At 37.3% G+C, this 69,715-nt stretch overlaps 8 protein-coding genes across 8 annotated transcripts; 3 read left to right on the top strand and 5 right to left on the bottom strand.

Moving 5' to 3' along the window:
* Positions 1-13,653: 13,653 nt before the first annotated feature.
* Positions 13,654-16,741, top strand: LOC110750959 (scarecrow-like protein 22). The gene has a single exon (XM_021951354.2). The coding sequence runs from the start codon at positions 14,194-14,196 to the stop codon at positions 16,501-16,503; it is 2,310 nt and encodes a 769-aa protein (XP_021807046.1). The 5' UTR covers positions 13,654-14,193; the 3' UTR covers positions 16,504-16,741.
* Positions 16,742-25,687: 8,946 nt separating this feature from the next.
* Positions 25,688-31,361, bottom strand: LOC110751093 (phosphatidate cytidylyltransferase 4, chloroplastic-like). The gene is made up of 7 exons (XM_021951524.2): positions 30,934-31,361; positions 30,172-30,473; positions 29,121-29,311; positions 28,874-28,998; positions 27,864-27,997; positions 27,149-27,264; positions 25,688-26,326 (listed from the first exon to the last, which is right to left on the bottom strand). Exons 1-7 carry the CDS (start codon positions 31,201-31,203, stop codon positions 26,235-26,237), a joined length of 1,230 nt encoding a protein of 409 aa, XP_021807216.2. The 5' UTR covers positions 31,204-31,361; the 3' UTR covers positions 25,688-26,234.
* A 1,649-nt stretch (positions 31,362-33,010) lies between these two features.
* LOC110750853 (uncharacterized) lies at positions 33,011-36,180 on the top strand. The gene is made up of 6 exons (XM_088248762.1): positions 33,011-33,569; positions 34,285-34,371; positions 34,515-34,667; positions 34,762-34,822; positions 35,529-35,653; positions 35,822-36,180. The coding sequence occupies exons 1-6, from the start codon at positions 33,165-33,167 to the stop codon at positions 35,888-35,890; spliced, it is 900 nt and encodes a 299-aa protein (XP_088104888.1). The 5' UTR covers positions 33,011-33,164; the 3' UTR covers positions 35,891-36,180.
* A 371-nt stretch (positions 36,181-36,551) lies between these two features.
* Positions 36,552-40,605, bottom strand: LOC110750869 (vesicle-associated protein 1-2). Its single transcript, XM_021951248.2, has 8 exons — positions 40,335-40,605; positions 40,112-40,182; positions 39,914-39,995; positions 39,691-39,806; positions 39,433-39,594; positions 39,285-39,335; positions 38,140-38,217; positions 36,552-36,922 (listed from the first exon to the last, which is right to left on the bottom strand). The coding sequence occupies exons 1-8, from the start codon at positions 40,384-40,386 to the stop codon at positions 36,812-36,814; spliced, it is 723 nt and encodes a 240-aa protein (XP_021806940.1). The 5' UTR covers positions 40,387-40,605; the 3' UTR covers positions 36,552-36,811.
* Positions 40,606-41,267: 662 nt separating this feature from the next.
* Positions 41,268-43,720, bottom strand: LOC110751132 (cytochrome P450 family protein). The gene is made up of 2 exons (XM_021951566.2): positions 43,499-43,720; positions 41,268-42,540 (listed from the first exon to the last, which is right to left on the bottom strand). Exon 2 carries the CDS (start codon positions 42,495-42,497, stop codon positions 41,520-41,522), a length of 978 nt encoding a protein of 325 aa, XP_021807258.1. The 5' UTR covers positions 42,498-42,540; positions 43,499-43,720; the 3' UTR covers positions 41,268-41,519.
* A 3,404-nt stretch (positions 43,721-47,124) lies between these two features.
* On the top strand, positions 47,125-51,209 carry LOC148296868 (uncharacterized). The gene is made up of 7 exons (XM_088248655.1): positions 47,125-47,216; positions 48,171-48,966; positions 49,074-49,235; positions 49,320-50,173; positions 50,318-50,348; positions 50,638-50,733; positions 50,820-51,209. Exons 2-7 carry the CDS (start codon positions 48,178-48,180, stop codon positions 51,207-51,209), a joined length of 2,322 nt encoding a protein of 773 aa, XP_088104781.1. The 5' UTR covers positions 47,125-47,216; positions 48,171-48,177.
* A 7,287-nt stretch (positions 51,210-58,496) lies between these two features.
* Positions 58,497-60,837, bottom strand: LOC148296867 (protein FAR1-RELATED SEQUENCE 5-like). Its single transcript, XM_088248654.1, has 3 exons — positions 59,659-60,837; positions 58,724-59,178; positions 58,497-58,644 (listed from the first exon to the last, which is right to left on the bottom strand). Exons 1-3 carry the CDS (start codon positions 60,835-60,837, stop codon positions 58,497-58,499), a joined length of 1,782 nt encoding a protein of 593 aa, XP_088104780.1.
* Positions 60,838-65,054: 4,217 nt separating this feature from the next.
* Positions 65,055-66,824, bottom strand: LOC148296866 (uncharacterized). The gene is made up of 6 exons (XM_088248653.1): positions 66,608-66,824; positions 66,281-66,519; positions 65,981-66,181; positions 65,771-65,869; positions 65,595-65,675; positions 65,055-65,498 (listed from the first exon to the last, which is right to left on the bottom strand). The coding sequence occupies exons 1-6, from the start codon at positions 66,822-66,824 to the stop codon at positions 65,055-65,057; spliced, it is 1,281 nt and encodes a 426-aa protein (XP_088104779.1).
* Positions 66,825-69,715: the final 2,891 nt, after the last annotated feature.

The raw sequence follows: 69,715 nt of genomic DNA, 5'->3' as shown, positions 1-69,715 counted from the left end.
CAACCTTCCCGGATCCCCTGGCTGTGTTTTCTGAGGCCCTTAACTGGTCATCCATGAGTTGCTTGTATATTTGTGTGTTTTTAAAATAAAATATTTATAAAAAAAAAAAAATTTTAAAAAATTGAAATTTGAGTTTTTATTTTTTTTATCCTTGTAAATTGCAATTTGGAACTTCTTTTTATTTATTTATTTATTTTTCTTTGTGTGGTCAGTTAGTTGTAAATAATAATAAATTTTTTTTAAAAATCAATTTGGAACTTCTTTGTTTTTTTTTTTTTTTGTTTTGTTAAGATAGTTTATGTATTTATTTACGTGGTGTGGTTAGTTAGTTTATTTCTGAGTGTTAAAAACATATTATTTTTATTTCACTCAAACACTGCATTACAAACAAAGAAAAAAAAAGTAAAAAATTTAAAATAAAATAAAATTAAAAAAAAAAACAACTTCTTCTTCTTCTTCTTCGTCTTCATCTTCATCTTCATGGCATGCCTCTATTATCTCTTACTTGCAGAATCTGCAGCAGCTCCACATGGTCCTCATTTTTTCTTTGCAGTGCTTCCACGTGCTGATTGGCACAGTAGAGCCGCTTCTGCAAGTCCGCCACCATAGCCTTCAAGGAAACTATTTCCTCGCTCATCGCGGCACACTCCCGTGTTCTCGCCAGTAAACGCATGCCCAAATTGGTAGCCGAGACCGCGTGGAGCACAGTTAAATTGTGGGACTCCTCCACTGCTGCCTTGTCAGACCTCTTTGCCACATACAGATGATCTGTCGATGTGAGCTTGCTGCCAATCATGCCTTCCAGCAGCGCTGCTCTGTTCGGCACTGCCTCAGAAAAGTTCGGTATTACCTCAGCAAAGTTTGAGGCCGTACCATGATGATATGTGGAGTTTGGAAAGACAGTGTTTGGAGGAGCCCTTGTCTGGGCATTCGGTGGTGCAAGTGAGAGCTCAAGGTTGAGATCATCAAGGTGAGTGCATGAGGATGCCATTTGTTTTGCTTCTGAATTTTTTGATGTTTTTCCTTGAGTTTGCAGGAAGAAATGCTGGGTATCATCCGCTTGCAGAGGTGTGGTTTAAATAGACATATGCTGATGAGAGAGAGCCAACACCATTTCGGATTTCCCGGGCATGCTCGACCTAATCGCTTCAAGGGGGAGCACCTTTACTTTACTTTTCTTTTTTTTTTCCTCCGTGTTTTCTGGTGTTTAATGTTTTTGCCCGTTACTTTCATTTTCTAGAGCTTTGTGTTTTTGCTTTTCCCTTTCGGCTATCATCTTTAGTTTATTTTAGTTAGGGAAATGTGTTTTCTTTTCCGTTTGTCGTCTTTGTTTTATTTTAGTTGGGAAGTGTGTTTTCTTTTTCTTTTTCTTTCTGCAACCTTACTCTTTTATTTCCGAAACAAAATAACGAAAATACAAAAACAACAAAATAAAATAAAAACAACAATAATGCAGTAGGAAATCATTTCTTCTCGGTGCTTGGTGTCTCGACCATTGGAGCTTTGAGTTTGGCCCTCTGGCTGTCCTCTTCCGGGGCTTCACGCACAGCTTCTTGGGGCTCATCACTTGAGCTCCCAAAGATCGCAATCTTAGCTTGAGCGTAACTACTCTCGCGATCTGCTTGTTTGCGTTTACCCGGTCGGTCTAGGTCCTCCAGCTGTTTTCGCATGTCGCGAGAGTACAACTCTACCATTTTTGATAGGTTTTTATTCTCGTCCCGCAATACTTCTAGCTGGTGTCGATTCACCTCCACTATCCTTGACCTCTCCCTTTTCAAGCTTTTTATAGCAGTCTGACACTCCTCAACCATACTTCGCTCCGCCGCCAACTGACCTTTCAGCACCTCTACCTCATGGGACTTCGCAAGTAGGCGATGACCCAAACTTGCGACTGTTGCCGTACTCTGCACGCTCAGTGCCAGTGCATCGCTCACGACCCTGTTGTCATCCCTTGTCCCCAGAACACGTATATCTTTAGGAGTCACTAAATTTCTGCCCACTCCAATGGCAACATCGTTGTCCAGGAGTATTGAGTCAGCTACAGTCACAGGCCCCCGTGCTGAGGCAAAGTAGGGCATCCATACTGGTGCTACTGCTTGGCCTCGTGTCTGAGTCGGTGGAGCTAGGTTGAGATCTAACGAAAAGGGGTAGGAAGAAGCCATTTGATTTCTCACTTTTTTTTTCTTTTTCTTGCTTCTTTTCTCTTTTGTGTTTCTGAGTTTGTGTGTTTTTTTTGTTTTTTTTTTTTCCCTTCTTTTTCCTTCTTATAGATGTAGTCTTTGACAAACCCTAGCCGTTGCAGCGTCTAAGCGTTTTCTGAATATCCAGCGTTCCTCGAGTCCCACAATCTTCTCACTTTCCAACCGTTTCCAACTCATTTGTCACGACTTGCTTTGTCTGAACGGACGCGTTCAGCAAAGTCGTCGCGCCTTTCCATGGCCCCGTAATTTCTGCTTGTGGAGTCTGCGGCGCCTCTATGCGTCAACACGTGGCTCTTGCTTTCTGCCCGTGACTATCCATGAAACAACATCAGGGACCACATTCCCTCTTTTTAGAAATCCCGCTTTGCGCTCATAATTCACGTTTTATCTTTTTAAGAAAAAATTAAATTTAAACGTGTGGGCTTCAGATTTCATGTTGGGTCGGGTTTTACCGTTGTTGGGTTAATTTCATTTTGGGTTGGGCTTTCAATTGTTTGGGTTTCAGTTTGTGTAAGATTATCTGTTAGGGCTTACTGTTTTGAGTGTTTTACTGTTTCGTGTTTTTTATTTATTTATTTTATTTTATTTTATTTGAATGTTTGTTTTGTAATTTTTATTTTGTAATTGTTTTATTTTATTTTTGTATGTTTTGTGATTTTTATTTGCTTTAATACCCTTCATTTGTTGTTATGACATTGGTTGTGGCTAATTTTTAAACATTGAGGACAATGTTCATTTCTAGGTTTGGGGGTATTGGAGTTTAGCAAGTAAATTTGGTTTTTCTTAAAATTTAAAAAAATAATAATTGAAAAAAAAAAATTTATTTATTTTTTTGCTTGTTTTTATTTTAAGTATTGTTTTGTTTTGTTTTTGTTTTGAGTCACTTTCCGAACACTTATGATGAGATAGTGATAAATGTTTGCATGACTTAAATAAAAATTGGATTTCATTTTATTTTAGTGTTTTTTTTCTTTATTAAAAAATAAAAAAAAAATTTGGCATTGTTCTAGCATGATATGTTTGAAACCTTCTTTACACTTGCCATTTGTTTCATAATTTTCCAATTAAAGGATTTGCATGACCCAAAGAATTGTATCAAGCACAAATTAGACTTATATAACCATATAAAGTGAGCTTTTGAGCCTTGTACTTCAATTCATGAGTGTTATATACATACTCTTATTTTCTTGTCATCAAAGTTGTTGTTTGATCTCATTATTTATTGATTTGGTTGAACACTTAAAAGTCATTCATTCTTATGCAATTTGACTTCACGACATTTAAGAAGTGATATTAAGGCCCTTTTTGGATCGTTTGTGCCTTTCAAGCTAACCTTATGCATGCTTAAGCATGATTTTCCATTGTTAACCATTTTGAGCCTACATGTAAACCTTTTCTTTCATTTAACCAATTATATTTCCTCGCCTTAGCCTGAAAAACAAATATTTACCTTTCTAAAGAACTCATGAGCTTTAATTGGGATGTGTTTTTCATACTAAGTTTGGGAATTTCGAAGAAAAAAAAAAAAAAAATCACACAATTGGTGAAAGAAAAGAGAAAAGTTGTGATTAAGTGGTGGTTGAATGAAATTTCATTTTTGGGCCTTCAAAATAAATTGGTGTTTGTTGAATTAAAGGAAAGGAGTGAATCAATGTAAATGAAGGGTATAAGGAGTTTTGATCAGGTAAAAGAAAAAAATCTAATCGTGATGATTCGAAGTCTTGTAAACAATTATTTTATGCTCTTGCATTGCGAGTTCCTTGGACTTTGTATTATCCATATCCTTCATTTCTTACTCACCTTACACCCTTGGCCCCATTACAACCCATGTTAAAGACCTAAATTGATCTTAAATGTCATGTGGTTGAATTGCATTCATTTTTCTACTTTTAAGTGTTTGACATCCTTCTTGAGATCATATTAATGCAAGTTCTTCATATTTCTATTGCGAGTTAAGTCCCTTATGGTTTAACTCTATTCTCATGTTTATAACTGAGTGTGCATTATAGCCCTCTTCTGAGTGATTCATTTGTGAGAGGACAACTTTGGTGAGATTTGAAGTTGAACTTATGCTTTGTATGATTTTTTTGTGTGAAAACTAAGATTGGGGAATTTGTTGCATTTGGCTATCACACTACTACACTTTGAGCATATTGTGTTTAGAACTTTGCCGCTTTGTAAATAATGTCTAAAAATTGAGCTTTTATTGTTAAAACGTTTAAGTCATGTGCATGAGTCATTTCTCTTCAGAAAATGTTCGGAAAAATTGTTTTAAGTTCTTTGTGTTTTTGTGTTTGTTTTTGTTTTTGGTTTTGCTTAAGGACTAACAATCTTTAAGTTTTCTAATTACTTTGTTTTACAGAGTCAGTAAAACGTTTGTGGGTATCGTATCTGTTAAACCCTCAGGAGACACAACTCCTCCTACTAGGGATGCCTAGAGGTTTAAAGGCTTGTTGCATATGCTAAATGCAATCGAGTTACCTACGAAAGTGGTTTAGTTAACTTCTAGTTTTGTTTTTAACTTTGTTTTGTGTTGTTTTGCTCGAGGACTAGCAAAATCTAGGTTTGGGGGTATTTGATCGGTTCATAATTGTATATTATTTCTTACCCTTCTAACTTATGATTTGGTTATGTTTTTGAGTTAAACTTGTGCTTTTAATCCTTTTTATGTTTATCTTTCAGTTAATTGAGCTTTAGGTAACAATGATGGCTTTGGAGAACATAATTCATGCAATTCAAGCATGTTAAGGCCTAATTTGGATGAATTGATGAAGAGCTTAAAGACAAATTCATTATGGCTACAGCCCCCTGCCAGTCCAGTTCCGTAGGTCATATTGAAAGCTTTGTTTCAGCAACCTACATAGCTCGGATGAGGCCACATTCTTCATGAAAGTTGCTCCAATTGGTGTGTACTATAACATATCCAAAATTCAGCCCCATTGGATAAATCTGGAGTCCGTTACCTAGCAAACACAGAACCATGCTCAGGATGGATCTTATCAGCGCGGAAAATGAGTTAGCAATTTGTTTCGGCCTTAACTTCTTCCTCCGACCTTGGATTGGCCCAAATAACATATGGCTGGAAAGAAGACATTCTGAACTTCAATTTAGAATGCTTAAAGTCCTAATTTGATTAAGAGAAGCCCAAGTTGTAAGCCCTTGAAGTTGCTGGTCATGCTGACCTCAGCATGTGCTGGTTGGATGCTTGGTCATGGTGAGCTAGGTATGAGCTATCATTTCTGGTTGGAAGCTTGGTCATGGTGACATGAAGATGAGCTAGGGCTGCTGGTGGGATTTAGTGGTGAAGTGCATCAACCAATTCAAGATTTTCTAATACAAGTGCATCACCCATTTCAGATTTTCTAATACAAGTGCATCAACCATTTCAGATTTTATAATTCAAGTGTTGTATGCATTAGTCTTATTGAATTCTGATTTTCACTTCCCCTAGGCCTATAAATAGGGAAGTTCTCTAAGCTTGTAATAACACCCCAAGGGGGGGGAGCTCTCAAACACTTCTCTAGAGCTCCCTTCCCTTCTCTCCCTCAAATTCTCTTAGTTTCCCTTTGTAGTTCTCAATTGTTGTAATAAGATCATTCTATTAAATTTTCTTTGTACTAAATATCAAACACTTTTCCTTTCTCTTCTTCTAATTCTCTAAAGCTTTCAAACACATGTTCTTCCAAAATCCTCAAAGTTCTCAAACATCTCTCTACTTCCCTTCTCTTCCAAAAGTCTCCATGTCTCAAACACTTCACAAACACATTTCTCTTCCTTCCCTAAGTTCTCAAATTCTCCAAGTTCACAAACCTCCTCAAAGTTCTCAAACACTTCCTTTCTTCCTCAAAGTTCTCTTAGTTTCCTTAATGTTTTCTTAGTTGTAATTTATTTTTCTTTGTTATGTAAATTCTTTTCTTAAGTTTTCAAGTTGAATTAGTTTCCAAGTTTCAATTATGGTTTTTGTTCTTATTCATTATGCTTATAAGTTAATATGCTAGTTTGAATGATTGATCACCATTTAGGCTTGCATGTTAGCTATCTTGGTTTGAATTAAGAGTATACACCATGCTTTAATTCGAATTGAACTATGAATAGGAAGAGTATGTATGGACATTCGACAACAGGGATTAGATACATACTTGGTTGTTTAAAATGTTCTTCTATGCTTAATGGGTTCCTAATGCTTAATTTTAGGTTAGACAACAAATGATCAAATTAGGGAATTAGGAACACAAGGTTATGACCACACACCATGGCTTAATCATACTTTAGCTAGAATCAATCCATTAATCTAAATTGAACTTGGGAACTTATTTGCTTGAGTTACTTATTTCTTTCTTCCTTGTTTTATGTTCTTTGTTTTTGTTTCTATTTTGTGTAGGGAAACTAAATTGGATCATTCAATCACCAATCCCTGTGGAATCGACCTCGCACTTACATATGCTATACTACCAACGGTTCGTGCACTTGCGAGTATCACAAGTTGAGGATGCAGCTTAATCCATTTTGGTGGAGCTAAATCTACGCAACAATGAGCCTTGCTTTCTTTTTCTGAACCGAGCCATCAAGATTCAACTTGGTTTTATAAACCCATTTGACACCAATTACTGGCTTATCAGATGGTCTATTAACCAACTCCCAAGTATTGTTCTTCAATATCATTGCAATTTCATTCTCCATTGCTTTCTGCCATGACTCATCTTTGACAGCTTCTTCAAATGTCTCAGGCTCAATGATGCACAGATTACATCTTTCATACACTTCTGCAATACTTTGATATTTCAGAGGAGTGTGATCAATATCTTGTGGACCTGAACCAAGTTCAACATGTTCTTCTTCTGAGATCTCTGCTTGAGTCAAACTAGTTTCACCAGTCTCCTTTTCTTTCTCAGTAATCATATAGTAAGTGGAATTGAGATACTACATTCTTTTTGTGCATTCCAATTCCAGCTTGCTTTCTCATTGAATACTACATCTCTGGAAATAACCACTCTTCCAGATGCAATGTTATAAAGCATGTAGCCTTTTTCACAGCTTCCATACCCTAGAAACACACATCTTATGCTAGCCCAATCGAGCTTCTGTCTCTGTTGGTTTGGAACATGTGCATAGCACAAAGAACCAAACACCCTTAAATGCTTAATTCCTGGCTTTCTTCCACTATAGGCTTCAAATGGAGTTTTCTTGTCCAAAGCCTTAGTTCGACACCTATTTAGAATATATATTGCAGTGTTCACAGCTTCAGCCCAAAATTCTAGTGGCATCTTTTTCTCAAAGATCATACACTTAGCCATCTCCACAATGGTCCTGTTCTTTCTTTCAGCCACACAGTTCTGCTGTGGTGAATATGCCACAGTGAGTTGCCTTTCCATTCCCATTTCTTCACAGAACCTATTGAATTCAATGGATGTATACTCTCCTCCTCTGTCACTTCTCAATTTCCTCAACTTATATCCACTTTGCAGTTCAATAGTAGCCTTAAACCGCTTAAAGACATTGAATACTTTAGACTTGTATGTCAAAAAGTAAATCCAGCACATCCGAGTACAATCATCTATAAAAGTGAGAAAGTACCTATTTTCTACTTTTGTAACAGTCTGCATTGGACCACATATGTCACTATGTATAAGTTCTAGAGGAGTTGATGCTCTAGTAGTAGCTTCCCTTGGAAATTCCTCCCTGCATTGTTTACCTAGAACACAACATTCACATACTTCTTTAGCTACTTTGATTTCTGGTAAACCTACCACCATTTCTTGTTCCTGCATCAACTTCAAACTGCTCATGTTCAAATGTCCCAATCTCCTGTGCCACATAGTAGTAGAGTGACATACACTCGCCTTGTGGGCAATGTGTATTCCAGACTGCAACTTCATTGGAAAACTTCAATTTCCTTTCATTTGTACTTTTGCAACCATGTTGGAATATGAACTGTCATCATAGATTTCCACCTTGTGATCTCCAAACCCCAAGTAGTAGCCATGCTCCATCATTTGACCCACACTGAGTAGATTTCTTTCAGTCCAGGCACCAGCATAACCTCCTTAATGTATTGCTTGCCTATTTTGGTTTCAACCACAAGATTCCTTTTACTAGTCACTTCAACAAGTTGTCCAATACCCATTTCAACCTTTGCAGTCACATTCTTGTCAATATCAACAAGTAGATCCTCCCTACCTGTCATATGATTACTACATCCACTATCTACATACCATACATCCTCATATCCTTTTACACTAGTATTAGATTTATTACTAGCATAAAACATAGTTGGTGTAGATTCTACCTGAGTGGCATATTTGAGTTGTTGCACTGGTTTCTTTGGTTTCTCTAATTTCTTACTATAGCAGTCCCTTGCAAGATGGCCAAACTTGTCACAGTTGTAGCACTTTGGCTTACCCTTAAATCGACACTCACCAAAATGCAATTGTCACAGTGCTTGCAAGGATTTCTAGCACCCTCAGTGGATTTGTTATCCCACTTTTTACCTTTTGCCTTCCAATTCTTCTGGTCCTTAGCACTTTGATTTCCAGTGGACTTATCTAATTTGGTATTCACACTAAGACTAGCAAATGCTCTCTCAGTTTTGTTTTCAGAATGCCTATCTAGCCTTAACTCAAAACTCTTCAAAGAGGCTACCACTTCTTGTACCTCAATCACATCCAAATCCTTCAAATGCTCAATAACAGAACAAATGGAATCATAAGCAGATGGCAGACTGATTAACAACTTTTGAACAACTCGTTGTCTAGATAATTCCTCTCTATAGCTCCGCATTTGGTTTATTATATCAACAGTTTTGTAAGATAAACAGAGAGTGATTCATCATCTCTCATTCTTGTATATTCAAACTCCCTATAAAGACCTTGTAGTTTAACACTTCTAACCTGTTTATCACCATGGAATTCTTGCATAAAGATATCCCAAGCTCCCTTGGAGCTATCTTCGTGAGAGATCCGAGGAAAGATCTCATCGAAAACTGCTCCTTGAATCACTCCCAGAGGTTTAGCATCCTTCATGAATACCTTTGCGAGAGTCAGCTTCCCAGCATCACTTGATTCTTCTTTCTTCTTTGCATCGGATTCATCAGCTTCCTTCGAATCTGAGCACTCTACTCCCTTCTCAACAAACTCCCATAACCCATGAGATTTGAATATAGTTTTCATTCTTATGCTCCAGAATTCATAATTCTTGCCGTCGAAAATCGGCGCTCTCAGCTCACCACCTCTAGACCTTGCCATGTTAGACACATATCTTGCAAACAATTTCTTCAATCTCAACTCATTTCCTTCACAGATTCAAACGCCCAGAGTTAAGCCATCAAACCTGGCTCTGTGGCCATGTTAACATAGAAAGACTGAGAGAGAGATTTTCCAGAGAGAGAGAGAACTTGAGAAAGAAGCAAATGAATTCTTCTATCATTCACGCACACACTGTGCACAAATAACCGTTGGGAACAGAATATTCCCTCATTACATCATCCAAATCTAGCCATCCATTCATCAACTCTAAGATTACATCTTAGCTGTCCAATTCGAATGTAATCCAATGGCTCACATTTAAATCTGTAAATTTAAACTAAATACAAGTTCATTTAAGCTAAAGCACTTATATTTCAACACATACATCAAACTGATCCATATCGTGAGATTCTGTAAAAAAATTTGTTAAATTGCTTATGTGGCACATATGTAGAGCACACATGTCCAATAATAGCACCCCACATGGATTTGGATAAAAAAAATATTTAAATTGTTTTTTATGAAACCAATATGATTCTAAAGATAATTTTAACCCATTCACAAAACTCATTACAACATGACGTAACATGAAACTGGTGTTTACTTTTTCCTGTCAAATTGTCAATGTTCTCTACCTTCTCCACAATTACCTTCAAAGCACAAAAGAAATAATTTATCAAGGACTGAATGCATTTGAACCAGTATGATGTCAGATAAAGGCTGCATTTCTTTTTTGTGCATTTGAAGCAACGATTGATGTACCACAAGTTTACCAGTATGATGCATTTTGAATTTTTGAACCAATATTACCATTGTTTTCATGCATGGATTGAATGTACGATTTAGAGAGAGAACAAGTAGCACCAACTTAATAATCTTTGCAAAAATTATCTGGCACTCTTGAACGAAATGAACCAAATAGATTCGGGGTTTCTGAAGCCTGCTCATAGAAAACCAGGGCAGGGTTACCTAGTTAGGTTCTTTTACAGAAGAGAAAAATATTTGTTCTCTCACTCTCCATCCTTTTCATTTGGGCCATAGCGTAGGCAGCTCATTGCGCAGTGAAGTGTATTACGTTGAAACTAACCATTCATATGATTATTTGATAAAAAGAAATCACAAAAAATGCTATTTTGCTGCCATTTTGAAACGATTTAAAGATCACCGAAATAATGTCTAAATTATTCAAGGTAAAGATGAAGGTTGCTTTGGTGTTTGGGCAAGCTTTCTTTTTACTGCTCGTTGATGGCCCTTTCAGCCTCCCCTTCTTTTCTTTCTGTTATGACAAAGCAAAGCAATTTCTTGCTGCCTTCTTTCCCATTCAGGCCCAGCTAAATACATGAGAGCTAGGCCCTTTTGAACAGAGTTTAAGGAGGAAAAATTACCAAATTGACAGAGAGATTTTGCTTTTGACGATAATGGGCTTTTCTGAAACGGCTAGAAAAGAAGCCGGTGTGCTAGTCTGGTTCTCATGCCACATCCGCAATAGAGAAAAGCCCAGAACGTCTGTTTGGTAAACCCCTTTAGTTTTCACTTCTTTTGCTGGGCATTGACCCAATAGGTCAAACCCACTTGTCATTCATTTGGGCCACTTGCATAGTCCAATTCAAACTAATCTACTTCCGAAAATACGTCTTATAAAAAGCTCTAGTTTTTATGTGTAGCTATGCTGACTTGTGTGGAGGATGTGAATCCCCTCCTTTGTGACCATATTGGTGGGGTCTCCGATCCCTTTGTGGCAACGGTGGCTCAGTTTTTTATTTTGTTTTGATTTTGTATGGGGAAGATTTGCTATACTAGACTGTATTGGTTTTTAGTTTAATCTTCCCTATGCTTGTGGTACTTTGTTTCTGCATTTGGCATTTTCGGCCTTGTATTCTCTGTTTGTTTCTTCCCATTTTTGGGGTTTTAATGAACTTTGATTGATGAAAAAAAATTTAAAAAGGAGCTTTAGTTTTTCAATATGGAATTAATTTCAACTCAAACATAGCTTGCATAGCGAACATGTTTCACATGCTTGGAAGCTGTTTTTATGAACTTTAAGCGATGTGGAATTTTAAGAATTTATTTCAAACTTTATGATTTGAGTTAGAAATAGTGAGAAATTTTTTAGAAAAAAAAAAAAACTATTCTGGTCAAACATTAATTTTTGAAGTCACATAATAAAAGTAGAGGTGACTACCAGCCCGTAAAAAATTTCAAGGAATTTTTCTGTGTTTGGAAGTATTTTGGTGAATTTTTAAAGTTGAAAATTGTCAAATTAATAAGTCGTGATATGAAAAAATGTGGAGCATAGGATGAGGAGAATGGTATTCTAATCATGCGGTCGCATGGACGCCAGCTCAGTAAAGCGTGTCACGCTACTTTAGCATCCACTTGGATGAAGTGACGTAATATCTGATTGGACGATAAAGAAGAAAATAAAAAAGGAAAAAAAAAACTTGCTTTGTTATCCAAACTCAAGTTCTCTCGTATTTTTCTGACCAAATATATATTTTTTTCTATAACCTTTTATTTGCAAGTCCAAAATCATGAATACGAATCGCATTCGTCTTACGATGATGAGAATGAACTCTACAAGTTGAGGTAAATTATTATGAGCTTTGAGTTGGTTTCAGATTTTGTCCACATTTAGATTAGTTGTCTAATTAGGCTATGATTTTGTGATTTGAGGTGTTGTTTCAGTTATTTGAGGCTATTGGAAATTGAGTTGAAGAATTTGAGGTGAATTCCTTATCTGTATTCATGTCTAACAAACTTCTGTGCTCGATATATACTTCATCTTAGCCAAAATGGCTTTGTGAAGAAACAAAAGAATTATGATATCAGCTAAGTCTACCCATTTGTTGTAGATGGATTGACCATTCTCCTTCTTTAATTGTTGTTTTGAGCAAATGTTTTCAGCCACTGAGGACATGTTTAGTGATTGAGATTGAATTAGTAATTTAGTAGCGCACTGAATTATATTAGAATGAAGAGGGTAGCGGTAATCGAATAGTGCATTTGGTGCTAATACACATGATTAAGGAGCATAATTTATTGAAATATGCTATTACATGGTGTAGCAGGATTAGACATAAACTCATCCAGCTTAATCCCATCTTTTTGGTGGGATGAGATTTATAATCCTACCACTTTGAGGCGTAATAAAATTAGACATAATTCAATTCATGTTGATACATTTGATTAGGATTATGAAAAAATGTAATCGGATTCTAGTGTTGTTTCGGCTTTTAATTCTTATAAATATTTCCTTTTGTAATTTATTATTTCTTTAAGTTTTTAGGATTAATCCGAAAGTTTTGAAAAGCAAAATTTGGAGGGAGAGTGCAATGAGTATTTTGGGGTTTGAATAGAAAAGTATTTAAATTTGTTACTCACTGATACAAACTTCGACAAAAAAATTGAAGCTCTGAATCGCAACCACATATTTTTAACTCAAACCAAATATCTGGTCCGTCCAATCCACCTCGATATCTTCAAACCCAAAAAAGGCCACGCATTAACGTGCCGTCAGATTCAGTTTCGAAAACCAGGACTGCAGAAGCTGTTCTCCCTAAATTACTTAAATAGCCCTATACTCGCCTAGCCTTGCAGGAGCAGTGGAGCTAGATTGTAGCCAAATGGAGAAAGGTAATTTAGGAAATGCCACCAAGTTGCAAAAGCCACTTCAGCCAGTTCATCTTTTCTCTGTCTCTCGTCGCTCTCTGTAAACTAATAAAAGAAATAAACCATTAGAAGGACAACGCTCTCACGCGCCCTTTTAGAATAGTGCATGGGAAATGGGATTTTTCTCTTCTAAATATTTATTAAATAAATTTTATTTCTTTGGGATTTTTCATTTTTGGCATTGTGGAAATTAAATTGCTTAATTCAGTTGGAAAATTACATTTTTAAAAAAAAATATAAATATATTTATGTAAACATAAATCTTTTTTTCATTTTTTGTGTGGTTGAACATATATTTTAATTGCGGCAAAACAAATACATATAATTTAATTGTCTAGGAAGTTTGATTGGCATTTACGTGTGATGCATGAGAGTGGGTTTGAAGTGCGTGACAGTAACCCTAGCAGGGAGATAACCACATCTACAGACAAAAGCCACATAAAAAAATTGTAATAAAAAATGAAAATGAAAAATGAAAAATATAAAATGAAAAAAAAAAAAGTATGAAAACGAGAGAGAGAGAGAGAGAGAGAAGCACTTTACCACTTTTATATGTTGCACGCATCCACATAGCAGAAAACAGAAGGAAGACGAAGTACTACTCCTCTCAAGGCACCGGCAGAGGAGAAAGAAGAAAACCCTCCAAAAGGCCCAAACCACATACAAGAAATGAAGAAGAAGATGGTTCCAAAAATGGGTCTTGAGCCTTGAGGTCTTACATCAAACGCAAGAGCTTGTTTTGTTTGCAACAAAGACAGGCATCAAGCTACCAGAGGAACAGTAGCAGCAGCTAAGAGCCTAAGAGCTAGGTGTCTCTGTGTTCTGAGATTTCATTTCAACTGTGCATTCACTTGGGCAGCCTTTGTTTGAGTCAGAATTTGAATTAGGCCTAAAAAATCAGAGCTTTTGCTTCTGTAAATTTAAGCATTGAGCTCTTGGGTTTTTGTAAATTTGAGAAGAACCCATTTGTATTTTGTTCTCTGGGAGTCTTTTGGGAGGTGGGTTTTTGTTGTTCTTGAAAAAACTGGAGGTTGCTGGGTTCTTGGGTTTGTGTGTATTTTTATCAGTGTTTATTTTGTTAGATGAAGGCCATGCCCCTACCCTTTGAGCAGTTTCAAGGGAAGGGGGTGTTAGATTTCTCTTCTTCAACTTCAGATTCACAGCCACCGCAAAATCAACATCTCCACCACCACCACAATCAGCAGCAGCAGCAAAAGTGGAACCAAAACAGCAACAAAGAGAATTGCTATGTGGGCAGCATTGAGCCCACCTCTGTTCTCGACACCAGAAGAAGCCCAAGCCCTCCCACATCCTCTTCAACACTGTCTTCTTCTCTCGGCGGCGGCGGCGGCGGAGCCAGCGGCGGTGGTGGTGGCGGCAGCGGCTCTACAGACACAACCACCTGCTTGGCCACTACTGCAGCGGCGGTGTACGAAAACATATCTCAAACACCATTAGAAGAATCAAAATGTGGGCAGGCGCTTGGAATGGAGGACTGGGAGAGTGTCTTGTCTGAGTCTCCGGGTCAAGAGCAGTCCATTCTGAGGTTGATTATGAGTGATATTGAAGACCCTTCTCTTGGGTTGAACAAGCTGTTGCAGAGTGGAAGCGGTTCTGATCAGCAAGATTTGGAATTCAGTGCAGGGTTTCATGATGTGGTGGATCAAGGAGGCTATGATGGCTTTGAACCCAATACTGGGAATTTGGTGAGCAACATTAATGTTGATCCTTCTCTACATGCAACATCTGGTTCTGATTTTGCTTTCAGTAATAGTAGCCCAAATGTTCAGAGCACCAATGTGAGGTTTGGGTCATCATCTTCACCAAGCACCATGTTCTCTGCTTCAATGAACAACCCTTTCCCTGCTTCACTTTCTCCTGGCATGTTTCAGCAGCAGCAACAACACATGGGTATGGATGAGAAGCCTCAAATTTTCAATCCCCAGATGGTGATGAACCAAAACCAAGCTCAATTCACTCAAAACCCAGCTATGTTTATGCCTTTGACATATGCCCAATTGCAAGAGCACCACCTTCTTTCACCACCACCACCCAAAAGGCTTAATTCTGGTGGCTTTGGACCCAATTACCCGGTCCAAAGAGCACCGTTTACGAATCCCGGACAAGAGCTATTGGTTCGGGCACAGCAGCAGCATCAGCATCAGCAGCAGCAGCTTCAATTTCTTCCACAGCATCTCCAACAACAGAGGCCAACAATGTTGGCGAAGGAGAATATGTTGAGCCCAGCAGAGGGAACTAAAGAAATGATGAACCAGAACCAGAACCAGCAGCAGCTTCAGCAAGCAGCAATTGACCAGCTTTTCAATGCAGCAGAGCTGATCGAAACAGGAAATCCGGCACTCGCGCAAGGGATATTGGCGCGGCTCAATCACCAGCTCTCTCCCATTGGTAAGCCTTTTCAAAGGGCTGCTTTTTATTTCAAGGAGGCCTTACAATTGCTCCTTCACATCAACACCTCTAGTAACTCTTCTAATGCTTTGTCACCTTTTAGCCTCATTGTCAAGATTGATGCTTATAAATCATTCTCTGAAATCTCACCTGTTCTCCAATTTGCCAACTTTACTTGTAACCAAGCCATCCTTGAAGCTGTGGAAGGCTTCAACCGTGTCCATGTTATTGATTTTGATATTGGCTATGGTGGGCAATGGGCTTCTTTTATGCAAGAAGTTGCCTTGAGAAATTGTGGGGCACCTTCTTTTAAGATCACTGCATTTATATCCTCCACCACGCATGATGAATTTGAGATTGGTTTCACTCGAGAAAACCTCAAACACTTTGCTAGTGAACTTAACTTGTCATTCGACCTCGAACTTGTAAGCCTCGAGGCGTTGAACTCTGGTTCTTGGGGATTGCCCCTTCATGTCTCTGAGGGTGTGGCAGTTGCTGTTAATCTCCCAATTGGTTCATTTTCAAATAACCCTTTATCACTTACTATGGCCCTGCGCTTCGTTAAGCAGCTTTCTCCAAAAATTGTGGTCTCTTTGGACAGAGGCAGTGACCGGACCGATGTTCCATTTGCCCACCAAATCATCCAAGCCCTTCACTCTTACTCTGGCCTGCTTGAATCACTAGATGCTGTAAATGTAAACCCAGATGCCCTGCAGAAGATTGAAAGGTACTTGCTCCAACCTGGCATTGAAAAGATTGTAACCGGCCGCCACCTTTCGCCCAAAAGAACACCTCCATGGAGGACTCTGTTTTCGTCATCTGGGTTCTCCCCATTGACATTCAGTAATTTCACCGAGTCTCAAGCCGAGTGCTTAGTGCAGCGGACTCCAGTTGGGGGTTTCCACATCGAGAAGAGACAGTCTTCGCTTGTTCTCTGCTGGCAGCGCAAGGATCTCATCTCAGTCTCAGTTTGGAGGTGCTGAAGAACCAGCATTTTGAACTTGGTTATACCAATTAATTCTCGTCTCCGAGGTGCTTCATAACTTACTGCTTTAGTTTCGGAACCTTTTCAGTTTTCTTCCATGATGCTGCAACTATGCTAATTGTCTATGGTGCTGTAGTAGGCCTTTTGTTTCCAATGAAGAAACCGAACATTCGAAAGTAACTCAATGGCTTTGTACAGTTTTTTCATATTTCAGTTTCTTACTATGGATTTGGGTATATCTATTGTGGTGTTTTTTCATAATTAAGTTGGTGAGTTTTTGTTGTACACTACACAACAAAGAAAAGTAGAACTCAAGATATATGAGAAAATTATGTAAACTTCAAATTTGATACCCCAAGTTTTCAATCTCATTAAAAGTTTTTACCAATTGCTTGGAAGTTTTATGACATGGTTTTCAACAATTCAAAGGATTATTCACCAAACCCCAATGATTGTGAAATTGTATACCAATACTTCATTTGTATGTGAAAATCCCCAGAATATTGGAATTTATCTGGAAAACCGAATAACATGGATGTGCCTCTCTCTCTCTCTCTCTCTCTCTCTCTCTCTCTCTCTCTCTCTCTCTATATATATATATATATATATATATATATATATATATATATATATCATTTTCATGAGGTTCTAGCTGAAATCTTTGTCCCCTAAACCGGTACTTGTCAGAAAGTAGTGTTCTCTTGCCATGTTTATTATCTGTATTTCTCTTCAGATAACTTTCGGTTGTTTTAAAAAACAAAGTTTCTTGGTACAACAGTTTGGTGCAATCAAATGTTATCAGAAGTACTTGTTTCAATGCCAACTTTGTTTTGGTCTCCATCAGATGTGATTATTGGCATTTTCTAGTGGCTGCGACAATCGAAACTATTTTTGACTATATTTCGGTCTTTAGTTTGTCAATTATTGTCTTTCGAATACTCAATGGACCCATTCATACTTCCTCCCAGTCGCTGTTTGACATATATGTAGAAAGAACTCATTAAAAATACAATCATATAAGTTTTTTCATATGCATTAAACTTCTTTTTAGTATAAGCGACAATGTAAACTAAAGGGTAGGAGGCTTTCTCTCACACACGCATTAAACTTTGATCCGCTGTTAAGAATAATTGGCAAATGTTTATGCCAGTTGAGTTAGTTATGCAGTCCAAGATTGGAAACCAGACCGGTTGTATATATCAGATTAGATGATAGAATCTACCGAAAAAAAAAAAAGGTTTTAAATAAATAAATCATATATTTCTTAATCAATCAAACTTTGAAACGACACTTACTTTTATAGCAATTAATTTATTGTTATGAGGTTTTTTTATTGACCATAAATTATTAGTGCTAAATTCTGGTAGGTACTCCATAAATTACATATTCATTTGGCTAAACCTTTTTTTTAATATATTTAGGGCCAGTTTGGTATTGTTGTGCTGTGAAAATAATCACTGTGAGAGAAATCAAACGTAAGAGAAAGTAGTTTAGCATTTGGTAAACTTTTTAAAAGTGTTATTGGTATTGATTCCCGCATAATCATTAACCCCAGTGTCTCTTCGAAACTAATTCCTGCATAATCATATAATAAAAATACTTCATTAGCTGTTTTCCCTTATACCTTTCTCTCACAGCAATTTTTAACAATAAGTGATTTTCTCATAGTTTACCAAACAGGCTAAACTTTCTAAATTTTTTTTAAAATCACTTAAATAAGTAATGTCAAACGGACACTTAAAATACTCTTCCATTTCTTTAAGGCTCTCAAAGAATGGGATGTTCAATCATGCCCTAAATTAGCTCTATTACATACATGCATTTGAGAGACTTCATCAAATACTTATGACATTTTGTGATTGAATGTCAATCAATCATGGTAGGTGTATTAGATAATTAAATTTATCACACCACCTCTCATATACATCTACATATGTTATTGCTAGACATTGTGTATCTTAATGCATGTATTTATGTCAGCCCCTTGTATTATTATACACTAAAATGTTTTGTTGTTTACTAATTTTTTTTGCCTCCCCAAATGAAATCACATGGGTCGTGTTTTATTGGACCCCCAGATGATTAGTTTAGACACTTTCTTTTTAGCACCTTGGAAACACTTCATTAAACTACTTTTGTTTAATATATATTATATACTAAGGTTAGAAGATGAGGCCATGTTGTTGCAGGAGGAAGAAAAGACGTTTCTGTACCATTATTACTTTGTTTAAATATGAAGAAAGCCAACACTGGTTGGCTCCAAGGACAATAAAGAGTTTAATAGTTGGGCAAGTAATCTTATATTCTCCTTTTTTCTATCATAACATAACCAAGAGGATTAAGTACATTGGTTTTATGGAGATATGGGCTTACTCAAATTGGTTAGAGTGGATGTGCTCCTCACTCTGCACTTGAGTTCGAATACCCCTCGCTGTAATTTATATTAGATTAAAGTAGAATATCGTTGGTATATAATAAAAAAAATACATTGATTTTACTTTGTTTCAAGTGGATAAATAATGACATTAGCTATTGGTCTAACGATATTTTTCACCACTTTTTCAGATGAAATTTAACAATTAATTGATTGGATAATGGTGAAAAAAAAGTGATAAATTTAAGAGTTAAAATAGTTGCTTGTAAAAAAGAATGATATAATAAAATTAGAGTAGTGGTATTATCGAGGCTTAGAGCTCGTTTGAGACTGTTTCTTTAGGAAGCACATATGCTATTAAGCGCTTCTAGTAAAATCGTTTTCATTATAAAAATGTTGAAATTTTTAAAAGAAATCCAAGTGCTTCCTAAAAAATCAATTGCGATTGCTTTCTAAAAAAACACATACCAAATGCTTCTCCATAAAGTGTTTCTATTGTTTTATATCAAACATTGTCAAAAACGTTTATGGTTGTCAAAAAACGCTTTTAACGCTTACAGAAGCACTCCCAAAAAACCCTTAATAATTTGCATAGATCACCCACCAACTTTTGTTTTGTTTAAGAAAAAAAAAAAATAGCGGTAACCACCCACTCCTTTAAATTCAATATTCACACACAACAAAACACCCATATATAGCCCTAATTATTTTTCACTAATAGAAGACGGTGGTTGTCATGGGTGGCACTCCACCCCTTACCCCTATGAGGGGCAGCACCAGCGTATATAGTTAACCAACGTCCCTTACAGCTTCCTAGGGCTAGGGGGCGCAGCCATGAGAGCAAGAACCTCCTTGACAAGTGGGAGAGTCATGGCAACTTTGAGGTTTATTAAGAAAATAAAAAATAAAAATTTCAAATTTCATTTCTAAGCAATTTTAGAAAGGGTCAAACTGTAATTAGATTGATGGTATGGTACTAGCCCCACTCTTAACTTTCCGTTGAACTTACAAAATGTTGTAATGTACCCTTTGTAGTCCAAGTAGTGAGGGAGGGTAGGAAATTGAGTTGAGATTAGAATAGCCTGTCGGTGGATGCATCATGCATTGGCATGCTAGCTTCAAACTTCAAAGTATGTTTCAGTGGATTTCATTGCTCATGGATTCGATCTAGATATGTTGTCCATCTTTTAGTTAGAATTTGAGTGCTTGCAATGTCCTTGAGGCCAAGAACCCAAGGCCATGGCTCTGACGGTTGGATTCTCTCGACCTCTCTTCTTCATGATGACGGCATTCACTTTGTTTCTTACTTTTGTTTGAAGAAAAATTCGATTTCCAAATTCAAAGCAGGTGGGGTAGAAACTTTCTATTTCCTCACTCAAAAAATTTACTTTCAACTTTGTTAGTGTTTCCTTGACATCATATTAGAGATTCCAATTTCGTAATATGGGAAAGTTCTAAAGGAGCTGTTGGAGCTTTAAAGTCCTTGTGATCCAAGAAAAAGATTTTTGTCCAATTGATGTCAGCTTCACCCCTCAACTGGAGCCAGCATAAGAACTGACAAAAAATGCTAGATATTGATCAACTTTTGGATTGTCCAGAAAATTTGAGAGGCAAAGGCTAGTTGGGGAACAAAGCCATTGACATGTCCCTTTAGTGCAATGAAGGACAGGTTTCACAAGAACTATGATTAACCCGTTTGATAATCATTTCAATTTTAGTTTTTAGTTTTCATTTTTTGTGCTAGAGTACAGAGAAAGAGAGGATGAGAGGGGAGGATGCAAGGGAGGAGTAACAAAAGTGAAAACAATTTCAAAAAGATTCAGTTTTTAGTTTTTGTTTTCACTTTTTTTACTCCTTCCTCCCATCCTCACTTCCATGCTTCATCTCAATCATATCTTCACTCTCATTCTCACTTTCATTCTCCCTCTTTTTCCTCTGTACTCTAGCACAAAAAATGAAAACTAAAAACTAAAATTGAAATGGTTATCAAACGGGCCCTAAAGAGACCATAAAATTTGGTTGAGGAACAAAGGGAATTTCTTATCATGAAATAGGCTATTTCAAAAGGCAATGCATAGTCCATTTCAGGCTAAAGGAATGTGTCAATTATTTAGAAGGGGTGGAAGCATTGCCCTCCACAAATTAGGTGCAACCCCACACATCAAAGGTTAGCCCTAAGAGTAGTTTTCAAGGAGCATATACAGAGAACTCCAAATAAAACCCATGAACAACACCAATGAAAAATTTGTTCATCTTTTTGCTAAGCTTTAGTTAAAGGTCATTTTGCATTTCTGCCCCTGAGGAAGATATCAAAATCTTTACAACTAGCAAGTATGGTCCTTTCTTGTGGTCTCTAGGTGGCCCAATTGGGGGTGAAGAAAGGGAAAGAACATTTTGGATGGACCTGCCCTCCATTGTTTGCCCTTGTCAATTCAGGAGCTGAAAGCAGATTCCATGAAGAGGCCAGGGAGGCAAAGATAGAAAGATAGAGAGACCTATCTAAGCATCTTCTAGATATGGAGGGCCATAAAAGCAGCTCACTTTTTTCAAGTTTTCAATAAGAGAGAAAATCAACCTTCCTTGGAAAGTATAATGATAAACGACTTTTTATTAAGGAATTTGAGGTAAGCACTTTTGTCTTGGAGAAGCCTCCTCCTAGGAGTGAGGGGAGATTTCAGTTATTTTGAAAGAACAAAGATATGCTAAAGCCCCCCTCCACCCCCTTCAAAGACATTTGGCAGCTTTTGTCCTCTTCAAAGTTCTATAAATTGGGTAGGACAATACATAAAGCCTAATTGATCATGCATTTTCAATCAATGAAAAATCCACCATCAAATCTTGTAGAGGTTATTACAAAAATCACATAGAAAAACAATGAGACCCCACTAGCATAGCAGGAATTATATATCTCAATCAGCTACAATTCCTCTTCAAATGGAATTGAAATTTCTATTTATACTATTTGTTCAATAATTTACCAGGGATCATTTTCAAGAATCATATTCCAAAACTTCCCACATTTTTCTAAATCATGTCACAGTTTGACAGTTTCAAAATCATCTTTTCTTTATTTATTTCTGCATGCATATCCCCCTATGCTTTCTGTATCAATTATTTCATGCACGGCTCTCAATCGAATCTCCTCCTCAAGTTGATACTTCCTTTCCTTAGTCGCAAAGAAATGAACTGAGAGCCATTAATTAATTTGGAAATATTGGCTAGGATGATCTTTGCCATGCAAGTCATCTAGTGTTCGGGTTTCTTAGCTTTTACAGTAATTATGTTGTAAACCACATTTTTCTAGAAGATATTTTAATTACTGAGCAAGGTTCGGCTCCTTAAAACTAAGATTTTTTACATAATATACAAAGATTTTTTTTAATTTTTATATATAAGTAAGAACAATAAAACAGAAGCAACAAGAAGCCAATGGCAAAAACATGTGGGCATCCAATGCAAATGGCTAAGAAAAGTAATAAAAAGAAAAGCAAAAGTTGGTATGAGGTGGATGATGGAGTGGGGTTGGAGATACATGGAGGAGGGGTGTGTGTGTGTGTGTGTGTGTCTTAGAAAAGTTAAGGGTTTTGTAATCAGACAATCTTATTAGCTTCTATCTCTTTTTCTTAACTTTTATAGATGCTTGCCCACCATGCATATCTCCTCCAACTCTCTCCATCTCTTTTCCTCATTGTTTTTAATTTCCTCTATCTTTCTACTTTAATTTATCTCTTTCTTGTTTTCTTATTTAGTCAGCTTAGATACAACGCATTCTTTGCATCCCACACATTTTCTTTTATGCCAAAGCCCCAAACAAAAAGTAAGCACTCATATGATTGTCAAAAGCCATTCATGGTAGGCCCTCAAAAACAAAACACAAACACTCTCTCATCTTATTGCTCAAGTCTCTCTCTCTCTCTCTCTCTCTCTCTCTCTCTCTCTCTCATATTTGGTGGTGTTCTGGCTCCACAAAAAGTTTGCATGGATGAGTTGACTGCAACCTCCAATTCAGGGCCTGTTTTCTTTTTTATCCCTTCTTCTATCTCCATCTTTCTATCTGTATGGAAATCTCATCGAGCTGGGTCAACCCAACATTGATCACTTCTCATGTCTGTTTCATGCTTTATATTATATTATATATCACATCAACTTTGGTTTCGTTTGGTTTAATGTTCTAAATGACCTCCTAATAGACACATTATATATGTAAGTTTTCTTCTGCCATAGATGAAAGAATGTACTATTTTTCATGTAACTAATAATCTATTTCAGTGTAAGTTTTCAGGCACCATTCAAATCCATGAACTGAAGAATAACACTTTCATGTTATTTGAACAAAAAAATTTATTTTTTTATATTTTCAAAATGTATAAACAGCTGCAAATTAATGTTTTAAGAAATTCTAAGTTCGAATCCTCTTTTCCCTTAGGCCCCGTTTGGTTCATGGGAAAGGAGGTTTGGGAATGGGAATTCAATTGTTTTCCCATGTTTGGTAAGTTCGGGCATGGGAAATGGATGCCTTGCACATGGGAAAGTAGGGGGGAAAGTGATGCCCTCCTCTTAACTTGGGTTTTGTTTTCCCTCCTCACGGGAAAGTTTGGGAAAATGAGCCAACATTCAATGCACAATTTTCATGATTATTTTGTCCCTATGAACAATTTATAATTACAATGTATCATTAAATGCATTCTTTTTTTATTTGATTTAATATGTATATAATTGGAAAATTATACAAACTTTGTTTTCCATTCCTACTCAAAATAAATCTCCCGGTTACTTTCCCAACATTACCAAACGTGTGAAATGAATCTTTCATTCCCATTCCTTGGGAAATGACATGGGAATTGATTTCCCATCAAATTCATTCCGTGAACCAAACGGGCCCATCAAGATAAATTTCTATATTTATTGGGAATTACATTATTTTGTCTCAAATAGGTTCTTTTTAAACCAACACCCAACCAACATATAAGCCCAACAAACATCTGTTGGGTCACTCATATATCTTGAGTGGTGGTTGGCAACTTGGCCTGCCCGATAAATAATTGGTGACAACTTTCTTCAATTATTAGGGTTCTTTCGGTTTATATGCATGATAAGATATTGACTTTCATTCGGTTCATGCTACACCAAAAAAAAAATTTAAAAGAGCTGACCAGTTAAACAATTATAAGTCAATTGACATCAAACTAATTATATTGAGTGTGATGGTGGGATTTGAGGGAAAGGGGGGCCTTGTCCAAGTAAGCCTTTAGTTTTCTATGAGGACAAATTTTGACATATTTGATGAGCAAAGATATACCACTTTCATTTTTCAATTGATTAAAGATTTTATGGGTTAACAACTAGGTCAGCCAATTTATTGCACGGATATTAATGGGGTGGCAATTTCCAATGGGACCTGTTACACGATTCAAAACCTACACGGAAAAAACACAATACGAACCCGTATGATTAAAAAAGAGGTCATTTTTGGGTCAACTCGCCAGTTATAAATGAGTGGATTTCGGGTCAACTTGCTAACCAGCTAAAACACCTGTTTAACCCGTTTATTAAATGGGTCAACTTGCCAACCCACTAAAATACCTATATAATCAGCCAACTCGATAAAATACATATATAACCTGCCAACCCGACACCTGTTTAACCCATTTATTAAATGGGTCAATCCGCTAACCCGCTAAAATATCTATATAACCTGCCAATCCTCTAAAATACCTATGTAACCTGCAAACCCATTTCTTTGTTTTTTCTTCATTTTCTTTTATTTTTTTATTATTATTATTTTATTTCTCATTCTCAATCTTTATATATAGAGAGAGGCAAAATGAAATAATTATTTTATATTTAAAAAAAAAGCAATTACTTGATTAATTTATCAAAATTTAGATTTTTTTAAATTTATTTTTAATTTGCTACCACTTAGCGGATCAACCTGACATGATCCAAACCTGCACGGGAAATAAACAGGTCAACTCGAAAATGACACGTTTATTAAACGGGTTGGGTTTGGGTTTAGCATTCTTGAAACGTATATAATCATGACACGACACGAACCCGACACGACATAAAAATGACCGTATCATGAGGATTTGAACTCAAGATCACTTAAGAGCACACTATAACCTGAGCGAATCCAACTAACAACCATCATAACCACCAAAGTTTTCAATGATTAAGGATTGCATTTGTCTTTTTTTTAAAGTATCAATGGAGATGGTTTGAATTGACAACCGATGTCAACAAATAACATTTACCGTTACCACCCAAAAAACTTATAAGTGGTAGGCAAAATAGTCTTTGAGTTAAGATCGAGAGACAATCAAATGATTATAATTTGAACTATGAGCACTCAATAGCAAGAACTTTTTTTTGTCAACACCAAAAGTATGATGTTTTTCCTCAAAACCAAAATGATTTTGCCAAAATTCAAGGATTTCAAACCAACAAACACTTGCTACTTTCTTCGTAGCAAAACTTAACAGTTTCAAACCCTTAAACACTGCCACAGTTGAGGAGTTTTTATAAGTTAAGCAGGTGTATCCCTTGAAGCAGGTGAATATTACCTTCAACTGGCAGTGAGTTTTTATTATTATTTATAAATATATATTTTTTAAGCTACATACACTGGCAGTAAGTTGGTATTCAGAGCTAAAGACAGAAATTGACAGGTAAAAGAAGAAAAAAAATTGAAGAGGTATAATTCAAAACTTAACTTCCACAGCCAACCGGCAAGCTCAAGTATTTCAACATTTCTTTGTGGTAAATAAAGAAACAAAGAAACCTGAAGAGTGAACACAAACAACAGAACAAATGGGTTTCCCCAAAGAATGATGCAACCTTTATTGACAATTAAATAGTTGTTATTATTCACTACAACAGTAGAACAATAAGAAGAAAATGGGACTGATCCAACATAAATATACAAAAATAAAAAATAAGACTCCAAGATGAAGAAGGGTGAGGTGAGGAGAAAAATAGCGTCAATGGCTCAAAGCAGCTCTACTGTAAACATCAGAGATGACCATGCTACCGCTGGATTTTGGAAGCAATATTGAACTACAACTGATGTTCATGCATTTCAAGAAACATTGTAAAACAAGTATTCCTTTGAACGTGGATTTGGTATCAGAAGCTGGTGAAGTCAGAAAATATAATCTCAAGCCCCTTACAAGTACTGAGGAACATCTCTCTCTCTCTCTCTCTCTCTCTCTCTCTCTCAGATTGAGTAAAAGAGAGAATTTGTCCCTCCAGCATGCTTGCAGCTCATGCTAACCAAAACAGCTTTGCCTCAATTTGGCTTGGTAATGACTGTGATTTCCTTTCTAATATCACTTCGCAATGATCAAATACGTCTATCAAACTCCATAAAGTGGCAAGAAGGTTTTGACAAAGGAGTATGCAAGTGCACCCGTGAACATGTAACTGTCCACTCTATCTAGTATTCCTCCTGCATCAAATGTCAGTTGATCACCAAAAGAAAGTTAAGAGAACTCTTGAAGAATTTCATGTTAGGTATATGATATAATGCAATATGCGTTAATATAAAATAAAAGAACAAAGATTATAAGAGTGGAATCATGGTCTGAAAGGGAGCATTTTTACTCAAGCAACGAAGGACAGTTGTTGAGCATTCTTATTATCATTTATTTGGCAATAACAGTTTATTGTCACACACACACATAAGTGGAGAGAGAAATTTATTCTCTAATAAGGACCTTCTTTAAGCTCTTAGGGACATGTTTCTCAACCATCACATCAATATGGAGGGCTGAGATACACAAAGAGTGAAATTCATCTCAATAAATCTCGGTCACCCATATATGGTTTCAGTTTAACAAATGCGAAACAGGTCCTTGTTTAAGGCCTTATTGGAAATAATTACACAAACATGCACACTATACATAAGCAATCTACTGAGGACCTGCGTTGATTTCTTAACTTGAGGACTTCAACATCACTCTTTAGATCATATAAGAATGATTGAAATACATTTCACCCACTTTTACCTGCTTTGCATCTCATGGGTTCATATATGATCTAATAATTCTGATGCAAATCATCAAATTAAGTTCCCAATCCTCATTGCAACACTACCTCATGTGTGTATGTGTGTTTGTGTATTCCCAATAAGAAACTTTCAAGTGAATGTATAATAAGACAAACATTCTTGAAATAATTTGCATCAAACAAACAGATAATGCACTTTCTCCAAAACTTTTCAAAAGTGTAAGCTTTGGCACAAGATACAACCATGAGTTGAAGGTATTACCATGTCCTGGTATTAGAGACCCAGAGTCCTTTACACCCGCATCACGTTTGATCATCGATTCCGTAAGATCACCAAATACGGAGCCAAAAAAATTCAGAAGCCCAAAAGCTATTGCGCTGGAAACCATCCAAAAAAATACAAAATAAATGCACACGAAACATTTTTTAAAAACTGTAATGATATCAAAAACTGTTAATGCAGTATGCAAGTTCGTCTTAAAGCAAAAAGGACTGCTCAGCACTAGGATAAATTGATAAAGAAAAATTTTCATACTGCACCACACAAGCAAGTCCTAGGAACAATTACATGATACTTTGATTCAGAAGTTAGTCCAAAAGGAAAATCAAACACCATCTATTGGTGCTCCTTGCACTGAAGACATAATAAATAATATATAAAAAATCCTATTATAGGTACCACACATAATTCAAATCAAGTTTTTCCAGCAGAAGTTACTATTTTCATCATTCAAGAACAATGCATAAAGCTGCAATTAACAATTCAGAGTCCACCATGTAGTAAAACTGTTATTGCATATATGCAGGGATGATACTTTTACAACAGAGAACCACGTTAAGTTCCTAATATTTTTCCTTTTTTTTTTAACAATTATAAATTAAGAAAACCAATCAGTTAATCCTTAAATGAAAAAATAAAAATAAAAATAAAAATTCAGAAGCAACTCTAAAGATTGCACTGGAGGAAGATGGAATACCTTAATAAAGATTTGGGCCAGCAAAATATCCTTGATAATACAACAGAAGTGGCTATACAACCGCCCAACCCTACAATAGTTCCTTCCCATGTCTTCTTTGGACTAACAGTAGTAAGGGGTGTCCTACCAAATGCCTGCATTTGGAGTACAGAGCTATATCAAGAATTTATTACAGGCATGTGACCAAATAATATTATGAAATAAGGAAGTCTTCCCCATCAATCGTAATTATAAAGAAGATGGAGCTAAAAAACATGAACACTAGTATCACTGGTTCCTTGTAAGGAGACATAAAAGTCCTTATCTCTTGAAATTTATAAACCTAGACAACACAAAAAAGTAAACAAGATTGAATAACTGCTAACTAACCAACTTCACATTCATTGCAAAAAAAAAAAAAAAAAAAGTTACTGCAATCTCCTCAGTATAGCTGGATAGGAAAAAGAAAAAAAAATTATTTCCAAAAAGTTTCAGACACACTAAGGCACACATTAACAATCTAAAAATTGATTTATAAGAGGAAAGAGCATATTAAACCCTCCCTAAACTGTTTGAAAATGGAAAGTAAAAGTTCTGAAACGTGAAAATTTGCAGGATAAGTACCAGCAGTTGCACATATATAACCCAGGAATTTTGAAGGTTCAATTTTTAGGAACTTTCATGGTTTAACTTGGATTTTGCACACCAATCAAAATAAATAAAAAGAACTTGGATTGCACACTGCGCCAGCATATCTATAATAAGTTAATAACTGCAATGGTGACTGTCCAATTAGGAGCCATCTGTTGGGAGAGCTCACAAAACCCACCCTGAAGCCTTAGTTACATGGCAGGTTCATAAGAATTGGGACTATGATACCTATAGGACAAAGTATCAAAAAAAATTTCCAGATGCAGTAACTGAAGCTCTACAAAAAGTTCATGATAAGAGAAGGTATATTCTTGAAAAAAAAAGAAAAAAAGAAAGTAGAGAGTAAATGTACTGCAGAGCAATTTCAAGAGCCTAGATACCTTGCCACCCAGAAAAGCATAAGTGTCAGCAGCAATTATGCTACTGAAAGAAATCAAGGTTGCCACAAGACCAACAGTCCAGTGAGCTTGTCCACCAAGAAGGATGGGCCATGCTGATCCAAAACCTGCCAAAGAACAAAATAATTAGGAACCAAAGGTTGACATAGAACACCAAAGTCAGTGCCCATTTTGAAAAATCCCCCTATTCTTCAATTTCCAGTATAAATATGTAAACCCAACTTCTTACTAGTGTTTAGGGCTGGTGCTGCTAGGCCACATCGAAGCTTAACCCAGAAACAAGGAAGATATCCACAATAAAATAGCCCAAACATTGTGCTACTAAGCTGTGCAAAGCGAGGATTTCCTCTCTGTAAAAGCAATGCCATAGCAACAAAAAAGGCAGCAGATGTCACGGAAACATCAATTTGACCGCGATACCTGCCCATGCATCAGAAGTTCTAATCAGAGATCATTATTGACCACGTATCCAAAAACGAACTTCATGCCTATACAAAATTTGATAAAAGAAAGAGAGAGAGAGAAAAATCATTTGCATACATTTCCCACCAAAAGAAACCAAAATTCTAGGATTAAATAGTACATTATTAAGACAAAACTGTTTTTTTTTTTTTCTTCCAAATGAAACATATTTGAAAACAAGATGAATGAAAAAGCATCAGCATAGACACTCAAATAAGGCAGTGAATAAATACTTAATGCAGGTTCAATTCTCAAAATTCCTATACCCATCCCAAACATATCTGTAAAATGTAAGTTTAAGTAGCATAAGGAGTTAAATTGAACAAGAAATGAACAGTTCAACCATGAAAAGGAGATATAGATTTTCTACAGCTCTTTAGTTGGAAGAAATCAGAAACAAGGTTAAGGCTTTTTGCCTTACATGAGCATAATGAATACTTTCCACAACCATATCCAGATTGATTGAAGTGACAATCCTAGGATTTCAATGTAATACACCTGAATCACATCCCTTATCTTTTTCAACAGGAGGGTGCAATGATAAAATGGAAGGTACAGACACCTAAAATTGGTCCTAACCTGATTCGCTATCTTACATATTCGAATTTTACTCTTTGGTCCAATTTTCTTAACACTGAGTAAAGGAACATGACTTCTATAACAAACGAAAATTATAAGGAATCTGGATATAACTACATTTTTATTTCCAGCTTCCAACTGAATTTGCATGTTTTCAAATGGAAATAAGAGTAAGCATATTATCAAAAAATTCCCGGCTACAGTCCTACAAAATATTTGAGACACGTTACCAATCTTACAAGGTAACTAGGGGCATGAGAGCACAAATAACAGAGCAAACTCGTGACACATATCGAGGTGGAGGTGTCATCCCTGCAGTAATTCCATGACTCCTAACCAATTCAAAATACTCGCGTGCGCCAACAAAGACAGCAGCTGCCACAGCTGCTGTAAATACCCATCCTCCAGTCAACACAACAATGCCCACAGATAACCCAATTCCGAGTCCAAAAAAAATTCTTTTCTTTAACTGACTGGCTTTCTGTTGATGCTCTGAGACCGCATCCTCATTCATTGACAATTTATGGCCTTTGTGGACTTCCTACAACATACGCATTTCAGTACATTGCTTCAATAAAAACATGCAACCTCTCAAAAAAGAATATAAATTTCGAAGTAAAATTCAATCAAGCAGACTGCCCCTTAAAAAATTTCACATTTGTAACATTACCCGTGAAACGATTTCAAGACCCTTTGAAATTATTAGCATGCATTGCCTTAATACCATTAAACGGTCAAATTATGCCCAATTATCTCACAAACATTACCAATAATGAGCAAAAAATTCCATTTTCCAAGCTTTTATATCACTACCAACACACTAAGCCATTAAAGCAAGTTCCTTTTCAGCGCCAAAACCACAACTGACATTCAAATTCACCGCCACCTTCCACCACATCACTCCCACCCTAATTTTTCACCATAATGCCATTCCCAATCACAGCCAAACCAAAATTCAGAAACAAAAAAGAATCAAAATCGTCCCTTTTGTTCTCTAGTACCTGGTGGGCATTGTCCTCGCCAAGCTGTTCCGGCTCGGCTCGAGCCGCGACTGCGATTAGCCGGCGGCTAGCCAAAGCTCCATTTCGGCCAAGCCCCAGCGCACGTCTATTTCCGTCGAACAAGAGATCCAGATGACACAATTTTGCGCGCGGACGAGTGAGAACTAGGGTTTTGGAGGGCGAGGGACGGCAGGGACAACAGCAACGAGAGGAATGAGAGAGTGGAATTGGACTGCACCGATGGAGTTGGAAATACGACGTCGTTGCCATGATGGATTGGGGCTCACTACTTACCGGTCAGTTTTATTTAGCAAGAAGAAGAGCATGTTGATTTGTGATTCTGCACTTGCACTTGTGTGTTGTTTGTGCCACTGATATAGTGGGCGGTGGTGTCGAGAAGAGTAGATAGTTGTTGCTTTGTTTGTTTCCATCTTTTGTTGCTTCATGTTTTTGGCCTTATTCATAAATATTCCCCAATTTTTGCTTCTAAGGTAACCAATAATTATTTTGACCAAATAAGGTAAACCAAAGAATTTATTAAGAATAAGATTTGTTTTCTGCTAAGGAGAGGAAAATTACAACACAAACCCTCTACAATAGCTTGAATTTTTTCTATCAAAATTAAAAAGCTAAAATCACATGTAACATAAAAGGGAATTATTTTATCATGTATATGAATTGCTTCTATCGAATGTCCAAATTCTGTTTGAGCATCAGTTATGAAGTTAACCTCTCGGAATATGTCATAACTGAATTGAATTAAATTATTGAGAGACAAAATGAGTGTTCCGAATGTACTGTCTAACTGGCCAAAACATAGAACATGAGCCCTTTGACACAATCAATTGAACTTGGCTTTGTTATGTGGGTTAATGCTTTTCTTCTTGTAATCTTTGTGTGTTGTTGTGCTATGATTCGATGTTAAGGATTTTTTTTTTTTGGGTGAAAAAAAATTTAGGGGAGATTGGCTACTGTCACCACCTGCTATAAAACAGACCCACAACCTTAAGCCAGAAGGACTTACCAACAAGAATTGCTGGCAACGAAACTCAAATGCTAGTTGGGCTACACAGTGCAAAGACCTTACCAACTGAACCAATCCTCGTTGGCCATGTTAAGTACTTTTAAATACAAGTTATGTCAACAAATGACTCTTCCATATGTCAAAGAAAACTTTATATCGTAAATTGAATTATAATTGAGAAAATTTCATGAGAAATTTGGAGAGAAAAAGGCTTACAAATTTTAGTTCAGTTTTTGTGTGGATCAAATAGAAACTTCATTAGATAAACTTCAACGATACAATCAAGGACATCAACAAGACATCTAAAATACCAATCCCAAGGGGGCAACAAAATAACATGCTAAAAACACAACTAATGCGGACAAAAGTCGCACTAAACTTACCAGCCCACATCATCACAATTAACTATAAGCCCAAACTAAGCCCAAACTAAGCCCACAAACCCAACATAACCAAAACCCTAAAACAACCCATGAGCTTAGACGAACCCTACCACCACCACCTAATGAAGCACCATCGCGGTCACACCCACCACCGCATCCGTAATAGATATTGGGAAAATATGATTTCCAAAGATCTACGTGCGCATAAGAGTGAACAAATAAACGAAAACAACAACTTCGCCAAAGAACAATTGAGTGATTTGTAGCAACCTCCGTAAAAAACAATGTAGAATCAAATTTAGAGAACATGAGCGACGTCAGGGAGCGGGTTTTGGGAGCAAGATTTGATTGAGAACATAGACTAAAAGGGGTGATGGGAAATTTCAATCTAACCGTGGCTCAAAAGAAATCACCACAAGGGGCTCCAGTGAACTTATTCACTAACCTAAAAGGAAAAGACGAGAAGAAAGGAGGGGGAGTGACGCTTCTTCCTCCTCCCCCATCTATGGAGTTTTCCTTTATAGGATTCACAAAGGAAGACAGCGGCTTGAATTTCTTGGGTTTTATAGAGTTAAATAGTCAGTTAAATAGTCGGTAGAAAAGTACGGCAAAATACAATAATATTGGTGACAATCAATAACAAAATATTGGACTAACAGCAACAACGATTTAATTCAAGCTTCGGCCCGAACTTTTGAACGACGTGTCGTTATAAATGTTTGTGAAGGCCGCGAGACCTATTCTTCTTCTTTTGGCGGTTGAGACCGCGCCTCGCGAATTTGCCAGAATCTGATAATCTCACAGCTCCATTCTCATAATCCAAAATGCCCAAACACGATCTCTCAGACTCGGAACACGAAGAAACCTCCGAGAACTCAAGCTCAGAGTCAGAGGAGGCGGGAAAGCGCAGCAATGGCCAAAAAGACCGAGTGGGATCCTCAGTCTCAGAGTACGAGAAGCGGAGGCTATCGAGAATTGCAGAAAACAAGGCAAGAATGGAGGCTCTGGGTCTGCCAAAAATTGCTTCTTCCGTAATGGGTTCGGGCCAGAATGGGAAGAGAAAGAACAAGAAGGTGCAGAAGGGGAAAGCCAAGGTCTTTGAGGACGATGAAGAGTATAGGCCTGAAGACGAGGAACCTTGTTCATATTCTAGCCAGGAGGAAGCTATGGAGGAGGATGATGACGATGATTATTTGGGTGAAAAAACATCTGGGTCACGCAGAAAAAAGGTTAGTTCGTGTTCTGTGTACGTCTGTGTGTCTGGAGATTTTACTGTATGAATTGGTGAATTGGTATACTTTATCTTTGTTTCTGTTTGGCTTTTTCTTTGGTGAGATATGCATTATGTATAAAAAAGAAAGTTTGTTTTTTTTTCCAGATACAACAATGCATACGTGTGGAAAGAGAGAATATACATTTTAAGATAGTTGTCATTTATTGATACTTCAACTATGGACATGGATAGAGGAGTTACATGATTGAAATCAAATATAAAAAAGGAGTATGCCAAATTGACAGTGTAAGTTGTAACTCAGGGACATTAGATTTTTCACCAAGTAAGGAGAGTTATGTGAAGTTCTTAAACAATGGGTGAGATTCTCATGTTTTCTTGACTAACCTTTGAATTTGAAACCAATTTAGTGGATTGATCCCTTAGAAAACTATGAACTAAAGTTGCTAGCCTGGTGGAGCCATGCAGTGCACAGGTGGGTCTAGATTGGGTGCATTCAGGATTCTGCATGAGAGTTTTATAATAGTGATAGTTGATTTAAAGGTAAACAAAGCTTCAATGTACGAATTGAGAAGACAAGACGTTCTAATTGGACACCTTGGATTGGTCAGCAAGTTTTCTCATTATATAGAAAGACATGTGCTATGGCATGACCTCTACTAGTTGGCTGACTTTTTAAATTCTTTCTTTGCTGAATCTCTATCCTGGTGAAGAATAAAGGTTCAAAATCTAAGAAGGCTCTTCCCCGAAGTATTTTGAGTAACAAAGATTGCATCGATGATGATGAGGCGTTGAAGCAGGTATGTTTTAGTATCTTGTTAAACACAAATAATTTCTCATTGCCCGGTGTGGATTAATAGTGTGACCCTTAACCAACTGCTATGATACTGGTCCTAGGCGATTATTCAGACAACTATACTCATCCATTTGCATTCATATGCAGGCAATTGCTATGTCATTACAAGGGTCGGTAGAAGTTTCAGGTGTGGCACATAGTGGACCTTTACAACGCTCTAATGTGGTTAATGCTAAGGTTAACGAAAGAAAGGGAAACAATCAGATTCCGGAAGATACAGGGAGGAAGAGGAAGAAATCGGTTTGTTATCTTAAGCAGAGATGTTTCTCCTTTCTCCTATTGTACTTAGCTGACTGTCCCATTTTGGTGGTTTTCTTTGATTTGTGTTCGGCAGTTTGCTAGTCGGCTGCAGATGACAGAGGATGAGTTGGTTTTGCACTTCTTCCAGTTTGATGGTAAATTCTATTATCTTTGTCTTGTAGAGACTAGAGGGGGGATTAGGCGATGCTTATTTACTCTTGAAGTGGGTACATTAAGGAGAGACGATGCACAGTTGCTCATCATCCCTTTCTTTATGTTTACTAGTGGTAATACCCTTAATGAAGCACAATTCGCACTAGTTAACATAGATCTCACTGCATCTTTAAAACAATTTCATGGTTTGAGAACAGAAGCACCCCAAAAGCGATAAATGAGGTTGGTTATGAAGCTAATAATACGAAGAAATGGTCAACAATAACAGGATACTAGATCTGGTTTCGTCTAGTGATTTGCTGATAATTATAGCTCCCACAGCATGCTATATACATTTGAGTAGTTATCTGGTTTAATGCCGTCTTGAGAAGAATATCTGTCTATTGGCTTAAGTCTTGCTTGGTTGATGTTTGACTTTGGGAAGAAAGCTTTTAATCGCTTGCATTTGAGACTTCTCCGATGAGCATGTTTAGAGAAAACCCATTGCTACATTGGATAGTGCACATCTGACCATGGTGGAGTTTTGGTTTATGTCTTACTATGAAACTTTGTGGCACATTCTCTTAGTTTATATATGTTTCCTACTCAAATTTCATATGCTTTTGAGGAGTACAGTCAACTCTTACCAAGCCATAGTAGAAATATGCACAAGTGTTCTTAACCTTGGTCATTGCTCCTGGCATGCAGAGAACTGCAATGGAGGACTTTCTCTACGGGATTTACAAAGAGTGGCAACAGCTCATGATTTTATGTGGACTGATAAGGAGTTGGCTGACATGATTCGCTGTTTTGATAGTGATGGTGATGGGAAGGTCAGTTCCTGCTGCTCTGAATGTTTAAGCAACTTTTTTGTTTCCCTTTAACATCTCTACTAATTTTAACTGTTTTTTTCTTCCTTTCTTTGAATTGAATTGAAAAGAATTAAGTATTTTTCTGGGCTGATAATTTTAGTTTTGGATATGATTTGCAATGTATTGCAGCTGAGTTTGGATGAGTTTCGGAAGATTGTTGTTCGTTGCAACATGATAAAAGAGCTTGAACAGTCTTGATGGGTTGAAAGCGATTGTGAACTGAAAAGAATGTTTTAAATTTCAGAGGATTAGAAGGTACATAATATCTTTGAAGGTTGGAAGCAAGTGTAAGATGATACTGGGATATGTTTCGGTTTATGGGAGTTGATACACAAACAGGAGGGCAAAAACGAGGTGAAGATGCTTTCAAGAATGGAAAGGGTGGTGTTTACGGTTTTTACTTCGGGGTGTGGGCTTTGGCTGGAAACTGAAAATTCTAACTTGCAATAACTCATTTAACTAATTAAGGTAGAATTTGCTTGGCGGAATGAGATTTTAGGAATCTCATACCCATTTCCATTCATGTTGAAAACATTAAGCCTAGAAATTGTGCTATTAGGACACAAATATGCCATTATCATCCACCCATTTCCTTCTCTATCAAATTCTTAGGGTAAAAACTAAAGAATGAGAAAAGGGTTAGAGAACCTATTCTTTCCAATGTTTGCACCTACCAAGCATGAAAATGACATGTTACCCCATTCACAAGTATGAATTCTGCAAAACAATACCTAAACACAAATTGATTAAGACCACATTAAAATCATCTCTTCAATTCTCCGATTCTCTCACAAAACTAGAGTCAATCCATAACGATAATTCCATTGGGGAAAATAAACACAAACAATGTTCACGGAGGTGATCACACAAAGAAAAACTTTCAATTTCCATTGTCAATTACAAAACCCGCTTAAACAAGTTACCTTGGTGTCGACACCAGCTAATACAACGAACCAAAGTTCCCTCTAATGGTCGCACATTTCACAGCGTTCTCTACTGTCAATACAGATTGGTAATACGATAAGAAAAAGTTACTGCTAATCAATCACACATTCAATTTCTGGTGGTTTTTTTTCTTCCTGTTTTTACATTTCATCGTCCGGCAAAGGGAGTGCCTGGTCATGTCTTCTTCAGAAGGTACCCCAAAATAATGCCAATCAAGCCAACTAGAACAACATATATAAATGGGATGCCACTACTGCTTCTGTTGGCGCCGCGCTTCAAAAGATCCTGCAAATGATAATCTTTTAGTTAGATCCTCTCTGGAAAGCTGCTATAAATTTCTGTAATCAAAACCATAACTATTTATCGAGAAATAGTTATTAAACACGGCCAAAAACAGTGTTAATATGCCTTGTTCTATGTGCCTATTAACTATATACTGCAGCTGTATATAAGTAGAAATTCTTACAATTCAAATATATTGTTTCTAATCCCACCCCCCTTCTTTTATTCTAGTAACAGCCACAAAGAAAAATGTGGCAGCATATTAAGACATAATAAGGAAATTATAATCCATTAAACACTTCGAAATGGTCAGTACTTAAACTACCACAAAGTCATTAACTAAGCTTTTACTTTAATCACATCTTCTCTTTATCATGGATTCCATGATAAGAGAAAGTCCAATAATCACCTGGTGGAAAGGAAATCATTGTGGTTTAGGTAGTAACTATTTTGAAATTATGGGTATTTATGTTATGAAGAGGACTTCATTATGCAAGACGCTACCCCAGTTCCAAAAGGCATACTTAGGCAATGAATAAATCAGAAGGTAGGAATTTTCCAGTGGTATAATCCAGAGGTGATTAAAACAGCCAGATTTTTTTATATTTGCAAAATACAAAGCTAAGCCCGACATTAGCCCACACCCAACCATTCACCTCACAAGGCCCAAATATGAAATAGCATTTAAAAAGTCTCATGCAGATGAATCACTTTTCACAGTGTTCTCCTTTTCTCTTCTATAGCACACAATTTGACAATCTGGTCTTCACCTTCACCAAGATGCTCAATTCCATACACAGATTTGTAACACAGCTTAAACGTGCATAGGTGTCGTATCATTGTGGTTATGTTATCATAAATGGTAGTTCCAAAAAATATCATATACTGTCAGATAAGATTTGACAAAATAGCCATGGTAAAAAATAATATTTTCGGTATGTTGCCAAAACTTTAAACACCTAGGTCATTTAATGAAGAATGAAGCTTTCTAGATTTCAATAAGAGTTTTAGATCATAATCGGTCCAGAAACTAAATATCGTTATTAACACAGTTACACAGCTCACTTAGCTCAAGTCAGTAGTTCTCATGAGCATTTAAAATCATGAAAACTTCTAAAGAGAGGGCCAACAAAGTAGAAAACAAACACCAACAGGTTTGATATGAGCCTCCAATATATATCAATTAGACATTAGAACGACTGAAATAAAATGTCCCTCACCAGTTCTTGCTGAAGCCTGTTATTTTGCTGAATAGCAGAATTTTTCTCCTCAGTCAGCCTCACAATTAGTGTCCTAGTCTGCAATTACAAAAATTACTCAATAAATTAATTACCATGTACAAACATCAATATTGCAGCAACCCCACAAGTTCATTCAATGATAAGAAACATCCTCCACCATTAAAAAGTACACCATGTCAATGCTTGGAAGAAGGATAAACAAGGATGTAATTGGCAACGAAAATACATCATCGTCACCAGCAGTGACTCTAAATGACAAACTTGAAGTGGATAATCCAGTTAAAATGATGCTTAAGCTCACTATACAGTATTGTCAAAAGGACATTTTCCAAAGTGAAATTTCTCAAACTATACAAATACAAGGCCCACAAACTATACTGGAGTCCCATGCTCCACAAAAATCTGAACTGAGGGAGGGACTCATAATTGAAGAATGGTAACTTAGAAATAGTGCCTTTATGAACAACAGAATCTAATCGAAGGCAAGCAAGGCAGTTCTATCTGTTGCTATTGCCCAAAATATCTGAACAACAACTTCACAAGATACAACTAACCTTGATCTCAGACAAACTCAGGTAAGCACAGCCTAGAGTCCCCAATTGGAAATATAAAGCACACGCCGTCAGGTCTGCCAAGTCATTAAAATGCTTTTCCATGATGATCAGAGGCAGTTTAAATTCTGAAATTGGGACTTCCAAGAATAGCTCAAGTCCTTATGGACGGTCAACATGAAAGGCAGCACACTTGGATAGGGTTATAAGTTTGAAATGTAGTCTTGGCTAATGAATTTATGGAGTGAATCATTTTATTTTAATTTTTTAAAAATAAAAGTGCTAGTCTAAACTGCTCTAATTTAATCTATCTATGGGGAGGGGGATTCGAACTTCAGTGCAAGGGGGCGAACTCGCTATGCTGGCCAACTGGCCTAACCCACGTCTACTACATGAAGCATTTTATTAGTTGAATTGTACTAAATAAAACAAATGCAACTGTAAATCATGCAAAAAAATCCAACATTTATTAAAAAAAATTATAATTTCCTCCAAACAAACTTCAAGTGACAACCAAACAACCCTCCAAAGTTCAAGACTTAATATTCTACATATTTTAAAATAAAAATATACCTCGGATGAGTTATCTTGAGGCTCATGTTGCTCGGCGAAAGCTCTTGAAGCCTGAAACCAAAATTACATAATGACAACATATTCTATTACAGTTAAAGGGAAACATAAATTGTTTTCTTCCTTTTACGATCTATCAAGAAGTACTCACAGCTTTAAACTCAGAAGCAATTGCACTCCCGTTGTCCACTGAAGCCCTGGGTGACGAACCTTCCTCTGAACCTTCACGAACTGGAGATGGTGGCCGAGGCGGAGCAACATAGAGAACCCTCAACTTACACTCTTCAACATTATGCCCCGACTCCTTATTGAACTGAAATGAACAAACACAAAAATCCAGTTGCACACACATTTAGCTAAGTAAACAATTAAACTCATACACAAAGCCACTTAGAAGTCATATGACTACCATCTCTGGTGTGATATCCTTTGGGGTAGTCCCGGGGCCAGCAACTACACTCTGAAGAAGGAACTTGTCCTTGCATTGCATATCCGAAGGTGCTTCCTTTTGTGCTTGCATTGTTACTAAACCCACATATAAATTTAACATGTTAGCACACAGGGATATCAAAATTACGCACAGAACTAGCCATAAAGCGAAACCAATTTAGCATGAAATATAGTGTGTGTACCTATAACATCACATGTAGACCTTGGGGACACAACCCCAGTGTTGGGTCTAACACAATACTTTTTGGGATTTGTTGTCTTTACCTAAAACACCAACCAATAACACCAAAATCAAGATTACAAATCTCTAACAGGCAAAATTGAACAAACCCACAATTCAAATGGTCTGCTGAAGAAAAAAGAAGAGTGAAATTGAGTACCTTGAAAGCTATATAGCTATCGGTCTTATTGGAGAGAAGTAGAGAGCAAGAGATCTGCTTCCTCAATTCAACTGTTTGCTCAAATCAAAAGAATCAAAACCAAAGAAAAAGATAAAAGGAAAAATCAGAAACAGTGAAAACAGAGAAAACAGTGAAAAAAAAAACCCCGGATCTGAAAGCAAAAGAGAACAGTTTAAGAGAGTTAAGTTTGGAGAAAGCTTACAAGGGAATTGGAGCTCTTGGGGTTCGATGCTGAGAAGCTCGCCGGTGCTCATATTTGAAGCGATCGGAGAAGACAGAGAGACTGGTGGTTTAACAGTGGAGATGAGCGGTTTTCGGTGACGGAAAGTGGATGAGACAGAGAGAGATTCAAATGATTTGAAGAGTGGTTTCCGAGGAATGGAAAGAGTGAGAGAAAGAGATGCGAAGAAACAACGTGGGACTGTGTTACCTTGTCTCTCTTTCGCCTCGGGTTTTGGTTTGTGACGTTCCTTCGGTTCGTATCAAGCGGTTTACTATTGAAGGTTGGAGGATATATTTGTCTTTTTCTTATTCCTCCATTAACAAAATATTGTGCTTGTATTTACGTCCAAAATTCACTCCTTAGTTTCATTTTTATTATGTTTGATTTATTTATTTATTAACAGAGAGGAAAATTTAAACTTGAAATATTGCGGGTAAATACTTTGAACCATTTGAGCTACAAATCCTTATATAAAAGAGATAATTATAATAAAGCCAATTAGATTAAATTAATCTAATCTACGGTAAGGAGAATTTGAAGTTAGGTGGCATGCTCATTTCATGCCTTTTATTAATGTAGGTTGTTCAGTTAGGTTGTTCAGTTCCAGCAGCTAAGGAGAGAAGCTATGTGACGATGCTTGCAGAAGTGACGTTTTATAAAGACATATTCAATGACTCAAGTACGGGGATCTAGTAAATTTGGTTGACTTTGCCACTAGAGACTCTTCCCATAGAAACAGAATCCTAAAGTTTTCTTCAAGCAAATATTACATGCTGAAATTTATTTTTCTGGGGACATAACATAATGCACATAGACAAAACAACGTTTGGAGTTGCACAGGAATATCCCATGAAACGCATTGTTTGTTTGAAAATATAAATGTATAGTAATAGTTGCATTGCTAAAGATCACTTTAAGGTCACAACAAGAAAATTGAGATCTTTACAGACTGAGACAAAAAGGACGTGTACTGTATGACATGACAGTTCTTCGTAGCTCATAGATAAATCACTTGTGCATATTTATATGAACAAAGCAAATAATAGCGTCACTAAACCACATATTCCTTCACCTATAAAACAAAACAAATATTTAAAGCCAGCGTCGATTTCATTTTTCTTTTCCAAGCTAGGGTATATATCACTAGTCATCATCAGAAGGCCGCTATTGCTGATGATGAGTTCGAGAAGTAAAACCTGCATACCAAGCAACTCTCATCAGCTGCATGCTAAGAATTAGCACCCACCAGGACACCAGTCCCCTAATTGTATGCATCATCCATGCTGGTGCACTGAGCTCAGTTCCAAGCTTCAATCCCCTCATCAGCTGCAACAGCCGGTAAGCCTCGTACACTACAGGGGTCACCAGCCAAACTGGTGACTGCCAATGCCAAGTCAGCATCTCAGTCAGTATCTGTACTGAAATAAGCAGAAGGTAGGGACCCAATAGAACTGAAAATGAGATCAAGGGCAGCTGGGGTTGGAGGAAACCCTTTTGGGATCCAAAAGCCATCATCAGGGGAATGATAAATCCAGTCACAGTCGCAACCATATTCCAAAACTGGTAGCTAAAGGGAGGCTTGCTTTTGCAGGCTTGTGCTGGGAGTTTCGGGCGAGCACAAGAATCAGCCATGAGGAGAAAAAGGGTTGCACCAAGATTAAATATGCAATCAAGTCCGACCAAGGAAAGCAGGCTGGCTATGTTGGGGCCGAGGAATATGGACGATAGCGGTAGCCACAAAGTTGGCACCATGCCAGTGATGAGGAGAAGAGAAGGGCCCAAGAGCCACATTGGCCATTTGAGGAACTGAACCTCTGGTCTTGTCTGATTACTTGCATCAATACGCTTTTCACTTTTGGTTTCTTGTGCTTCATCGGTGCTAATAGAAGAAAGGGTTTCAAATATGTTGGTGGTTTTATTTAAGAAGCTGTCATCAGCACTCTCGGTGGGGGTGTATGTGGCAGATGAGGGCTCCCAGCGAGTCAGTTTTGTGCAGCAAACAGGGGAATGTTTCATCCGAATGCGAGACAGAGTGTGTAAATGTACTGCATGTGAGGTTTTCAGCACTTTCTGCATTGGGGAGCGGACTCTGGGAACAGAATCGGTAGACATCATGAATGGAGGTTGAGCTAAACATGCCATTCTTTAATTAGTATAACTTTGATCAGGGCCTATGCTTTTCACTCTGAAACATATGAACATAAAATTAAAAGAAAGAGAAATAGTAGAAAGCACAAGACTTAGAAAAAAGATAATGGCCTCTTGGTTCATGAATCATATAGTTTATTCCTACAACGCAAGAAAAGTCCATATCATAACCGTAAAAGTAGACCAATAAACATATGAACTTTCAAAGGTCATGTGCATTAGGCTAAGCATAAGAATCCCTTATGGATCAATATATAATTTGCAAGCAGATGCTGAAATAATCTTTACTATTGCCTTTTGACATGATGGTTCCTCAAACAGCTCAAAGGGGTAGTTGTACCACAACTTGCAAAATTCACCTCACCAAATCTTCTCAATTTAGGGATGCAAGATTTACAACAGTGCACTGGTTTTCACTATTCCGGGGCATCGAAATGCCCCTTCTAACATGAAACACCCAACCAAAGTGACTAAACTGGATATTTTGTGACACCATCTAGACCCAACTTGTTCATACTAAGTTACCAACAATCACCAAGCAAGCACCACTCTGTTTTTGGGGGCTTAAATTTAAGATAAAACTTTCAGTAAAGACCCTCTGGTCCGGTTCATTAGAGAGTAACAAATTCTCACACAACTCAGAAACTTAACACTCCCACAAGAAGGCGTGCTTCAGATTTAAATTGCCAACAATAGGACCCTATGAGCAACAAAACCCAATTTTTATTCAAAGATGCAGTCTTTCACAGAACCATTCACCCAATTTTTATTCAAAGATGCAGTCTTTCACAGAACCATTCAATTAGAAAGAAACCCTTTTCCTATAAATCTATTGCCATTCAAGTACTCAGGTTTTCTCTTTAAAAAAAATTGATTTATTACATTTTATTTTCATTTCCCACACTTTCCCAGCAAGCAAACAGAACACAAAACAAACATGAAGGGAGAAACAGCGAAACAGAGAAATGAAAATTAGGGTTCAAAATTACGTTTACCTGATTGAGGATAGTCCTTTTCCTTCAGCCAATCTGAGAATCAATCGCACGGTCTACGACGTCGTCGGAACATATAGCGTTGCGACGATGGCGACGCCGCTGAAACTGGACAGCTTGAACCGGGTAACAACTAAAGACGGCGGGTTTGTCTGCAGTGTTTTGGGCCTAACTTGGCCTTTTCTTTTATTTTTTCGACAAAAGAGAAAACTCAAGCCTTTTTTTTTTTTTTTTTGGGTCAGAAAACTCAAGCCTATAAGTGTTTTATTTGGTCAATGAAAATTAAATTTATTAATTACAATTTGCGAAGAGAGGAAAAAGCAAAAAACTATTTGTTTCCTTCCTTTCCCATTTTTTTCTGATTTTGATTATGACCATTTTTCAAGGACTTCTAATATCATGTTAGAGTCATTAACATGGTCTCCGAAGGCATAATTTTTTTTTTTGGGGAAAATAATAAATAAAAATTGACCAAACTTGGACTTACGGTAAAAACTCCAAGGATTAATAAAATCTTGAGTACTCATATGGTCATCTTACATGTTTACACTAAGAAATGCTAACTGATTAGTGAGGTATTGTATAACTCAGTTGGTTGACCTTTTCCACCTTCATCTCTCTTCTACCTCTCAATGAATATTTGTGTAAATCTCCCTCCTCAATTGCTTGTACTAAAAAAAAAAAAAAAACTATAACGTGTACTAATTGACAAATACGTTAGTCCTCAAATGTTCCAAGCATCAACAAGTTTTAATGATCTCATATCTCATTCCTAAATTAGGTATGCCAAATAAAATACTTAAAACACTTTGCTTTGCCTAATAATTCTATCAATTGTCCAATCTTTTTCTTTGAATGCCCATTTCTTATAAGACTTTTTTTTTCTGGGTAAATTAGGAGACTAATCTATAGGAGGGTAAATCAAGAAACAAACACACAAGTTTTAATGATCTCATATCTCATTCCTAAATTAGGTATGCCAAATAAAATACTTAAAACACTTTGCTTTGCCTAATAATTCTATCAATTGTCCAATCTTTTTCTTTGAATGCCCATCTCTTATAAGACTTTTTTTTTTCTGGGTAAATTAGGAGACTAATCTATAGGAGGGTAAATCAAGAAACAAACACACACAACAAAAAGAAAGCAAGAAATATAATAAAATAAACTAAATTTGATATAGTTTCTTTCTGAATTACAATACTCTTGCATCTATATAAACTAATAAAAGAATTGCATAATAATAAAAAACAAAATATAATCCGAGATATACATATGAATTGAAATGTTCAAGAGAGACGAAGCCCCTTTGGTTCTGGTCTTGGTGGCACTTTGAAGCCAGAGTTGATGTCTCTGCAGTTGTAAATAGGAGTGATCAAAGAATCAAACACTTTACTCTTGCAAACAAGGCACTCCTTTTGAGCGCTGTAGATATTCAACCAACTGTACAAACAAGGCCAGCAATATAAATGGCCACATGAAGTCACAACTGGCTCTCTTGCCACTTTCATGCACATGTTACAGTCAAAGTATAATACAGATCTTGGTGGGGACAATGGCACTGTCAAATAGCCCTCATCATAATCACTATCTAGATGAAGGGTTGGATCTTGATCATCATCTTGATGAAGGGTTGGATCTGAACCATCCAGAGACAGAGTACTATAATGATCACTTGTGAGGCTATCAAACTCATGTTGATCAATTTCATCTTGCACAAGAAATGAGAAAACACTATCATCATCATCATCATCCTCATCATCGTCGTTGTCATCATCATCATCATCATCATCATCATCATCATCCTCATCATAACCATCATTATAATCCTCATCACCATCACCATCATCATCATTATGAAAATGACAATGACCAACCTCCTCCTCCTCCTCCTCCTCCTCCTCCTCCTCCTCCTCATCATCATCATCATCATCATTATCATCCTCCTCATCATCATCCTCGTCATAACCATCATCATAATCCTCATCACCATCAACATCACCATCACCATCACCATCACCATCATTATGATAATAACAATAACCAACCTCCTCCTCCTCCTCCTCATCATCATCATCATAATGATGATTATCCATATGTTCGTACCATTCGTGTGCTGGTTTTGTGCCTTGGAAAATCTCGTGGGGCAACATAAAACGCATTGGTGGCTTAAGCGGTGCTTTAATTTCGTTGCTGGAAGCCATGCACACGAATATAGAAACAAAGGAAAGCAAAAAATTGAACCCTAATTAAGAACGCTTAGAAGAACAACTCAACAACAAGAGAAATAGTAGCTATAACAATTGGGGTTTCTATTCTAAAGAGACCTATATACATATAGGGGAGAGACTTCAGAATTTAAACCAAATACGATTAAGATTAAGACTAGGACTGGGATTTCTTGGTTCACAAGTTTCCAAATCCAACTGACAAGTGACAATATATATATATATATATATATATATATATATATATATATATAAACGTGTATAAAACAGAATAATTGAAACCTAATCCTACTAGGATTAGTAGTTGGACTGAGTTGATAAGTTTCCAAATCCAACTTGATGAGTGACAACTTCAATTTTTATTTGTATTTAGAAAAAATTTACATCCTAATTAGTGTAGGAAAACAATCCCTGTACAATTAGGACATTATTGCTTTCTATAAATACCTCCTTTGAAGATTAATACAACATACAGAAGTTCCTATATTTTCATATTTTAGCATCTTGACCATAAACACTCAAGACAGAAAATTGTTGAAGAAAGAATGGGGAAGAGAAAGTCGTCGTCGAGGGCAAAGCTTGTAGCTAAGAAGCCAAAGGAGAAGCTTGATACAGTATTCTGTTGCCCCTTCTGCAACCACGGGAGCAGCATTGAATGCGACATTGACATGAAGAACATGATTGGGGAGGCTTTCTGCAGCGTTTGCCAAGAGAGTTATAGCACAACCATCACAGCTTTGACTGAACCCATAGACGTCTACAGTGAATGGATAGACGAATGTGAGCGGGTCAACATCATTGTTGCTGATGATCGAGCTTAGGAAGCAGATAGGGGTTTTTATAATATGATTTCATAATTGTTGATGCCATTATAAATTTATAATTTTATTTTGGTCCACAAGTTTCCAAATCCAACAAGTGACAACCTTCATTTCTTAAAAATAAAAAAAAGAAGCGCTGGGCTCTAACGAGGACTCCTAAATGAGGATACTATGTGAGGATCAATTTCAGCCATCCAATCTAATCTCAACGGCTGTAAAGAAAAAGCAAGCTTACTATGTAAGTGTGTACGCTACAATTTCCCTCCTTTGGCATTCGCGCCTTTTCTTCTTCCTTCATTTCTGCATTTAATTGTTTTGTGAATTATGACTACAAACCCCAAAATCTGAAAACCCAAATACCCAGAAGCTCCACCCAAAATCCAGATTAAAGAAAAAATTGTTTTCATTTGTGCAAAATCTTACAACCCAAAATCTCATTTTGTTTTCCATCTGGATTTTGAGGCAAGGGTAGTAGAATAGAAAGCAAAAACAGCACGTTGGTCATCCACATCACGCGTTTTAGATACATCAAAACACACACACACACACTCTCTCTCGCTCTCTCTCTCTGACAGAAACCAGAAAGACGCTTTTTTATTTGGGTGAAAACCCTAACTGGTCCATCACTCTTGAGGTTGAGACCATCGACAACGTGAAAGGCAAGATCCAGAGGTACTGTTTCTCTCTCTTCCTCTTTGTCTTCCACACTCTTTGCTGTAGAAGATACTTTGTATAGAGAAACTTGAAAGATAGCCATTCACGTTGCTGCCCCAATTTGATTAGGATGAAAGTAAGGATGATTCTGATGTTGCTGATGATGATATCTTTAGTATTTAATTGTTTTTGGTTGTATTGAAAACAAAGACGAAAAATTTCATTTTGAATGATTTAGGTGATTATTTCATAGGGGTCAATGCTAAGTGATTATCTTTTAGTCTTGAATATGGGTGATCTGTCAAGACATATTGAATTTCTATCGGTGTTAGATTCTGCATCTGAATGTGCTGATAATAACGTGTGTAGTATGGATATGGGTGTCTGTTTTGTATCTTGCAAATAAGTGGGTAATCTGGGTATCTTAAGAGGGTATCCGATTGTGTATCTTCACACTAATTAGTGGGTAATCTGGGTATCTTAAGAGGGTATCCCTTGTTCTGTATCTTTTTTTTAAGAAAGAGGTATCCGATTGTGTATCTGAATGTCTTGATAACAGTGTGAATAATATGTATTTGGGTATCATATGAGTATATTTTTTAGAAAGATGCAGTAGGAAACTATTACAATGGCTAGGATAATGTCATTTATGTTTAATGGAAAGAATACTCTTAAGTTTGAACTGGCCACATAAACAATCCAGTCTTCCTTTATCACCGATAATAGTGTGGATGTGTATCAGAACCAACACGATAATACTGTGAGTAGTTTGGATATCAGTATCATATGAGTATCTTAATGTGTTCATTATAGTGTATGGATAATGGTATCAGAGTCTGTATCTGAATGTGTTGATTATATATGTCATTCGTATGGATTTACGAATCCTTTTTGTATCATAATGTGTTTATTGTAATGTGAGTAGTATAGATATGAGTATATATTAAGTTGGGTAAATGGTGTATGTTGCAGGTCAAAAATGGAATCTGGGTTTGAGCTTTGTTTTCCTGAATCAGAGGTGTATTCGGCGAGGGTGAATAATCTATGTGTGCCGAGTACAGTACTCAGTAATTTTGTGTTGAAGTTTAGTAATGAACAAATGAGAAGATTTAGAGAGACCTGCTTTGGGCACTTGATGGAGCTGGATAAAATTTCATTTAGTGGTCAAATGGTGCATGGTCTGGCCCTTCGGCGCGTGGCTGGACTTGGTGTGAAGGACATACACGGGCTTAGCTATGCAATAGGGTCCAATGTGGTGCAGTTCACTGCAAAAGTATTTTGTCTAATTAGTGGTCTGAAATTTGGAGTAGAGCCTCACATAACGGCTGAGGATGAAGGTGTAAATCGGCTACTTGATGCTCATATTAGCAATAAGAACCACATTACATTACAAGACATAGAAAAAGCATTCTTAAGCGCCAAATTTGGAAGTGAGGACGTGTTCAAATTGGGAATGCTATGCTTTATAGAGTTTGTGATATTGGGGAAAGCCCCCAATGTTAGGATAAACGAGGAGTATTTACACTTGGTACATAATATGGAGGAATTAAACAACTTTCCGTGGGGTTCGATATCATTTGAGCAGCTCCAGGATTCTTTGTTGTTTAGTCCTGGAAAAAGAGAGAGTGATGAGAATGATGATGGGAAAGAGAAACGACAGAGAAAAGGAAAAGAAGAGGTGAAAAGGAAGAAGAAGTTGGAGGATAAGAAGCATAAAAGAATTAACAGACCGGCGTGGACTATAAAGGGATTGAGCTTTGCTTTCCAAGTAATGTTTAATTCATAATTTCTGCTTTGTAAAGTTGAGTTCATAATTTCTGTTTTGTAAAGTCATGTTCATAAACAATTATTGACTTTGAAATTAACTTGGAGCAGGTTTGGGCGTATGAATTGATTCCTGAATTGGAAATGGCGCCTCTGAGATATTGTAAGAGGAAGGACAAAACTGAATTAGTTCCTCGTATTTGCCGGTGGGAATCTACTGATAAAACCCCTGAGTTTAGAAAGTTGAATGCGTATATTTTTCAAAGCAAACAGGTATTCAGTAAATAATATGTTTATTTCATGACTCAAGTTGTTAAGTGTATTGTATATGACATGTGAACTGTGTTTTTGTGACAGCATGTTTCGTTACGCCTCCTACGACCAAGTGCACTCGAGCTGAGGCAAAAGTACTGGACTTGGGGAACTAATTTTCATGAAGAGGATGCACCTAGTATGGGTCCTCGAGTATCTACGGACCTTGCTGAAGTAAGCTCTCTTGTGCAGCGATTGGGGGATGAGATTGAAATTTTGCATCGTGAAAAGAGTGAGCAATGGGCAAATTTTGTAGATTTCAAGAACGCAACCAATCATGGGATGGAAGTTATGAGGTTAGAATTGACTGCATTGAGAAAAATGATAGGTCATGGAGGTGGAACTGTGGTTGTGCCATCAGTTGTAAAGGTGAAACGAGTGCAAAGGGAAGAGAGTGTATGTGAGGCACAGGTTGAAGACAGTGAAATGAAAGATGAAAAGCTGGATGACGAAGAGGAGAGAGAGGATGAAGATGAGAAGGGTGGAGAGAAGGTACATGCTGTAGAAAATGACAAGGGAGACGTGGAATACATAACCCCAGAGATTAACTGGGATGATCCTGCATTGGTTTGTGTGACCCTTGTTAACTTTCTTAAAAACCCTTGTCGAAAATGGAAAGTGGCAATGGAAGAGGGTGATGCCGATGATGATAATAATCTTGATGATGATGTAGTTGTGCGTAAGGTCCAAAAAAAGCGGGGTCGAGCACAGAGTTCAATTGTTGAGCCTGCCATGAAGCGGCCAAAGTCTGTGGAATGCAAAACTCCTTGGCAAAGGCAGGAGATTCCGAATATTGGGGAGGAGACAGTTGGTCTTACTTTTGACCCCCTGAGGCCAGTTCGTCGTGGTTTGCTTCTAGAGACAGCGAAATTCTTCTGGGAATGGGGACAAAAAGAAAAGTAGGTTCTCCCTGCTTTGGTACTTATTGGAATTCAAATGACTGTATTATGAGAACTTATTGAGTTGTTGGTGAATCTGATTTATTTTTCTGGTAAGGAACTTGGTGAAACTGATTTGATTTTAATATTTGGTGACACCTGCAGTACGCATGTGAGATTATGTGGAAAACACATGGTGTGGACACTTCGCATGACTTCTTCATTCGCCTTTTGACCAAGGATGGTTGGTTGAATGACACAGTAAGTATAGAGCAACTGAAACATAATATTTGTTTGGGTGGTAAAATGACATTAGTCAAAGTATAAGAAGTAAATAATGTTATAGATTAAAATAAATTTCATAAAAGATTGCAGATAAATACATAGAAACTTCATTGTTGTTGTATTAATGTTGTTTTATGGTGTGCCCAAATAACTGCTGTTATACGATTTATTGGGGTAATATTGGAAATTTGTTGGTGTAGAACATCGACATGGGATTGTATTTGCTAAGGGTACGGCAGACAATATATGCAAACTTGGTGCGTTCGGACTGGGCAATAGTAGATACTCTGTTCCAGGTATGTATCTTCCATAATATATTATGCATGCTAAATTGGTTCATTTGGTATCTGAACTGATGCATAACTGGTATGCCATTATGTAGACTTATGCTGCAATAGATTTGCAACATATGCGCCTTTATGGTGGAAAGGAAGATAGGACCCATAGCAATGCTTTGGTGAAAATGGTTAATGGCAAACTGCCTACGTGGGGTAAACCTTGGTCTTCCGTGAAAAAAGTTTTTATGCCGTACAATGTGAGGCAAAAGCACTGGGTGGGACTTGTTTTAGATTTAACAAGTTGTGAAATTTTTGTGTACGATTCAAATATAGATTTGTTTAGGACCCACATATTGGTAAAGGCAGTGCAGCCACTTGCAAAATTGATCACTCCATTGTTAGAAGAAGCTGGGTATGTTGGTGATTTTCCTCTGCGAAAAGGTGAGTGGCCAATTCATCGTGTAATGGATTCTGCCCAACAAGTTGGAGGGTGAGTAACTTTCTACCTAACCATTTACATATGTTATTTGCGAATGTGGAATGATTCACAGTTTATTACCTATTTTCAGCGGTGACTGCGGGATGTTTGTCATCAAATACTGTGACTTTCTGAGCTGGAATGTGGAGTTGGGGAAAATTTCAAATGAGGCCATGCATTTATTCCGTCTAAAGCTTACTGTAGACTTGTTGCATGGATGCTACAATATATAGCTGTATGATTATGGCTGAATGTTTAACTGCCTTAGTTTTGAACTTGAGAGGTATTTCCAACCGTGTGAACACACATGCAACACTATTTTGTTTTGATTACGGTGATGTGAATATATTAGCAATTCACTCAGAACACTGAGTTGCATGTTGTTTAATTAGAAAGTTTTTTTTAAAACTTCAGAAGCCGAAGAAAATATGTACATATAATATTGTCACACAATAACCGTGATACAATATGAGAAAGGTGGATAAAAGGATGTTATGCCATATTGTCATACAATAACCGTGAAAGCACTTCCCAATATATGTGAAAACAAAATGTAGTAGTCGTTTGGGTTTTGCCCCTTACTAGTTGATCAGTTTACAAACAGAATATTGAAAGCGATTCCCCATGTATCCCAGTGGTGGGTTTGGGGTTGGTTTCGGTTTCTTTATCCTTAATTTCGGTTTCTTTGTCCTTTAATCATGAGGCTCAAGACGACAGGGTTGATTTCAACATATCTTCTTGTTGCTTTGGTTTATTTTTTTGTCCTTGCTGTTTGACTAGTTTTGTCCTCTTGGTGGTTTTTTGTCCTCTTGTTGCTTTGGTTTAACCACATATAGTATTAGCATTAACTTGGTTTTTGCCACATATAATATTAGCATTTTGAAGACGGCACATGCATAATATCATTTAGTACCCATCCCAAGTTATTATTTGTTGATAGCATAAAAACATACCCATCCCAAGTAATTATTTAGTACCTAAATTCCTCAACAGAGGAATGCTATTTAGTACCTTCTCTTGGTCGCCACTCTCTTTATTTTTTTATTTATTCTTTTCTCTCTCTGTCTCTCTTTTTCTTCTCCTTCTCACATCCGTAGCCTCGTCCTCCTCTGTTTTTTCCCTTGTTTTATCATCTGGGTAGCTCTAGTTTTTAGTTTTTAGTTTTCTTATTCATTCATTACTGGTTTTGGGTTCAAATTTGCTTTTTATTTTTCATGACCCCTCTTTGTTATGCTCATGTTCATAACCATGACAGCACTTCCCAGTCGCTTGGGTTTTATCCCTTACTGGTTGATCATTTTACAAACAGAATATTGAAACCAAAAGATTCCTATTACAATATGGAAACTTTAAAAGATATTCATATTACAAGGAAGTCAAAACAGTGATTACATTTTCATGAAATTCACAGCTAAATTCACAATGGATACAACTAACATCACTACAAACATATCTTGAATGGCTTTCAGTATTTGGATTATATCAGCAGATGTTTTCAGTTCCTTGGCATTAGGCATAGCGGTAGGCTGCTGAAGGTGAGATTCACTTGGCATGTTGGCTGTAGTCACCCATTCATATCCACTACACCTAGTAGCTCCCTACAAAATAACCGAATATAATACATTACAATTTTTAGATTGGGAAGAAAATTTTTGTGGAAACTAAACACTTACATATGAGGTGAAGCACTTCCAATATGGCTTGCCCAGATTCCTTTCGGATTTGGAAATGAACATGACCATCTCAGCACTGCAGTGTGGACACCTCTTTCGTTGAGTGTTGGCTGAGGAAGTCGACATTGCATAAAATGAAATGCGTGGATGTCTTGACTATATTCATAGAACACTGAGCAAATAAAATAAAATAAAATTTATTTTTAAACATAAACAAAATGAGAATACAAAATAGGACAATGTGTGCCCTCGAAAAGGAAACTTGTCATTGGGTGATGGTGCACGTGTTCATTGACTGGTAAACATGAAAGAGAATCCGTACGTATCTCAGTGGTGGGTTTGGAGTTGGTTTCGGTTTCTTTATCCTTTAAGCGTGATACTCAAGATGACAGGTTTGATCAACATATTGTTGCTTTGGTATTTTTCCTGTTTCATGTTGTTTGATTGGTTTTGTCCTGTTTGTGGTTCTTTGACCTCTCTTTGGTCTTTACTTATGAATGTTCATTTGTACACACACAAAAAAAGGAAAATATCTCTTCACAAACATAATCGCAAGAGGCAAATACATTACCTTGGTTTTTGAACGCAGCATGCATAATATCATTTTAATACCAAGCCCAAGTTATTGTTTGTTGATAGCACTCATCTCAAGTTATTCTTTAGTACCCTAATTCCTGACCAAAGGAATGCTATTCAGAATCCCATTACTTGGTAGACATGTGGATACACAAACGATTGTTGTCTCTCTGTCTCTCCCTTCTCTCGATTGTTGTCTCTCTTATGCTATTTTTCATAAGTGGCCAGCTTTGGTTTTGGTTAATTTCATGTTATAATAGCTAACAATATAGTCCGTATACTTTTATTTCAATTTCCTAAATAGACGGTATTCAAATCAAGACCCTATTTCCTTTTAGTCTTAAATATTGCCATACATCTAAACTACCAACTCCTTATAATGATCCAATGAAAAAGAAATAGTTTAATGATCCTAAACCCTAAACCCTAACTCTTAACCCCAAACCCCTACAACCTAAACCCTAAACCCTAACTCTTAACCCCAAACCCCTACAACCTGAACCCTAAACCCTAACTCTTAACCCCAAACCCCTAAACCCTAAACCCTAACTCTTAACCCCAAACCCCTAAACCCTAAACCCTAACTCTTAACCCCAAACCTCTAAAACCTAACCCCTTTAATACCAAACCTATACCCTAACTCTTAACCCCAAACCTCTAAACCCTAACCCCTACAACCTCGGATATATACCCTAACTCTTAACCCCAAACCTCTAAACCCTAACCCCTACAACCTAAAACCTAAACCCTAACTCTTAACCCCAAACCTCTAAAACCTAAATAAATTTTGAAGTACAATTTGGGGGACAACCATAAATGTGAATTATGCAAAGCAATTGATAACATAACCACAATTGTGTAAACCCTAAGCTATTGTTTGAACCATGACATAAGGACGGGATCGAAATTTGATGACAATGACGAGATTTGAAGTATGTGATCGAAGGAAATGTCGTACCAATCCCGACAAATAGAGTTTGGGCATTTTTTTTAATTATCATCGATTTTTGAATAAGTTCTAAGTAAAATGAAATAATTCATTGCATAGGAAAAATACAATAACATAACAATATATACGTACTTGTCACAACAATACATACATCGTATTCCCAGTCTAATTGGTAAATAATAATTAGAAACTCTCTTTTTAAAATACTTCCCCCAAGGCATCGTAAAGTTATCAGAAACAGTGATTTAATCCCTTAGGAGTTGAAACAACATCGGGGTTGGCCCTCCACTTAACACCCAGCCGAAGTGGATATACAATATAATTAGCTTTGGTTGGAAACTACATATAATATTGAGCATTCAACATAGAGGGGAACAAAAAAAATAAATAGCAGCAAAATCGAGAAAATGTTATTTGGATTTGTCTGAATGAGTGAGTTTTAAATATATATAAAATTGAGCATGGTCCAGTCGTACATAAATATCATACTAATATTTATGTTTTGTAGTTGTTGTTGTACTACAAAACCCTTACCCTGCATGCATGTGTTCTTGGTTTTGGAATAGGAACTTCTCCATTGACAACGTTGGGCAAACCTTTGCAATGTTGACGAGTTCATGAAATAATCTGCATACACCATCTATACTGTAAAGTTGTTATGATTAGTCCTTCATATAGTAGCAAGTTACAAGAATGCAGTGATGGAGGATAACGGTGCAATGGTGTAATTAAACAAAAGTTTGATCGTCAGAACAATCCGTATATATAACATACGGATATGACGCCTTTTTTCATGTGTATCCACCTCATTCAAAGGCTACCATACATACGTAGATTAGGCATAGATTGGGATATATACACCTTAAATAAATGTACCATATATCTGATTAAGATGTTGAAGGAGATTGAGTGGATGAAGTAGTTTATAATATTCGACAAATCTGAAAGAGATCCATATCCATCAGTAGTAATAGGACGTTCATTTTGGCGGGAAAAAAGTGACGACTGAGGATATTTATACCCCCTCCCACAGCAAGCAATTACTACAAAATTCCCAACACTGATAATGTCTTCTTCACCTACCAAAGTTCCCATAATACTTATAAATACTCCACCACAAAAATGTACGGAAGCATTGTCACGAAGGAAGAATGAAGCTGAAGATGATGTTCAACATGTTGCCAAGTGCCAGCGTTTATCTTATGACATTGAGGATGCAACTGGTATCGGCAATCTAGGTATGAGGCGTTGATGCTGGCCATCAAACGCCAACAGCTACGTCTAAATTGGCATCAAGAAACCTTGACATCGGAGAAAAAAAAAGCGAAATTCTACCTAGGCACCGTAAAAACACTGAAAGTAAGGGTTAGGCTTGCGAAAGAGAATGGTTTTAAAAAGTTTTGTGCTTCCAATGAGGCAATACAGATGAGGGAAGCTGAAGCACGTAAAGGTTTTGATCTATTCCGCAAGTATGCAAAAAGGGTTGTGCCGGAGTATAATTGGGATGCCATTACCATGAACTAAATCCAAAATTGTAATATGTTTTGCTTTATTTTAATATCTTTGTTTTGCAATGTACAAATGGTTGGTTTGGAGTCATTATAGAGTCGTACGTGTGTCAGTGATGTCAGATCTGAATATGGTTTTAGTTGTATAATGTGTATGATAATGTTAACTACCCATGTCTAAATATATCATTGCCCCTTTCTGAATGGGGTTATTAACAGGAGGGGATGCTTCTCAGAAAGGAAAATTATAGTTGCTTTCATCTTACAAAATGAGTGACGTTTGGTAAAATTGTAATTAAGCTCACAAAATTTCAATTAATATAGGGTCAAATGGTAAAACAACACTTACACTAGACCGGGGGGACAGGAAGTGTAGTTAAAAAAAAATTACTCTTATATGTTTTCATGTTTAAGTTGGGTGTCGTGTCTCCATTCGCTTTGGGTCTCTCAAAATCTTGGGAACATGAGATTTACAATATGGCTATTTATAATTGTAATCAACAAGCTTAAAAACAGAGACTTTGTGTGCAGAAAACTCTTCGTTTCCATTTTGAATATCCATGGCTAGTTCGAGTGGACATGCGACCGAGTGGGACTCTGATGGGTCCTTGGAGTATGTCCCCAAATTTCCAAAGTCTCCTCCACCACCACTTCCATTTCCAACTTCCTCAGCAAGCGAGGGGGACTCCGATGATCCCGCTGTGGAAATAAATGATATAAACAACAAATTGGCCCACAATTCCTCAATGGTCCATTATTGGACAGAAAAGTGTGTCAGAGCTGAGCGAAAGTTAGCTTATGTGACTAGGCAAGTTAACAAGGCTCATTACAGAAGAGAGAAGCACAGACTTCGAGCTCAAAGAAGAAAGTGGTTAGCTGAGGATTTGCATATGACAGAGGAGGATGTCATGTTTGAAACCACAACCATCCACAAAGGAGGCAACATGCATCGTCAGGCCATGCATGTGGCTTTCAAAGAAGGTTTCGAAAAATTTAGACGCATCGCTGCTGATGCCCACAAAGATATTGACTGGGACGTCATAACAGTATCTGCTGCCCAAGAATTCACCTATGGCAGTGTGGACCCAACCCAACACAGCCACCAACCAAGTGGTGAATACACATCTTTAACAGCGAATGAGAATGCATGAGAGTGATCTCTTTATGAATCCTTGATTAAATGTATTCAGTCGTTTTTCTATTCAGTACTTTTCTACTAATACGAATGGGGGTATCCTGGGGTCATGCTTTTGTACTGCTGAATTTTTTGTTCATGTCTTGGAAAAGGTGTTATGTGCATTTCCAAGGGGTTGGCCTCCTAAATTTTGAACATTCACTTTCATAAAACTTCTGCAGAAAAATGTTGCATGCAAAATATTTCACCCCAACATGAACATCACCTTTTTGGAGTTTATTGAAATAAAATGGCTTGGCTTCCACGCACATAATGTCAGAAATCAATAAATCTATGATATCATTAGTGATAATGTGTTGAGAAAAAATGGTTCAATTAAAAAGATACAAAAATAAAGACTAGCGACCGGTCGCAGGTTATGAGCGACCGGTCGGTTTCAGGCAGATTGCAAAGTCTGAATTGGTTTTCAACTCTGTGCCAAAGCGACCGGTCGCAATGTATCCCCGACCGGTCGTAAGGTATCCGCGACCGGTCGCCCAGAACTTGCTGTTTCAGTTTCTACGCGTTTTCAAGTCTTCCTTTGTGTGCTATCACTTTCTATCGACTTGGAAGGATTTTTCTGATCAATTCTGAGATATTAGAAGGTGGCAAGCAGCTGGAAAGTTGGGGAGAACACTTTGGCAAATTGATGACTTGCTTCAATGAGTGAATACTCTCTTGGTTCAAGAGATATATGGCAGCTAAATTATTGTCTAAAGTGCCTCACCGACGCTGCAACAAGAGGTGAGAAAACTAGTTGCAGAAACAAAAGAGTTGGTGGAAACAAAAAATGTCTTGTAGTCCAGTTGTCAAGATATCTTCTTGTGTTTGATAATAAATAAAAAAATTTCTTCTGAGATATCTTCTAGTCTAGTTGTAAAGATGAAACTCATTTAACAATTAAAAGCTGGCTACCAAACAAATAGAGGTGGCAGCCATCACTTATTGGATGAACATAATTCGATCATGTAGGCTTTGGTGCTTCCAGCTATCATTTGGATTGCTGGCCTTGATATTTTCAGATTGTTCCATACAGAGTGAGAGTTATGAAGAGGAAAATAAAGTAGAACAAATTTATTGGGAATTTCACAAGGGGCATCAAAAGGGTTTGAGCTTCGTGAGAGAAAAGTGCGCTAAGTGAGAGTACAGTATCAAAGCACTTGTGTGTGCCATAAATCCGTTGAAACATCAATTCTGAGAGACCGATCGCAAGCATTGAGATACCGATCGTAAGCATTGAGATACCGATCAGATAAGTGTCATAAATACTTGCCGAGCATTCACAGGAAACGTAAATACGTATCACTACATACTCAAACTCAGGGTTCGCAAAAAAAAACCAATCAGACATGAACCGATTACATAAGTGTCACAAAAGCTTCCCGTACAATAAAAACCAACGCCAATAGGTATCATTAAATACTCAAACGCTGGGTCCGTGCATTAAATCAAACTCCTGCATAAATGCCTGGGTCATACTTGGCTGAGTTCCTTCACTGTTCTGCGCACTCTGATTAGGCTGCATATTCTCAGGAACTGGAGCAGCAATATCGGCGTCAGGACATGAAGAACTGCAATTCAAAATTCATACATAATTACAATCATTACAAGTAAATATATTGAAGTAATATATACGTTATATTTGCTTACAGGCTAGTAAGTCTTGGACATTTCCTTCTATTGTGATCACTCTTCCTGCACTCAGTGCACCGACGTTTATATCGTCCTGCTAGCTTCTCATGTTGTCCTTTAAATCTTTTTGGACGACCTTTTGATTTAACTCGATTATGATCTTTTATTCTCACTTGGGCAGAACTACCTTCCTCATCTTCATTGGGTTCTTCAACATCAGCGGTTGATGAAACTAAGCTAGTAAGCTTCCCACGAATGTCGTCAAATGTTTTTTGCAGTAGGTCAACACCTTCAACAGACAACAACGCCGAATCAATCAAATCAGCTGCAACTTTGCATAATGTCGATTTCTTAACCAAAATACAACCATCAACGCTATCCTTAACTTCTTTTCCATCCTTATCAAAAACTACACCTAACTTTACACTTTTCATCCATCTTTCCAATATATACTTCTCTGGTAAATACGCAACCTGCTTCATTCGTAAAAATGATATGATATGTCGGCACGGAATACCACGAAATTCAAATCCCCGACAGCTACAACAAGCTAGATCGATATCTTTATTATGCACAAGCTCTTTTATCCGTGTAACCCCTGGTTGTACCCTCTCAATTACTTTGTACGTGCAATGAGTCTCATCTTCCTTTACAACTTCAAAGAAGCATAAAAGGCTTTCAAAGTCCTCTCGCTCAAAGATGTCAAGAATCCCTCTTGTGTAAATGCCTCCCATTTGAAGTTGCATTGGTGTGAGAAATGGAGTTGGAGGTTTTTCATTTTGATCAACATGATCAGCCAATAACTCCTTATGCCTTTGTGAAGCAAGAGCTCTTTCAAAACGTACTATAAATTCCATCAACGTGTTGTTCTTGTTAATATATTGTTTGAAAAAAGAATGACAGCTTTCGGCCCGTTGACTACTTGACATCCCAGCAGAAAACACATGTTTTACATATGATGGAACCCAATTCTCCCGCAAGGCATGAATTGCGCTCAGCCACATATGCTCTTTCAGCCCATTTTTTGTAATAACTTCATCCCATTTGGCATCAAATTCTTCTCTGCTATCTATATCCCATATGCAATTGCACAGTTCTGAAAAACACTCTCTAATGCCCACTTTCTCTATCAATTTATTCATTATATGCCATATGCAATATCTATGGAATGTTGTCGGGAAGCTTATCGCAATTGCCTTTGCAATAGCTGCATCTTGATCTGTAATGATCATTTTGGGTGCCCCATGTGGCATGACTTTCTTAAATTCCTCAAACAACCAAACAAATGCTTCTGTGGTTTCACTTGTTAGGAAAGCACAACCAAACAATATTGTTTGACGATGGTTATTAACACCTAACAAAGGCGCAAATACCATGCCATAACGGTTGGTGTTGAACGTCGTATCAAATACCACCACATCTCCAAAAATCCCATAAGCTCTTCTTGACCTTGCATCTGCCCAAAAAACATTACCCATCCTTCCTTCCGAATCTAACTTCATCTTGAAATAAAATGATTCATTTTTTTCTTGCTCTCCCAAAAAATGCTCTTTAAGAAGATCTGCATCATGGCCAGTAACCTCTGCTCGCATGTCCCTTCGGTAATTATAGACATCTTTCCTTAAAAACCCAATATTTTCTAATCCCCCTGCTAGCACCTCAACAAGGCTTACTTGTTGATGTACTGGGATGTTAACTTCGGAAAGATGTGCATTATACACCTTTGTAGAATCTGTAAGTTTACGGTGAGATCTCAACAAATGGACTTTATCGTATGCTGTCATTTCATGGTTGTGTTCCTCCTTGAACTTTACAACAGTGTACTTATTCTTTTCATATGGCTTCAAAACTGCAAGTTTAGCCATGCAACCAGTTCGAACACATCCTCGCCTTCTTTTCTTCCGACCAACCTTGCTCTCCGTATGCCCTTGTTTAGAACATACAAATTCTTTCCTTACTACCTCCCCTGTGACTCTTGAAGTTTTGGTTGTATAACACCGAACGCCAAATCCTGCTTTTTTTGCATACACATTATACATTTTTAACACATCCTCAAGGGAATCAAATTCAAGTCCCACTTGTGGTTTGAACTCCACACTTACTTCCGGAGTCACCTCCAATTCAGACTCCATTTCAGAATTCTTTCAATTTAATCCTGGATATCACATAAACATCATAATAATGTCGGCATATGCTCCCAACCAACATTCAAATATATATTAACTACATAATTATATGCATAATAAATATAAACATGCGGTTATATTTTCACGAAACACAGTTATGAACTTGTCATGTATGGCAAATGAAACCTAAACACAAATTCTTGCTAGCATAGTTTATTCTTAATATGTGAAAAACATTTGTGAACCTCTGCTGTATGGCAAATGATACCTTCCAGATAGACTCTTTTTAGCATAGTTTATTCTTAATCTGTGAAAACCATTTTTCAACTTGTGATGTATTGTAAATCAATCAATTAACACAGCTTTTTGCTAACATAGTTTATTCTTAATCTGTGAAAGAGTTCTGAACTACTGATGTGTGGTATTCTTCTGAATTGATTGTACTAATCAACAATACTATAGTCTCTTCGTAATCTGTTTTTTCTGGTCAATCTTAATCAGTTCAAACACCGTGCTACCCCCCTCCCCCCCCTTAGGAAGCCTTTCTCAGTCTTTAGTGAAACAATGAAACAACTAACATTCAAAGTAGTGTAACTATTCAACCAAAACAAAAGTTGCGTAACTAATGGCCATATACTTGGTCAAATACTCAATTTCCCAAATATAGAATATCTCTTACCTTAGAATTCAGAGCTTCCTGTAGAAATATGACAATGGAGCAACAATCTAGCTCGATTTCAACCCCAAATATTTCTGGATTCCTCAAATATCACAATGGAGCAACAACCCAGCTTGTACAAATATGGATTCCAACTCAGAGATTTTAAAACCAACAGTATAGAACCAGAGCCAAGTGCTCATTTTGTGGTCTCCAATCATCAAGTAATGAACTCAAGGAAAAAAATATTACACGGGTAGATGAAACTTGCTTGGTATGGTATGGTATGAATCACCAAACTAGACAAATGAAAAGAGAGAAATGAATTACAGAGGTAGATGAAACTTGCTTTGTAGGTATGAATGACCAAACAAGAAAAGAGAATTAGAGGGGTAGACCATAGGGAGGGAGGGAGGAGAATATCAAACCAGAAGAGGAAAAAAAAATTGTGTTCTTCAACAGAGCTTCTGTTTTTGGAGAGAGTGAGGAGAGAGCATGCGCAAGAAGAAAAAAAGAAAGAGAATTACAGCGGTAGATCGTAGGGATGGAGGGAAGAGAATACCAAACCAGAAAAGAAATTGTGTTCTTCAAGAGAGTATTGTTTTTGGAGGGAGGGATATTTTTGGAGGGAGAGAGGAGAGAGCATGCGCATAACAGGGAGTGTTCCAGTGCAATATTTACAGCTAGAATTGCTTTTCAGAGAACCGTTGGATTATATCCAACGGTGTTCTCATATTAAGTCCTCATTTAGAGGTTCTTGCTAGAGCCTTGCCCAAAAAAGAAACCTAGGTATATATTGGTCTGATTTGGGCTAATTAAGATAGAGTTGGATTTGGGCCTTTGACAAGTGAAAAATAGCAGGCTCTTTTGAAGTTTTACTCTACTTAATCACACTGCAAGCAAGGTGACCCCATCATCAAGAACTAGTAGAAGAAAAGGGAAAGTTAAAGTTGCTTTTGGTTTTTTTCACAAGTGCTTTTAACTTTGAATTCTAAATGTAGTGGGGTTTAGCTGATATATAAAAAGAGTAGTGTGTGAGAAAAACCTTAACGACCAGCTTTCCATCATACTTGTCAAAAGGGGTAAATAATGCTTGATATTCTAATGACCATGTTTCACGAAAGAACAAAAACGAATATTTGAACACTAGCTAATTTGGGCTACTAAATTATTATTATTATATGATAATTTTTACAGTCTTTCTTCTATGAAAAAGTTGTAGTAAAATAAGATCGAGCTGGTCACCACCACTCGAATCTACAAGAAATTATATCTACCATTATATATAGTGCTTTTTTGAAAAGATCCCTTCAAAAGTCTAGGTCTATCATAAATGTTGCCATCTACAACAACCAGTGTTTCTAGAGGGCTTTCTTAACAGATATATATAATTAAATTACACACGAAGTTTACACGCAATGAAATACATGGCATGGTAACGTGTGTGTTGGGGTTATGGCTAGGTTAGGAAAATTGAGTAATTGTAAAAATAAACTAGAAAACATTGTCGATCAAAAAAGACGACATATTCTTAATACCAAACCCTAGCCTCCTCTTTCCCAAAATACCTTCCAAGAACTGATATTCTTCCTCCCCTCTCCTCTCTCCTCTCTTCTTTTTCTCCCTCTCTTCTTCCCTCATTTTCAGAGACAAAAGGTTTTCCCTATTTGTTTTCGTTTTGTTATGATTTTCCTTCAATCATCACCGGAGGATGAGTCTCGGCATCGGACTTCTACCTGCGTTTCGACGATCTCCACCACTATCCTTTTTGCGGTTTCTTTATATTTGGAATAAGTCACATAAACTCTTTGGGTTCTCTATGTAATTTTCACCTCTCCTTTTGTGAGAGATTTTCACCTCTCCTTTGTGAGAGCTTTTTATTTCTCTTTTATGAGAGCTTTTTATTTATCTTTTGTGAGAGGCTTTTTTTCTCTCATTAGTGAGAGTTTTATATGTATTGTTATGGCTTGGTTTTTTCAAACTTCTCTTTTTGATTATTCTGAGTTTGCAATTTTAGTTGGGATGCCTATGCCAGAGTTTCTTTGATCCTACTTGATCATTAGTGGATGCGCACCATATTGTTTTAATTTTGATGTTAGATACTCTGTTATTGTATTGGCTCTTTGTGGCTATTGGCTTTTTTGGTTGAATTTTGAATGCAATCCTAGTATTTCTCAACAACAACAAGAAACATTGTCGATCGCCTTGGATCGATCCGGCCCTCTCATCTATGAGTTGTCTGGCTGAAACAACCTCTAGACCTCAACAAATAATTTCACTTGTCAACAATGTTTATTTGGTTAAGTTTTTAATAGATGATCATTAAAGAAGGGTCTAAAAAAAATATCATAAAATCACATTGTGAGGTGGGCTGAAAAAAGTTATTTGTGATGTACATAGTAAGACTCTCTCTATCTCTCTCTATCATTTTGGCCACTAAATATGGTACAAATCACATTATTATTTTGTTCACATATGATTTAACATTTTATAAACAAAAATCCGATATACACTACTAGATTTTTGTATTTGCGCGACGAAGGAGTTTTGGTCGCGCAAAGTACATTTGTGTCGCACAAATAGTAATGCGACAGAATATTCGTCGTGCAAAATATGTCGCGCAAAGATCGTAAAGATACGCTTTGCGCGACGAAAATATTAAAATTGTCGCGCAAAATGAGCGACGGTAAAACTTCGTTGCACAATATTTCGCGGGACGATGAGGTTTTTCGCAGGTCAAAGTTTTGCGCGACGAATATACATTCGTTGCATTAACACAGCGCGAGGAATCGTAATCGTCGCGCTAAAGTAGAGGGACGAGAGAATGTTCGTGTCTAAAATATTTGCGCGACGAAACATAGTCGTTGTAAGGACATTGTGCGACGACTACCATTCGTGGCGCATTTATTGTGCGACAAGTGTATTCGTGATTAAAATATTTGCGCGCCGAAATATTTTTGTCGCATTTACTTAGAGAGACAAATTCTTTCGTCGCGCAAAATAAAATAAATTGTTTAAAATTTATTTTTACGGTTGTGTATTTTCAAAAAAAAATTGCGGGACGGAAACTGTCGTCGTGCTAAAGTAGAGGGACGAGAGTATATTCGTGTCTAAACTATTTGCGCAACGAAATATAGTCGTTGTAAGGACACTGCGCGACGACTAACATTCGTGGCTCAGGTATTGTGCGACGAGTGTATTCGTGATTAAAATATTTGCGCGACGAAATATTTTTGTCGCATTTACTTAGAGAGACAAATAATTTCGTCGCGCAAAATAAAATAAATTCTTTAAAATTTATTTTTACGGTTGTGTATTTTCAAAAAAAATTTGCGCGACGGAAACTATCGTCGCGTAAAAAATAAATATATTATTTTTAATTTTTAATTAAATTGAATTATTTTGGTAAAAAAAATAAATTTGGTTTTTTTTTTATATAAAAATTTAAAATAATGAAATGAAATTGCAATTAGAAAAAGGTAATAAAGAGACATATGTAAAATGTTATAACATAATGTATTTAGTACAATAGAAATATTTAAAATGTAAGTAAGAATGTTAAAATCTAATCAAACAACCCTCCAAGATCTACATTGTCGTCTGGCAAATGCAGCTCGGAGGTCTGGGCATTGTTGACAGGGGGAGAGGTGTGGTTGCCATGCTCGGAGGTCGACGGGGGAGTAAAAGGCGGGATTGAAATGCCGGAGTGATGAGCGAGGGACTGTAGAATATGAGACAAATGACTCTTGAGGTCCGCCACCTCTGTCTTCAAAGCAGTCACCTCTTCATTTGACTCTGATGATTCACGGGGTCTAGGTGGCCGCTGCCTGGCATTCCCCATCCCTCGACAATATGTCCCTGGGCGCCTCCCGAGACTCTGATCCAAGGTTTCAGTCAGGATTTGAAACCCTGCATCCGATGGAGGAACCACGGACTCGAGCGGCGTATCGGGAGGAAGCTGGGAGGCGGACTCCTGAAGAACCAACTGGCTCCTCTCAATCATAGTCGTCTGTTGAACATAACATAAAATATGAATTAAAACATTCATATAATAACTATAAAAACTTGAACGCTTACATAATAATTTAAATTAAAGGCTACTTACATGAAGGGACTCCGCCAACTCATTCCCAGGTCGAACATAAACGTCGCCAAATACGTCAATCTCTGGGAATTTGGACCCCCCCTTAAATTGAGCAGAAAAAAAAAATGTTAGTACGAAAAAAACAAATTAATATTAATGACATATTAAAAAATAAATAAAAACGACTTTATTATTACCTGGCGCCGCGCCTCCATCCTATAAGAGAAGGGCCTGGAACCTGAATGGTGGAGAAGAGTCTTCCTCTGCCTATTGCCCTTATTTGCTTTGGCCTTCTTCTGTTATACAAAAAATAAAAAGTATTAGTTGAAAGTGAAATGAAATATAAAAAATTAAATACACATTAGTAAGAAAAATGTAATAAGTTTCAATTTAATATATAAAAATACCACATAATCGGCCTCTTGAAAATGACCGCAGAGCCACTGCCAACTATCCTCCCGTCCCTCAAGCTCCTTCGGGCAACCCTCTTGAAGAGCAACCTGCGTATCATCATATGCCTGAAAATGGTGATGCAGGTCGCTCTTCCACTGCTTGTACCTGTCAGCAAAGAGTCTGTTGATGTAGGTCAACAACTCTTCGCCGACGTTCTCCAAATTGTAGTTTGTCTAAAATAAATTCATTACATACATTAAATATTAGAAATAAAATTTGAAGGGAAAAACAATTAAAAGGTATATAATACATACCGACAGGTGTCCTAACATCTCCATCCGCACCTGATCAGGCATGACCCTCCAGGACTTCCATTTGATCGGGCAATAAGTCCGAACGACGGATCCAATGTCATGGGCCAACGAGCTGTGCTGGTCAGCCGTTGGTGCAACCCGATGTCGCGCGTCGTATGCGATATTTATACGACTGTTGTTCACCCGGGTGACTTTGGCCGTCATCAACTGGCGACAGGGTCCTCGGGTGTTCTTCTTGGCTGCAAAGAAATATAAAATTAACATTAAATAACAAATCCTACTAACATTCATGGTCTGAAACAACTAGAGTTGAAGGAAAATCTTTACCTAGTTGTGACCCCGACGCACTAGCAGCAGATGGCGACGTGGTGTCGGTCGTGCTGGGAGGGCGGTGACGCTGCCTGGCACTAACTGGTTGCGCCACTGATGACTCTGATGACACCGGGGCCCGGGAGACGTGGGGAGAAACTGGCATGTCCTGCGACTGTGCTACACCAGTGGGAGCTGACACCGCAGTCGGGGGAGCTGAACTAGGTGAAGTCATCACCGTCTTACGACGTCTGATAAGTTGTGACATCTGATAAAGTCTTACAATTAAAAAAACATACTTGGCTAAAATTATTATTTTATAAATAAAAAAAACCTCAAAGCCTAATGAACAACAAATTCAATATTTAAAAAACAAACAGAAACATGTATTCTTTATATGGCAAAAAACAGAAGCACATTTTTTAAAGCAAACAAAATAGAAACATGTATGATATTACAAAAATCAGAAGCACATAATAAAGAAAAATCAAATTGCTGCCCAATTTTGAAATAGTTTGGTTAGTAGCACATAGTTTAAAGCCCCCGAAAATTAATCAAAATACAAAAAACAACAGCAAATGCTCCAATCAAATCTGAAATCTAACAGCAATACACCTAAAAATTCACAAATCGTACACCACAATGCAATTTCAATACAAAAACAAATCTGAAATAAAAAATACAAATCCAATAAAAAAACAAAATTGAAACAGCAATTTAAACACTTAGGATGCCGCAATACAAATCCAATACAAATCCTAACCAACCATCAGACTAAGCAGCAATTTAAACAATTACAAAATAAATATACAAATTGAAACAGCAAAACAATTCCAAACTTAATCCGAAAATTTCTGAAATAAAACTTAAAAATTGAAAAAATATATATCGGGGAGCGTTGGGAAATTTACCAACTGGGTTTCGAGGGAGACCGGAGAGCACGGCAGTTCGGCGGTGGCGAGCGAGACAGAGAGTGGGGGGCCGCCGTCTAACAGGGATGAGGGTTTAGGGTTGAGGAGGCGACAGACTGACAGGGGACGGAGGAGAGAGGGACTGAGAGGGATGCGAGGGGACGGAGAAGAGAGGGACTGAGAGGGATAAGTGGGGACGGAGGAGACTGAGAGGGATGAGTGGGGACGGAGGAGAGAGAGCGGGCCGGAGGAGCCACGAAATGCGAGGGATGAGAGGGGTCCGAGGAGAGAGGGACCGAGAGGGATGAGTGGGGACGGAGGAGAGAGGGATAGAGAGGGATGAGATAGAGGGAAAGGAGAGAGAGCGGCTGCGAGTTAGGGTTCGAATCGGAAATGGAGGCTGCGAGTTTGATGTCGAGATTGAGAGAGTGAGAGAGGTTGAAGACAGACCAAAACTGCGCGTTTCTTTCCCTAAATGTTTGCGTCTTTGCGCGACGAAAAAACATCAGTCGCGCAAAGTTAAATTTCGTACATTGCGCGACGGATAAATAAATGGCGTCGCGGAAGAAATTTTTAATACGCGGGATTATAACCGCCTAAAATTTGAGAACTTGCGCGACGAAATGAACAAAATCGCCGCGCACCATAAACCCTAAACCCTAAGGGCATGTTTGGCATGCCTCACTATACCTCACTGGATTGGACTGTGTTAAATAGTCCTTGAAACCTATGTTTGGTAAGGGATGGGATTAACTTAAATGGGATTGTATAGTCCAAAGAGGAAAAAAACATCGGACTCGCTTGGCTAATACAGCGAGCCCAAAAAGTGGTTCTCAAAATAGCGATGGTGCTATTTTGAACATGCGAGTCCGACTGGATACCACCACCATCAAACACACAAGCTTGACCACCAGCACCATAAGTCCACCACCATCAGACCACCACCATCAAACCCATAACCAGCCACCAGAGACCCAATCAAAGCATCATCACCACCCAATCAGTCAAACAAAGCATCATCACCACCCATAAACAGCAACCACATACTCAGTTCAACAAACATCACCACCCAATTGAACCACCACAACCATTAATTAGTGGAACCAGAGAGAGAGGGGTGGGTGTTTGCAGCCACCACATACCCAGAAGTGGATCTGGCTCTCTTCAAAGTTGGGGTGCAGCATGAAGAGAGAGTGAAAAGGAAGGAAGGAAGAAGAAAAGAGAAAGGAAAGAATAGGAAAAAAAAAGAGGAAATGAGAAGGAACGGCCTGGAAAGGAAGAAAGAAAAATAAAGGGAGGCTTTGGAAGGAAGAAGAAAGGAGGAAAACGGGCCAGAGATAAGGAAGAAGAAGAAAAGTCAATGGAGAGAAGAGGAAGAAAGAAAAGGAGGAAAAGAAAAAAAGAAATAGGATAAGATAGTTTGCAGTGCGTGGTTCAATTGTTTGTTTGACCAGAGATAAGATAATAAACCACCACATATTCACTTATTCGTTTTCTTTTTATTTATTTTTAGGTAAAAAAAGCCTTAATTAAAATTAAAAATTAGAATTTTATTAATTTTTTATTAATTAAAATTAAATATTAAAATAATTATTTTTAGTCTGACACAACACCAAACATAGGTCTTCATTATTTTTACAATCCAGTTTCTTAGTCCGACGCAGCTCCAAACGTAGGTTAGTACTTAATCCAGCTTAGTCCAATCCGAGCTAATCCAAGATAGTCCTAGGATTTAGTCCAGTCCATGACAGTCCGACGTACCAAACGACCCCTAAACCCTTTCAGAACCCTAAATCCTGAGAAGTACATTGAGCGACGGCAATTTCATTACGTCGCGCTATCATTTATTGCGCGACGAACAGACAAATATTCGTCGCGCAAAGTACAAAAAGTAAACAATATAAAATGTTAGTGAATATGTTGTTTTAATGGGGCTACGCATTGTACGATGCGTGTTTCACCGATCCAACCGTCAAACTTGTTTGTTTATACTTAGAGATCGTACACACCAAAAATTGAAAAAATGCAAGATTCATAGATGATGTTACGAGATCAAAATTTTCGACGGTTATAAACTAAAAATCACGATTTAACGGTTTTTTTAACTCCGATTTTGATAATTTTTTACGGGTGCACTCCTTTACTGTATATGAATACAATGATTGAATTGGATCGTCATTTAAAGATATTTACAATAGTGGATACCACAAAATTG

The sequence above is a fragment of the Prunus avium genome, chromosome 2 (genome assembly GCF_965620075.1).
Source record: "Prunus avium chromosome 2, drPruAviu1.hap1.1, whole genome shotgun sequence".
Taxonomy (NCBI): domain Eukaryota; kingdom Viridiplantae; phylum Streptophyta; class Magnoliopsida; order Rosales; family Rosaceae; genus Prunus; species Prunus avium.
The sequence above is the reverse complement of the archived record's forward strand: the minus strand, read 5'-3'. Positions and strand labels throughout refer to the sequence as shown.

What these genes read in the sequence shown, in the direction of transcription:
- LOC110750959 (XM_021951354.2), top strand. Translation starts at nt 14,194, where the DNA reads ATGAAGGCCATGCCCCTACCCTTTGAGCAGTTTCAAGGGAAGGGGGTG.
- LOC110751093 (XM_021951524.2), bottom strand. Translation starts at nt 31,203, where the DNA reads ATGGCAACGACGTCGTATTTCCAACTCCATCGGTGCAGTCCAATTCCA. An exon ending in AGCACCAGCCCTAAACACTA is followed by an intron (nt 28,999 to 29,120) that starts GTAAGAAGTTGG and finishes GTTCTTTGGCAG; the next exon opens with GTTTTGGATCAGCATGGCCC. An exon ending in ATGCTTTTCTGGGTGGCAAG is followed by an intron (nt 27,998 to 28,873) that starts GTATCTAGGCTC and finishes CTCCAAATGCAG; the next exon opens with GCATTTGGTAGGACACCCCT.
- LOC110750853 (XM_088248762.1), top strand. Translation starts at nt 33,165, where the DNA reads ATGCCCAAACACGATCTCTCAGACTCGGAACACGAAGAAACCTCCGAG. An exon ending in ATGATGAGGCGTTGAAGCAG is followed by an intron (nt 34,372 to 34,514) that starts GTATGTTTTAGT and finishes ATTCATATGCAG; the next exon opens with GCAATTGCTATGTCATTACA. An exon ending in GGAGGAAGAGGAAGAAATCG is followed by an intron (nt 34,668 to 34,761) that starts GTTTGTTATCTT and finishes TGTGTTCGGCAG; the next exon opens with TTTGCTAGTCGGCTGCAGAT.
- LOC110750869 (XM_021951248.2), bottom strand. Translation starts at nt 40,386, where the DNA reads ATGAGCACCGGCGAGCTTCTCAGCATCGAACCCCAAGAGCTCCAATTC. An exon ending in GTCTACATGTGATGTTATAG is followed by an intron (nt 39,807 to 39,913) that starts GTACACACACTA and finishes ATGTGGGTTTAG; the next exon opens with TAACAATGCAAGCACAAAAG. An exon ending in CTCAAGATAACTCATCCGAG is followed by an intron (nt 38,218 to 39,284) that starts GTATATTTTTAT and finishes TTGTAATTGCAG; the next exon opens with ACTAGGACACTAATTGTGAG.
- LOC110751132 (XM_021951566.2), bottom strand. Translation starts at nt 42,497, where the DNA reads ATGGCATGTTTAGCTCAACCTCCATTCATGATGTCTACCGATTCTGTT.
- LOC148296868 (XM_088248655.1), top strand. Translation starts at nt 48,178, where the DNA reads ATGGAATCTGGGTTTGAGCTTTGTTTTCCTGAATCAGAGGTGTATTCG. An exon ending in GATTGAGCTTTGCTTTCCAA is followed by an intron (nt 48,967 to 49,073) that starts GTAATGTTTAAT and finishes AACTTGGAGCAG; the next exon opens with GTTTGGGCGTATGAATTGAT. An exon ending in GAATGGGGACAAAAAGAAAA is followed by an intron (nt 50,174 to 50,317) that starts GTAGGTTCTCCC and finishes TGACACCTGCAG; the next exon opens with TACGCATGTGAGATTATGTG.
- LOC148296867 (XM_088248654.1), bottom strand. Translation starts at nt 60,837, where the DNA reads ATGGAGTCTGAATTGGAGGTGACTCCGGAAGTAAGTGTGGAGTTCAAA. An exon ending in AGAATTGGGTTCCATCATAT is followed by an intron (nt 59,179 to 59,658) that starts GTAAAACATGTG and finishes CGAATGAAGCAG; the next exon opens with GTTGCGTATTTACCAGAGAA. An exon ending in TGTCCAAGACTTACTAGCCT is followed by an intron (nt 58,645 to 58,723) that starts GTAAGCAAATAT and finishes TTTGAATTGCAG; the next exon opens with TTCTTCATGTCCTGACGCCG.
- LOC148296866 (XM_088248653.1), bottom strand. Translation starts at nt 66,824, where the DNA reads ATGACTTCACCTAGTTCAGCTCCCCCGACTGCGGTGTCAGCTCCCACT. An exon ending in TTCAAGAGGCCGATTATGTG is followed by an intron (nt 65,870 to 65,980) that starts GTATTTTTATAT and finishes TTTGTATAACAG; the next exon opens with AAGAAGGCCAAAGCAAATAA. An exon ending in GGATGGAGGCGCGGCGCCAG is followed by an intron (nt 65,676 to 65,770) that starts GTAATAATAAAG and finishes GCTCAATTTAAG; the next exon opens with GGGGGGTCCAAATTCCCAGA.